We start from the raw sequence: 72,089 nt of genomic DNA, 5'->3' as shown, positions 1-72,089 counted from the left end.
CCAAACTTCCACTAGTTCACTCATCTTTATTTTTAGCCAAAACCAGAAGTGGAAGAATCAGAGGAAAAGTATAATAGAAACATGGCACCATTTCTGCGTATTTGCTCACTCCTGGTTTTGTCTTACAAATACTGATGTAAAAAACTCACCAAATACTCAATGTGTGCACATGGCATAATACATTCTCCTTTTATCTGAACTCAGAACTGGATTCACAGCTACACTGCTCAGTACTGCTGTATAATGTTCTCCATGCTGCTGCTTTCTAGTAAATGTTGTATCTCACCCCATGGATGGATTCTCAGCTACACTGTTCAATACGGCTGTATAATGCCATCCTCGCTGCTTCTTTCTAGTAAGTCTTGTATGTCACCACATAGATGGATTCACAGTTACACTGCTCAATACGGCTGTATAATGCCTTCCATGTTGCTGTTTTCTAGTAAATGTTGTAGCTCACAACATAGATGGATTCACAGCTACACTGCTCAGTACTGCTGTATAATGCCCTCAATGCTGCTGCTTTCTAGTAAGTGTTATATGTCACCCCATAGATGGATTCACAGCTACACTGCTCAGTACTGCTGTATAATGCCCTCCATGTTGCTGCTTTCCAGTAAGTGTTGTATCTCACCCCATAGATGGATTCACAGCTACACTGCTCATTATTGCTGTATAATGCCCATGTTGCCGCTTTCTAGTAAGTGTTGTATGTCACCCCATAGATGGATTTACAGCTACACTGCTCAGTACTGCTGTATAACGCCCTCCATGTTGCTGCTTTCTAGTAAGTGTTGTATCTCACCCCATAGATGGATTCACATCTTCACTGCTCAGTACTGCTGTATAATGCCCTACATGTTGCTGCTTTCTAGTAAGTGTTATATGTCACCCCATAGATGGATTCACAGCTACACTGCTCAGTATTGCTGTATAATGTCCTCCATACTGCTGCTGCTTCTAAATATGTGCTTTATAAAGACTGGAGAGCAGGATTTCTTCATGTCTATGTTATCTGTCCTGGTCATGAAAATACCTTGTCCCAGCCCAGTTATTTACTGTACTCAGAAGACCCGCAGGGAGAGAAGTACATAGACTTTGGAAGTATAAGGCACACTATGCACTGTATTTGCGGTGACTGTAATTATTTTTTGTGTGATCTGTTAGTGGTAGGAGTCTGCCATGGCTTACTGCTGCAGTACAATCTGAATTATCCTTGTTACTGAGAGTCTTGAGACGCGGCTCAGAAGTCCTGGAGCTTGTAATGCATTTTCAATAAGCCCACCCATATTGGTCTGTTCTATATGAGGAGCCGGCGTCCCACTATGGACAGCGGCGGACACTATCCGCAGTAACAAAGACTGAATGAGACAGACAGGACTGGATTGTATCTATTACTACTCGCCCTGTGATTTGATTTCTGTATCAGCCGGAGTGAAACAATGCGGGGAACACAAGTTCCCTTTGATGTATCATACATATCGGCTGCATCTCAGTAATGGATGACACGTCTCGTCCTCCTCAGCCTCCGCTATAAAGGAGCATTCCGTGCAGGAACAGACCAATAAAGTTGGAGGTGACAGGAGCATTTTTTTATCAGATTACTCTGTAATAGGTCAATACAACAACTATTACACAAAGCTGCCGCTGGATAAATCAATAAAATTAGGACAGACAGGGACCAGTTTAAGCTACTTGGTGCAATTTACTTTGATTTAATAGGGTTTCTCCGAGGAAGTCTGCATGAGAAGCGGCACACTTCACCGTTCCACTCTCCGAAAATAAATTAAAGTTGTAAAGAAAAACACATAATTGCTCCAAAAAGTAAGGGAAAAAAAAAATCAAAATGTTTTCCGTACAATGACATTGTGCCTCAATGAAAGGGAAAGATAAAAATATCATTGTTTCTTGTTCCGCGCAGAGCGAGACTGTTTTATGGTCTCCAGACATTTGAGTGGCTTAAAGGAGTTGTCATTTTCTTGAAAAAATATGAGAGGCATAAAAAAATAAAAGCTATCAATATTCACCTCCGCCACTCTGGCTCCCATGCTTCCTGATAGTCCTGTCGAAATGGAGCGGCGGGGGATCAGTGCAGGCGAGCTTTGCTTTTTTTTTATTTCTTTTATGCTGCTCAGAGATTTTTATTTTTTTTGTTAAGCCATATAACCCCTTTAAAGTGACTTCCGAGACTAGAAAAAAAAGAATGACCGTTGGTAATGCAGCTCAGCTCCATTCACTTCAATAGGACTGAGCTGCAAAATTAGACATGACCCATAGTCTGGGGTGGCTCTGTTTTTTTTTTAAAAAAAACACCAAGTTTTTCTAATCTTGTGCAACCCCTTTAATTTTGAACTCCGTGTGACGACTGAGCGTCTGGCTACTTGTGTTAGTGGTGAACTGTTCTTGATTAGGCCAGACGTATGGTTCCTTTGTTTGAAATCTGCAAGGGAGATGAAGGTCCGGCACCAATTCCAAACACAGACCTAGCTCCACTTAATAGTTTACAAACAATAACAGGCAGTGCTGAGGTGATACCAGCATTCAACTACAGGCAGGTGCTCTGTCTTAGACGTATCCCGCATCTCCCTCCTGTATGTGTTTTTAATTTTTTGATAAAATAAAAGATTTTGACTAAAGGTGAGTGCCACCATTTATTTTCTCCCTCTGTGGACTTGGTTTCTATGTTTGGTAACTCAAGAGAAGTTAGTCATTGTTTCCTGTCAGACTGATCGGAGCCTGTTGTGAATACATTTGAATTAGATTCCAGTTTGGGGCTCCCTCTTGTGGTCAGTGCTGGTAATACAGCTGACTTGCTGAGTGGGAACTGGACAGCTGAGTAGGATTTGCAATCAGGCCATTTGGTTTGGGCCTATATAACTATGTAGCTTCCTTTTGTTCCTTGCCGGTGCTTAATTGTATTTCCTGTGTTCTAAGGACTTCCTGAAACCAGTCCTGTTCTCTGTGTGTACCAGAACTCCTCTCAGATAACTTGGTCCTCGGTCACTGGATCATAACAGGAGCCCTATTGTCTGTTAAATGTAGATTATCTGTTAAATGTACAGTGCGTACAGAAAGTATTCAGACCTCTTTAAATTTTTCACTCTTTCATTGCAGTCATTTGGTAAATTTAAACAAGTTCATTTTTTTCTCATTAATGTACACTCTGCACCCCATCTTGACAGAAAAAAACCCAGAAATGTAGAAATGTTTGCAAATTTATTAAAATAGAAAAACTGAAATATCACATGCTCTTAAGTATTCAGCCCCTTGCTCAGACACTCATATTTAAGTCACATGCTGTCCATTTCCTTGTGATCCTCCTTGAGATGGTTCTACTCCTTCATTAGAGTCCAGCTGTGTTTAATTGAACTGATAGGACATGATTTGGAAAGGCACATGACGCGCCCACGGGGTCTGGGGGGTTACTCGTCACCGGGCCAGTACGGGGGTTGGGATGTCACAGCGGCTGGGCCCAGTTCCGTGACCCCACCGGTGTCTATAAATGGGGGAGATGATAATGGGGGTAATGGTTCTTTGTGACACCACCTGTGGTGTGCAGTTATAGTATGGGAGCCGCCGCTGCAAAGGGTTTCCTCTGAGGGCAGATGGTAGTGCAGCTAGGTTGGTACAGCTCCTTACAGGCAGAGGTCAGGCCCACAGAGAGTAGTAGTCCACTCTAATAAAGGAGCACAGGGCGCGGGAAGGATTGGACAATACAGCGGTTGCAGTTTAGGTTCTTTACTCACTGAGATGTCACGGCCTTTGGACTGTCGGACTATGCTGTGATGGGCCCCAGCCGATCCAGGATAGTTCGGAGGTCAGAACCGGTGTTTCTTTCTGTGAGTCCTTCCTCCCTGCGCTGTGTTGTGTGAGTCCCTGCGGCCTGAAGCCACGCGGGGACCAGAGTCCTGGAAAGGACCCTGTTCCTGTCCCGTATAGCAGAGAGTGCGAGTCCATTACGTGTTGCTCTGTTGTCACGACTCCTGGCTCTATATGCTGCTGTGCCCTGGGCGCTTGGTATGGACTAGAAGACTTGAAATCCTCTGCCCGGTGGATTCTGCTGGCGGGACATGAAGTGCCTACCAGCCTAGGGCTCCACACCCTGTAGTGTGCGCTCGTTCCTGGGAGAGCAATGGTGCAGCTCTGTCCCCAGCGACCGTGTTCTCCCCACGTCTCCCTTGTTCCGTGTCCAAACCCAACTGTCTGAGTGTGTGTGTGTGTCGCCTTACTCCCTTGTGTCAATCTCCTCCCCCCCGGGTTCTTGAACTAGTGAGCAGAGTGTCCACTACATTAGTGATAGCCACCCCCCAAGTCTCTACCCTAGCCCAGTCCCAGTGAGAGGGCATCTAACTGTGTGTTGTGGTGGATTGTGGTGGTTTACCGGCAATGACCTCCTCCGTACCCGGGATGAATACTGCACCTCTGGTGAGGTGCAGTACCCTGTGGCGACTGAAGCCTCGTGGGCCCCACACACAGACCTGTCTATATAAGACCTCACAGCTCACAGTGCATGTCAGACCAAATGAGAATCATGAGGTCAAATGAACTGCCCAAGAAGCTCAGAGACAGAATTTTGGCAAGGCACAGATCTGGCCAAGGTTACAAAAAAATGTCTTCAGTGCTTAAGATACCTAAAAGCACAGTGGCCTCCATAATCCATAAAGAGAAGACTTTTGGGACCACCAGAACTCTTCCTAGATCTGGCCGTCCAGCCACACTAAGCAATCGCGGGAGAAGAGCCTCGGTGAGAGGTAAAGAAGAACCCCAAGATCACTGTGGCTGAGTTCCAGAGATGCAGTAGGGAGATGGGAGGAAGTTCAAATTCAATATCACTGCAGCCCTCCACCAGTTGGGCCTTTATGGCAGAGTGGCCCGACTGATTCCTCTCCTCAGTGCAAGACATATGAAAGCCCTCATTGAGTTTGTAAAAAAAACCATGAAGGACTCACAGACTATGAGAAATAAGATTCTCTTTTCTGATGAGATGAAGATAGAACTTTTTGGTGATAATTCTAAGCGGTATGTGTGGAGAAGACCAGACACTGCTCATCACCTCTCCAATACAATCCCAACAGTGAAACATGGTGGCGGCAGCATCATGCTATGGGGGTGTTTTTCAGCCGCCGGGACAGGACGACTGGTTGCAATTGAAGAAAAGAGGAATGCGGCCAAGTACAGAGTTATCCTGGAAGAAAACCTCTTCCAGAGTGCTCTGGATCTCAGACTTGGCCGAAGGTTCACCTTTCAACAAGGCAATGACCCTTAGCACACAGCTAAAATAACAAAGGAGTGGCTTCAGAACAACTCTGTGACCATTCTTGACTGGCCCAGCCAGAGCCCTAACCTAAACCCAATTGAGCATCTCTGGAGATACCTAAAAATGGCGTCCACCAACGTTCACCATCCAACCTGATGGAACTGGAGAGGATCTGCAAGGAAGAATGGCTGATGATCCCCAAATCCAGGTGTGAAAAACTTGTTGCATCATTTCCAAGAAGACTCATGGCTGTACTAGCTCAAAAGGGGCTTCTACTCAATACTGAGCAAAGGGTCTTAATAATTATGACCATGTGATATTTCAGTTTTTCTTGTTTAATAAATTTGCAAACATTTCTACATTTCTACTTTGTTTCTGTCAAGATGGGGGATGGGGTGCAGAGTGTACATTAATGAGAAAAAAAATAACTTTTTTGAATTTACCAAATGACTGCAATGAAACAAAGAGTGAAAAATAGACAGAGGGGTACATTCCGTATCCACTGTACCTCAGCTCTTTTGACTGCATAATTAAGCAGTTGGATTGAGCTAGGTACCAATGAGAGAGCAACCATATCTTCTCAATCCTGTAAGACACAATACCCTGAAATCAGAACTGTGGGGTAAAAAAGGGGCCTGGTTTTTGTCACTAAGTGGATATTCTGCAAGACCTCAGCCTAGGTTTTACAATTCCAGCTGGAGGATCACAAAACTGCTTCAAGATTCAATCATTCTACAGGACTTCAGCTTAGGATCCACGGTCCACCTGAAGGCTCACAGAACGACTTCACTGAGCCAAAGAATTTGCTTGGCAACCATGCTTATCAGATGTGTGCTGTCCCTAGGCAGGCAAGCTGCTTGGATCCGGGATTACTGTAGCTCGAGGGTCCCCGGACCCGGGGTTTAGCGGACACTCGATGAAGGGGGGTATTTACAAGGGAGAAGTATTCGTGACGCCACCTGCGGGTTGTGGTAATGGGTATACCGCTCCTGCTGTGTAAGGGGGCTGGGGCTGATGGAATGGAGCAGCTGGATGTGAGTCCCTCTGCAGGTAGAAGGCCCCGGTGCCCAGGTGGTGTTGGATGAGGTGGATAGTGCAGGAACAGTCTATGAGACCTCTTGGTGTTGGATGAGGTTCACAATGCAGGAAACAGGGACACACACTGCTGGTTATCGTGATGCTGGATAGGGTTGATAATGTAGGAAAACCGGAATACACACTGCTGGTTATCATGGTGCTGGTGTGACGCCCTGGCAAAACCAGGGTGTCACAGAGCCTGCAGACATCCAGCAAAGTGCTGGCCATTCTCCTCCTTGGTAACCTGATCCCACACCAGTGCAGCAGGACAGACACCCCCCCCCCAGTGTAAGAGCTAAACAGAGCAGGAGGAGAGGGGCTGGAGCAGAGTGAGTGAGAAGAGTGAAGAGAGCAGACCAGGAGAGCTAGCTCCTGGCTGCTATAAGGAAGGGAAGTGTGAGGAAGGGGCCCGATGTGGCCGGGGCAGGGTAGTGGCCCGCTGGCATCCAGGGGGGACCCGAATCACTGCAGGGGGAGTGGGCTCCCCGTTCCCGACTGAGGAAGAAGAAAGAAGCGTCTGGCTGCAAAACAAGACCAGGATCCTGCTGTACTGTGTGTGGGACCCCAAACACCCTCCGCACCGAAGGCTGCAGACACCGGCAATTTCTGGTTAATTCCTGACTCTGTGTGAATTTCCTTGAAAAGCGAACTGTGAGTAACAACATCCCCCGGTCCAACCAGGCGCACAGCTCTCAGACGGTCTCCATCTCCTCCCTGCACCACCTCACCGGGGTCCCGGGACACCAACACCCTACCCGTGGAGGGAAATCACCACCTTGCTGCCCACCACCATCCCCGGGATCCATTTACTGGCAGCGACGGTGCTCCGTTACTTCACCGCACACCACGGGTGGCGTCACGGACAATCTCCCTTACCTAATTCCCTTCTTACTGTGGAGCCTGGGATCACAGACCGGGTCATGCCACCGTGATACCCACAGAAGTGACCCCCGTGGCCCGAATCTGAGCACCCCTTATCCTCGAGCAACACACTGGATAAGGGGGAGAGTGTAGGAGACAGGGACCACACACAGTTTGTAAACCAAGTCCTTACTCAGAGCTCTGGGATGCCTGTTCCGGTCCCGGTACTATCAGTGCTACGTAGTGATCCAGTTGCTCTACCTTTGCACTTTGTGTTGAAGTCTGTGATGAGATCCTAAGCCTGAAACTTTGGGCTCTTCGGCTGTTTTACAGCCCCTTTGACCGCCCAGCTGGCAGTGTGGACCCTGTAGGGCTGGTACTTGGAGGCCCCGGGGCCCTGCTCCAGAATTGGTGCTGCTGTTGCCCTCGGATCTTTTGGGTCAAAGAGGGTCATGAAGATCCCTCCCTGGGCAGGTTAATTATCAAGGCACCTGAAGCTCTTCCCTGATCTAGGGCTCTGTGCCCCGTCCGTGCACAGTTCCAGAGGGATTTGCTGCACTGTCTTGGCGTCCACTGCCCAGGCTAGGTAGTGTCCTTGGCAAACCTCAGGTACAGGTCACCCCTGACTGGCAACTGTCCTCCTCTGCTCCTGGGTCACCGCTACACACCAAGCTGGCAGGTTCCCCTCCTAGATCCTCACTCCTGGGAGCTCTGCACTCCACTTTTAGCTCCTCTCCCTTTGGAGCTCTCCACTAAACTGACTTGTCCCCACCCACCAGGCTGTCTAGTCACCCCCGGGCTGGCCCTAGAACATGGGACTCGCCCCCGGTCTGTGACTGTGTGACACTGGTGTGGGTGGTAGCTGGGATTTTCTGTGTTGTGGTGGTAGTGGCACTGAGTTCCCTGGGACCTTGGGGGTAGACCCTGCACCCTAGGAGAGGATGCAGTTCCCTGTAGCACCCTGAAACCTTCAGGGGCGCTACAGATGCAAATCCTTTTCTTCCCCGATATCATCTTCAGGGGAGATCAGGAGAACCCCATACTTATCAGGTGCAAACCTTCTCTCCTTGACCATCTTTGTGGGAGATCAGGAGGACCGCATACTTATCAGATGTCAATATTTCTTTCCTTGTGATCATCTTTGGGGGAGACCGGGAGGACCCCATCCTTCTTTTCCCAGGCTTCATGTTTGGGTGAGATTGGGAGGACGCCTACTTATCAGATGTAAATCATTTTCTTCTCTCAAATCTTATTCGGGGGACATTGGGTTGACTCCATACTTATCACATGCCAATCCCTCTTTCCCTGACTTCATCTTTGGGAAAGATCGGGAGGACCGCATACTTATCAGATGTCAATCCTTCTCTTCCCCAACATCATATTTGGGGGAGATTAGGGGAGATGGTTGTTGAAAACAGAGGGTTTGGTCAACTTTAACATGTTTGGGGGTCTCTACATAGAACTAATATATGGTGATGGTAACTCACCGTCTTGGTCTTTCAATTGCTTTTGTTTGTAAATAGGAGATTTTGAGACTTGAAGCATTGAATAAAGGCCTCTTTTTCTAGCCAAGCATCGGCCAATCTGGGGTTAAATTTGTACTTGATAATGAAATACTGCAGATACCTGGAATACCGTCTGCAATGTTTGGTCCCTCTGCAATGTGGAAGATCACTGCTTGATGAATCCTGGTGATTGTCTCTTTTTCGGTACATTCTTCACAATTCCCAATCGCTCGACTGTCTGGTAAAACATATTAACTAAATAAACAGCTGAATGATTCAATATAATCATTAGAGCCGGAGCGCCGGATGCTGCACCGTTAACCTATTCAGCGCCAGTGACATCATTAAGAAACTTCTCTAAGTCGTCTCCTGTGACTTTGGCCAAACTTTGTTTAATATTATCCACGTGCCGGAGTAAATGGGTCAACTCATAGTGCAGGAGTCTTAGGGCAGCCTGGAAGAAAGGACTGGTGCAGAGTGAAGTTATTATTTATTATTAATGCTTTCTACAATAAAATTCCTGAATATATAGGCCAGTTCAGTCCACTCACTACTGAGCCCCCATACATAAGTCTCATAAGTTCCCAATACCCACTTGAAGTCCTGGGCCTCCAGACGTCAAGACATAAAGTGGCGGCCAACACAAGAGCTTTTGGGGCATGTGCTACTGATGATTGGGTCCCCAGAGTCTCCGGTTCGGTGTATGAGTGGTGCTCATATCCTCACTAGACCTCTATGTTGCCTCTCAGATCCAGGGTAGGACAAGCCCCCCAGATGATGGGTCCAAGCTCTGACACAATAATGGACTAAATCGTCCACCAGAAGAAGACAAGCCTTTTTGGAATTCATCACGTGCCACTATGGTCTTTTCCTTATGGATTAAAGGGGTGAGATCACCATAAAAATGCCTAACCAATCAACAGGATAGTTGTTAAAGGGGTTGTCCCACGACCAAAGTTAATATTAATCAATAGATCTTGGAATAATAATAATTTTCTCAATTGGTTGTTATTAAAATAAATGTTCCTGTGCTGAGATAATCTTATATATGTGTCCCTGCTGTGTACTGTGTAATGGCCGTGTCTGACCGTACAGGGACATGGTCTGATCATACCACAGCGCCAACCCAGGGGAGGAAGTAAAAGAGAGTAAATAGAGAGGACAGCACAGGATCATAGCTGATCCTTTTTGTGAGGTAAAATATCTCCCTGCCTGTTTTTAAGAAATGTTTTATCTCAAAGAAAGAATAATTTGCAATCCATACTGTCCTGTATACACTGTCTATTGCTTCCTCCCGGCCGAGGAGCTGTGAAATGATCAGCTATGTCCCTGTATGGCCAGACACGGCCATTATACTTTACACTGTACATAGAAAGGGCACAAGCGGGGAAGGATATAAGTATTTGATCCCTTGCTGATTTTGTAAGTTTGCACACTGACAAAGACATGAACAGTTTATAATTTTAAGGATAGGTAAATTTTAATAGTGAAAACCACATCATATAAATTATAGAAATGTATTTGCATTTTGCAGAGAGAAATAAGCATTTGATCCCGCTGGCAAACAAGACTTAATACTTGGTGGCAAAACCCTTTTTGGCAGCACAGCAGTCAGACGTTTTCTGTAGTTGATCATCTCTAAATCATTAAGATTTTGAGGCTGTCGTTGGCAACTCGGAGCTCAGCTCTTCCATAAGTTTTCTATGGGATTAAGGTCTGGAGACTGGCTAGGCCTCTCCATCACCTTAATGTACTTGTTTTTGAGCCACTCCTTTGTTGCCTTTGCTGTATGTTGTGGGTCATTGTTGTGCTGGAAGACCCAGCCACAACCCATTTTTAATGCCCTGGCAGAAGGAAGGAGGTTGTCACTCATGATTTTACGGTACATGGCTCCATCCATTGTCCCATTGATGCAGTGAAGTAGTCCTGTGCCTGTAGCAGGAAAAAAAAAATAAAAAATGTAATTTCCTACAGAATGCAATTTTTAAAAACATTTTAGCAGTAAGGCACACACCTAAAAATGCCTTTGCTCTTTTTTTATTTATACTTGATTTTTAATTTGCAATATTTTTTTCTTTTCATTTTCTCTCTCCTTTAAATCTATTTGATCTTACTTTGTTTCTTTTATGTTCTCCAATGTAAGCGTGACTTATGTTTTTTCAGATATTTGCAGCCGATTCATCCATTGCGACTTTTTAAAAAGTCTTAACATTTTTCTGCAAATTTACTTCAATTCTTCAGTGATTTTTAGCACACTTGAATTTTTTTTGTTTAGGAAATTTTGCAACATTTTAGAGTAAGATGGGACGTTTTGCTCTAAAAAGGCACAAAAAAGGTAAAAGGGCGAAAATATAGAATTTTTTTTTATAACATTCGTGTAGCACGTTATGAATAAACTGGCATAAACAAAGTCAAGAAATACAAAAAAAAAGTAAGGTGAGAATTTTTCCCCTAAAAATGCACAGAAAAAAGGTAATAGGGCAAAAATATAGAACATTTTTTGTTACTTTATTTAAAATTCAGGAACCATATTTGAAATAAATTGACATAAAAAAGTCAAGACATAAAAAGTAAGGTGAGAATTTTTGCTCTAAAATAGCACATAAAAAAAGATAAAAGGGAGAAAAAAAATATAGAAAATTTTTGTTACTCTACTTAACATTCAGGAACCATATTTGGAATAATTTGGCATAAAAAAACTCAAGAAATAATAATAAAAAAGGTAAAGTGAGAATTTTTGCCCTAAAAAGTCCCAAAAAAAGTAAAAGGGCAAAAATATGGAACATTTTTGTTACTTTACTTAAAATTCAGGATTCCCATTTGAAATAAATTGGCATAAAAAAGTCAAGAAATAAAAAATAATAAAAAAGTAAGCTTGGATTTTTTGCTCTAAAATGGCACAAAAAAGGTAAAAGGGCAAAAATATAGAAAACGTTTTGTTACTTTACTTAAAAGTCAGGAACCATAGTTGCTAAAAATTGGCATAAAAAAGTCAGGAAAGACAAAGCAAACAAAAAAAGTAGACAAAAATGCAAATTACGAACTTTTGTTTTGTGTGTAAGCGACTTTCTTCACCGGTTTTTAGCACCTGGGCAAAGTTCTGTGAAGAGTAACTAAGGATAAAAGGTGAAAGTCCGTTCTATTCAGTTCATTACTTATTGCTTTTCCGTGGGTAGCTACACTTTTTGTTTTTAATGTTGGATTATAACAACTTCATAAAGGGAGAAATTCCAATGACAGAAGAATAGAAGGATTTATATGTAGGTATTAATGGGTTCTGATGTCATCGATTGTAGTCAATGAACAGTAATGTCATTATTTATAGTCAATATGCAATGATGCTATCACCAGCAATCAAGGGGTCTTGATATTATTGCTTTTCGCTCATTATTTCTTATGTCATTACCAGAATTTCTTGATGCATAATAACTCATTGTCACTGATCTATGATGCCATCATTTATTTATTTTTTTGTGATGTCACAGGGAACAGAATGTAGTCATTTATTGCGGATGATTTCGTCAGTTGGCGCCATTTAATATGGTGATTATTGCCTATCAAGTAATTACTGGTAGTCAGTTTTGATGTTGTGTGTTGAGGTCCAATTATTTCCTAAAGGAACAAACGTTTTATGTTGTCGTCACTTGTGATTGATTTATTATAGAATTTTCATGGTTAATCAGAAAATGTGAAATTCAAAATAATATAAAAAGTAATGTGAATGACGTCTTTGGTCAGAATGACTTCTGATCAGTAGTGTTGGGACGAGGGTTGCCATAAGTGCCTAAGGGGCACTTTGCACACTGCGACATCGCAGGTGCGATGTCGGTGGGGTCAAATTGAAAATGACGCACTTCCGGCATCGCATGCGACATCGCAGTGTGTAAAGGCTGGATGATACGATTAACGAGCGCAAAAGCGTCGTAATCGTATCATCGGTGCAGCGTCGGCGTAATCCATGATTACGCTGACGCGACGGTCCGATGTTGTTCCTCGCTCCTGCGGCTGCACACATCGCTGTGTGTGAAGTCGCAGGAGCGAGGAACGTCTCCTACCGGCCTCACTGCGGCTTCCGTAGGATATGCGGAAGGAAGGAGGTGGGCAGGATGTTGACATCCTGCTCATCTCCGCCCCTCCGCTCTGATTGGCCGCCTGCCGTGTGACGTCGCAGTGATGCCGCACGACCCGCCCCCTTAACAAGGAGGCGGGTCGCCGGCCACAGGGACGTCGCACGGCAGGTGAGTGTGTGTGTGAAGCTGGCGTAGCGATAACTTTCGCTACGCCAGCTATCACCACATATCGCTGCTGCGACGGGGGCGGGGACTATCGCACTCGGCATCGCAGCATCGGGCTGCGATGTCGCAGTGTGCAAAGTGCCCCTAAGTCTATGGTGGTGCCAAATTTTACACTGCCCCCATTCTCAAATGAGTGGCGCCGATAAGTGCCACTTTTTCCTGGAATGGCACAATGCCACACTGCCTATGCAGAGCGCAATAGTCAAAATGAGTTTGTTATCAGTTGTAAAGGTACCGTCACACTAAGCAACTTACCAGCGATCCCAACAACGATAGGGATCGCTGGTAAGTTGCTAGGAGGTTGCTGGTGAGCTGTCACACTGCGACGCTCCAGCGATCCCACCAGCAACCTGACCTGGCAGGGATCGCTGGAGCGTGGCTACACGAGTTGCTGGTGAGCTCACCAGCAACCAGTGACCAGCTACACGTGCAGAGAGCAGGGAGCAGCGCACACTGAGCGCTGGCTCCTTGCTCTCCTAGCTACAGCACACATGGGGTTAATTACCTGATGTGTGCTGCAGCTACATGTGCACAAAGCAGGGAGCAGCGCACAATGCTTAGCGCTGGCTCCCTGCTCTCCTACTTACAGCACACATCAGGTTAATTAACCCGATGTGTCCTGCAGCTACATGTGCACAGAGCAGGAGCTAGCACTGACAGTGAGAGCGGAGGAGGCTGGTAACAAAGGTAAATATCGGGTAACCAAGGACAGGGCTTCTTGGTTACCCGATGTTTACATTGGTTACCAGCCTCTGCAGAAGCCGGCTCCTGCTGCCTGCACATTTAGTTGTTGCTGTCACACACAGCGGTCTGTGCTTCACAGCAGGACAGCAACAACTAAAAAATGGCCCAGGACATTCAGCAACAACCAACGACCTCACAGCAGGGGCCAGGTTGTTGCTGGATGTCACACACAGCAACATCGCTAGCAACGTCACAAAAGTTGTTCGTTAGCAGCGATGTTGCTAGCGATGTTGCTTAGTGTGACGGGGCCTTTACACTCTCAAAAAGCAGCAACCTTAATGATAAAGCTCTCAGTATTATGATATTGATATTTATTCATTTATATAGCGCTATTAATTCCACAGCGCTTTACATAAATTGGTAATACTGTCCCCATTGGGGCTCACAATCTAAGGTCCCTATCAGTATATTTTTGAATTGTGGGAGGAAACCGGAGTACCCGGAGGAAACCCATGCAAACACGGGGAGAACATACCTACTCCTTGTAGATGTTGTCCTTGGTGGGATTTGAACCGAGGACCCCAGCGCTGCAAGACTGCAGTGCTAACCACTGAGCCACCGTTAGGATGTCAGCTTTGTCAGCTCAGTTGCTGCCTAAGCATATTACAGCAACCAATGCCAAATTCATCTTAATTGATGCGCTCTGCATAGGGAGTGAGCGTGTAGGATGACAAAGTTCTCAGTATTATGATATGAGCTTTGTCTGCTCAGTTTGCTGCCTATGCATAGTGCAGGAACCATTGACAAACGCATCTCAACTGATATGCTCTGCATAGGGTCAACTTCTCCCCATTTTATCTGGTTTCAGGTGTGATATTCATATTGCCCACACCTGTTACTTGCCACAGGTGAGTTTGGACAAGCATTACATACTTGAAACAAAGTTGTTTACCCACAATTTTTGAAAAGTGTCAACAATTTTGGGGTTTCGTGGTGAAATTATGTTCAGTTTGTACTTCATTTTCTGGAACAATTTAAAGGGTACCAATACTTTCGGCCATGACTACTGTACATATGTTAACAGATCAATTGTTCTCTTTGTAGTTCAAGTTTTAAGTCATAACTTAAAGCTTCTGGGCTCAGATACTAAATCTATGATAGATCCCTTCATTTACCATGTGCTGCTTATAATTCTGTTGTCTCTTTATGGGGCAGAGGGCTCAAAAGGCCACGAGGTTTGTGTGTGACTGCTACTGGATAGCTACAGAATTATATAAATTCTTTCCATAAAAAAGATGAAAAATAAATGGATACATGTCTCAGCAAATGACCTCTCAGTCCTGATTGTAATAGAAAGAATACGTCTTATCAACACGATCAATAATATCTAATGAAAGAGCTGGAGGATAAGCGAACATGATAGGTAAATTCTACGCAGTAGCTAGGAAGACGACGTGTGCCTAATAAACAAAAGAAGCAATTATGTTCCGGCAGTCCCGCTCTGCACTGCATTATCACTGTATACGGCAGGAGGATAGACACCTAATTTGTATGACGATTATTTATTTAGTATTTTATTATAAAAGTTCAGAGCTATTCCAAAAACTGCAACAATTCACAATAAACCATTTCTGATTTTTGTAATGGAATACCTGACCGCATGGGAAAAATAGTTCTGGAACGTTTAGAAAACCCATTTTGAAAAACCCTAGTCACACTGAGTTTTCTGACGTGCATTTTGGAACAGATTCCGGGACTGTCCTGGTTTGAGGGCTCAGTCCCACTGTCCCGGCAGTCAGGTCTTTTGTCCCGACTTCCTCTTACCTCTCCTTGTTGGCTCTGTAGCTCCTCCTCTGGGGATGATATATCTCTGCATGCAAATTAAATAAAACAGTTCTCTTCTCTCGTCTCCCCGAGACTCAAAATCACAGTCCCATGTTTGTAGGCAGCAGCTCTACCAATAAGCCACTGCCCAGACTGAGGGCAATAGGAGAATTTTGTATACTTGATCTATATTACAAAAAATGAAGTCAAAAGCAAATTGTACAGGTACATAGAGATACATCTGTACATAGCAGTGTAATTATATGCCCCTGTATTCTACAGGTGAAGAAATAATTATTATTTATTATAGCGCCATTTATTCCATGGCGCTTTACAAGTGAAAGAGGGGTATACGTACAACAATCATTAACAATACAAAACAGACTGGTATAGGAGGAGGGAGGACCCTGCCCGCGAGGGCTCACAGTCTACAGGGAATGGGTGATGGTACAATAGGTGAGGACAGAGCTGGTTCCGCAGTGGTGTACTGGACTGAGGGTTATTGTAGGCTTGTTGGAAGAGGTGGGTCTTGAGGTTCCTCTTGAAGCTTTCCACGGTAGGGGAGAGTCTGATATGCTGAGGTAGAGCGTTCCAGAGTATGGGGGAGGCACGGGAGAAATCTTGTATGCGATTGTGGGGAGAGGAGATAAGAGAGGAGTAGAGAAGGAGATCTTGTGAGGATTTGAGGTTGCATGCAGGTAGGTACCAGGAGACTAGGTCACAGATATAAGGAGGAGATAGGTTGTGGATGGCTTTGTATGTCATGGTTAATGTTTTGAACTGCAGTCGTTGGGCGATGGGAAGCCAGTGAAGGGATTGGCAGAGTGGCGAGGCAGGGGAATAGCGGGGGGACAGGTGGATTAAGCGAGCCGCAGAGTTTATGGTAGATTGGAAAGGTGCAAGAGTGTTGGAATAATAAGATTCTTTTGTTCCTATAAAATTATAAAATAATACTAATAAACAATAAAAAATGTCCATTTCTAATTTCAAAAATGTGATTTTGTTTTTTTTTATTTGTGAGTGTCACAAGGACAATCTCTACAGTTGCAGAAACAAGCTTAACATTTGAGCCACAGGTTCTGTTGATGTCACTGGGAGAATTTTCCATACTTGAGGATGCTATGACGCCTGCCAGGAACAACAGTCTCAGGATGGCTGATATGGACAGGATAGAGGAAAGCCGCTCACTAAGCAGGATCCTGAGAACCCTGAAACCCTTTAACCCCTATACAGGGATTTGGAATTACTACAGGGCCCCGGAGATTGCTACCTGTGCAAGGCTGAGTCCAAGAAGAGTAGTCGACAGGCAAGGTCAAACCAGGAGATACAGAAAAGGGACAAAATTGGCATACAAGGGTGTAGCCAGGAAAACAGGCAATGAGGTACAAAAACGACAGGCAGGAGAGTAGTCAGAGAGCAGGCAGGGGTCAAAACAGTAATCAATATCCAGAGCAGGGAGAACCAGAGACTAGAGTACTACAAAACTATATCTGGCAGTGACCAGCAGACCGGAAGGGGAATTAGAAGGGTGTGGTGTCTTCCCATTGGCTGTAGCTGAATGGTGGTAACTTCAGCTGCCACCTACAGTCACAAAGTAGTACTGCAGGTCCTAGGGAAACTCAGCTTAGTGAATGAGTGAAGCCTGCACACATCAAAGCCACTGGCACTGACTCCTCCCTTATCACCAGCACAGTTCATGGCGGCAATACGGCAGCACCTGGTGACCGAAGCAGAAGTCGCAGGATCAGACTCCTGTGAGGACATGACAGCTGCATTGAAGGCTATAACTCCACAAACAGATTTCACTGCTATGTGGAGATACATTGTATATAGCAGTGTATTTCAATGTTACTGTATTTTAGAGAGTGAATAAAAGAGAGACTTTTTTTGTTCCTATAAAATTGCTAAAAGGTAATTAAAATAATTACATTTTATTGCACTTTTTAAAAAAAATAATAAACATCACAAATCAGTTATTCCAGAGTTGGGAGGTATATACCCCAGCACCTTCTGAGATGTGTATGCCTCCAGTGTCTCATGTGCTGTATATGTCCCAAGCACCTCCTGTGATGTGTATGCCTCCAGTGTCTCCTTTGATGTATATACTGCCAGTGTCTTCTGTGATTTATATATGCCCCCAGCCACTCCTGTGATGCATATGCTTCCAGCGTCTCCAACTAATGCATATGCCCCCAGCGTTTCCAGTGATGTATATGTCCTAGCCCATCGTGTGATGTATACGCTCCCAGCATCTCCTGTGATGTACATGCCCCCAGTGATGTATATGCCCTCAGCCTCTCCTGTGATGTATATGCTCCCAGTGTCTCCTGTGATGTATATGTCCTAAGCATGTGGTGCGTTATCACAGGATAAATTTTGAGTTTATAATTTTGTACAGACCCCGGATGACCATATAAATATCCAAATAGCCTCTGGCAGAAAAATGGTTCCTTACCCCCCTGTTCTAGAACTTAGAACTTACCAGCAAACTCCCTGGTTTGTTCCTAAAACCATTTCCAGCTGCACAGCTTGGCTAACTACTAACTCCTTTTTAGCTGTGCCTGCAGCGCTTCACTTTCCCCCGACATCATGTCAATGATACAATAAAGAGTTGCATCAAATATCCCATATAAAGAATGCATTAGTAAAACACATCGCAGCAATAGCAACACCTTCAGGGGGTGCCAGACATCATTACTCTTTGCACCTTTAATTTTAAAATGACCTACCTGATATAAATATTATATATTTACACACACATTGTACAGTGTATATAGAGTATATAGCATCCCATAGAAAGTGAATGTAAGAGAAGCTTGACACAAGTCGGGCCCATGCTGGGTACAGTGGCAGCGCATATTTGGATGGGAACAGTTATTTATAGCTATTAGGTCTCAGACTGCGATATTAGCATGGGTGAGGATCTCGCAGGCAGTGCACTCAGATGTTACAGCTCTTTAATGCGGCTTCATGCTGTTCCTGATTTATTGTTAACTAATTTATCCACATAGGATCTTTTATCACTGTTGCTGCAAACTGTGATGGAGAAGATATATGTCATCCTGTAAATGCACTGTGCAATTTCAGTGTAATTTTAGCTAAGTGATACCGGCCAGAGAGTGAGAATGAATTATATAATGTGGACTTGGTTTTATTGAGACTGTGTAAACTACATAGAGCGAGAATCAGAGGCTATTTTATAAGGGAAGGACTAGTACATCAGTATTTCTTAAAATGATTTAGGAAAACTGTCGGGGAGCTCTAGTAAGCGCTGCACTTGCAACAAATCCGACTCCACAGGAGTCACAAATCACAGACAATAATGTGAGGTAACACAAGCTTTATTGACATTCACGTTTCTACCTCAACTTAAGGTCTTCATCAGGCGCCATATGTCACGGGAAAATACGGATGGAACAGGGGCTCCTAAGCTGACCCTAAGACTGGAGTCCCTGTGCTGTCCCTTATCTGAACGATAGACTTGTTGGTAGTCAGGGTCGAGCCTCCAACGTGACCCTGTCTCCTGTCCAAGCCCTGATACTACTTCCCCTCCCACCCAGGGAGTGGGTTGGTGTTGCACAGCACAGCTTCTAGCTTCCCATTTGCAGAAGAGAGTTCACAGAGCAGATTACATGGGATAACAAGTTCTTTACTGTCAGAACAGATGAGGTAAAATATTTGTACAGTCATTCAGCACTACATCAGGAAGAGAAAGAAAGCGAAACTAAAAAGAAACAAAAGACTTTTTACAATACAGTGAGTAAGGAAACTTAACAACATCGTCATGTACTGTTAGATCAACATAAAGTCCTCCTTCACACATATAACGAAGTCCTTCGACTGTTGTATATACCAACAGTTGGAAACCCAGTAACCAAAAACCCACAAATAATACATACAGGGGTGAACTGAAACTCATACACACAGCACTCAAAACACACAGGAACGAGAATGTGTGTACAGGGGAGTAACGAAAAAGGGGGGGGGGAACGTTACACACCCCAAGGGAATATTCACAACACTCAAAAGCGCAGCACAAAGCACCATGTACAGGAGCAGCAACAAGACCGGGTTCGCATAAACTAACATCAACATGAGAAGGAAGAAAGGCATGTTAGATATAGGAATGAGACAGCTGCACATGGCAATCAGCAACCTGAACACTCAGGTCCTGCTCACCAGTCTGCAGGACTACAGTTCTGGCAACACGATACCACTTTCTTCCTTCTTTCTTCACGGTACCTGAGGCTTGGAGTGGGAAGCTCAGCCCGGGGTCCTGGTCCTCACTTCTGAAGGGGCATCCCTTAGGAAACTACACTTTCAAGCACCAGTGGCTAGTTCTAACTTATCCGGGATTGGCTGGAGCCCATCACGGCGGAGACCGGCACCTCCCGGGCAACCCACGGACAGTGAGTAAAGACATGGAAACGCAACTACTGTGTCTTCCCCTTCATTGCCGTCGCCCCGCACTTCGGCGCCAACGGCCACTACTCCCTCCCTCATTCTCTCTAGGGCCTAGCTTCACCTGCGGGAAGCTGAACTATCCTAGCTGCAACACCACCCATCCCAAAGGACAATGACAGCAGCGGCGGCTAATTCCTGGCCGCATATCGCAGTTGGCATCACGAGACAACTTCTACTCTCAACATCTGTTATCCTTTCACCATCTTCATTCCTTTCATTGTACACCAAGGGGCAACGAAGCAGGGCAGAGCCACCCATGACATCCCAGACCCGACATCACCGGCCAGGCGACGAGTATATTTAACCCCTGCCTCGTGAGTGCTACAACTTGCCATCGTGAACAGGATTCCATACCCGTAACATTGGGTACTGTGCGCCTTACAGAACTGTGTTAAAACGTATTGCTTAAAAAGGACAGTCTCCATTAAACCATTCCATGCGGGAAGAGAAGGGGGCGTGCTATCGTGGGCGGCACCCCGAAAAGCGCGCTCACAGAGACCCCACTGCTGGAGGTGAGTGCTACCCACCGGGGAACCAGGCAGAACCAGAAGGAGAGATCCTGTCAATTAAGACCAAAGACCAGAATGATCCGGACACCGCACCTGTGACACCGGAGATGCTGGACTCACAGCCTGGCACTTTTGGAGAGGAGTGAGCATCGCAGTGCTCAGAGGAAGCATCTTTGTTGAGTGTTGGTGGGGACGGACTCTGTGATTTGGCAAAAGCATGCCCTCCGACTGGGACTCTCCCGATGTCCCCTATGAACCACCTGGGGAGTCCATCGTTGGCAATATAAACCCTTGGATAGAGGAAAGACTGAGGTAATTGCGATCCAGCCTCTGCAGAGGGTTTTACCGGAAAGGCACTCCGGAGCTGCTCCAGAGGAGACACCCGTTCCTGACTCTATGGACATCCTAATACCAGTTTGTCGCTGTTGTAAGCAGGCTGGACACTTTTCCTGGGGATGTCCCTTGAGTGCCCAGAGCCAGGGGGCTGGGACCAGCCCTCTGGCACCACCAGCAGCCAAGAGAGGTAAGGTTTTCATATGCAAATGTTTACGTTTTGTTGTATTGATCACACTGATGACCGGTAACTGTTTAATGTTAGAAACTATTGATTGATAATGCCTCCCATAAAGGGAAGATTGTTAACTTGTTTAATGCATAACAGAAATGTGGTGAACCATTGCTATTTTATTGCAGCCTGGGAGTGCTGCGATTTGCTGTGGGGGAATGTGGCGCCCCTGCGTCTTCAGTCGCCACAGGGTACTGCACCTCCCAGGAAAGCCACAGACAGTGAGTAAAGACCTGGAACCACAACTACTGTGTCCACCCCTTCATTGCTGGCGTCGTCGCCCCACGCTTCAGTGCTAACGGCCACTACTCCCTCCATCATCCTCCCTGGGGCCTAGATTCACCTGCGGGAAGCTGAACTATCCTAGCTGCGACACCACCTGCCCCAGAGGACAGCGACCGCAGCGGATTCCTCCAAATTCCTGGCCGCATACCGCAGGCGGCGTCACGAGACAACTACTACTCCCAACATCCTTCATCCCTTCATCGTCATTCCTTTTATTGTACACCTCAGGGCCACGAAGCCAGGCAGGGCTACCTATGACATCACAGACCCGACATCACCGGCCCGGCGACGAGTACATTTAACCCCTGGCCCTTGGGTGCTACAGATCCAATACGAATCAACCCAATACTATCTGACTTTTTTGGATCCATTGCAACTCACTCAACCCCCCCAACCGACCTATCCATCAAAGTCAATGGCTGCTCACTCTCCCCAGTCCCATGTGCTTACTGCCTGGGGGTACTCTCGAATCTGCTTCTCCTTGAAGCCACATATCCAAGACCTCTTCACTTGCAAGTCAAAATATTTCCCAAATTAAAACATTCCTTCACCGAGATTCTGCAAAAACACTAGTGCATGCCCTCATCATCTCCTGCCTGGACAACTGCAACCTTCTGCTCAGTGGCCTCCCTTCTCATACACTTGCACCCCTACAATAAATGCTAAACTATGCTGCCCGACTAATCCACCTGTCCACACGCTTCTCCCTGACCTCATCTCTCTGCCAATCCCTTCACTAGCTTCCCATTGCCCAACAACTCCAGTTGAAAACACTAACCATGACATACAAAGCCATCCTCAACCTATTCCCCCATACAACTTTGATCTAGTCTCCCGGTACTTACCTGCATGTAACCTCCGATCTTCACAAGATCTCCTTTGCTACTCCCCTTGTATTTCTTCTTCCCACAATCTCATTTAAGATTTCTCCCGTGCCTTCCCCATATTCTGGAACCCTCTGCCACAACATATCAGACTCTCACCTATCCTGGAAACCTTCAGAAAGAACCTGGAGACCCACCTCTTCTGACAAGCCTACAACCTGCAGTAACCCTCAGTCCACCATACCACTGCATGACTATCTACACCCTCACCTACTGTATCCTCACCCATCCCCTGTAGACTGAGTCCTCATGGTCACGGTCCTTATCTACTGTATCCTAACTCATCCCCTATAGACTGTGATTCTTTGTGAGCAGGGTCCTCACCTACTGTATCCTCATCCATCCCCTGTAGACTGTAAGCCCATACGGGCAGAGTTTTCACCTACTGTATTCTGACCCATCCCTTGTAGACTGTAAGCCCTCACTGTCAGGGTCCTCACCTACTGTATCCTTACCCATCCCCTGTAGACTGTGAGCCCTCACTGGCAGGATCCTCACCCCTGTAGACTGAGCCCTCACGGGAAGGGTCTTCACCCACTGTATCCTCACCCATCCCCTGTTGACTGTGAGCCCTCAGGGGCAGGTTCCTCTCCTACTGTATCCTCACCCATCCCCTGTAGATTGTGAGCCCTCACGGGCAGGGTCTTGACCTACTGTATCCTCACCCATCCCCTTTAGACTGTGAGCCCTCAGGGGCAGGTTCCTCTCCTACTGTCTCTTCACCCACCCCCTGTAGACTGAGCCCTCATGGGCAGGGTCCTCTCTCCTCATGTACCAGTCTGTGCCTTGTATTGTTCATGATTATTGTACTGTTTTTATTACGTATGCCCCTTTTCACATGTAAAGCGCCATGGAATAAATGGTGCTATAACAACAAATTCATAACATAGGGAGCTATTTGGTCTTGAAAATTTTATTAACAGCTGATATATATATAAAAACCAAAATGAAAAATATGAAAAATTATAAGTATTTTCTAAATATGAGGCGATTCTTTTTGTACACTCGTGTATTTTGTTCTACCACTTACCTATCTAGACGGAGGTCTTCAATTCATTCACTAATTTGAGGTTGCAAAAATAAAAAAAAACAAAAAAAGTTGAAATTCTTGCAATCTAATAATTGCAAACGCAACTTATGATAGTCGCGAAAGTGCAACGTCCAGCTATAATTTACCACAATCTGTGCAATAATCAATATATCATTAATAGTAATAAACCTCAAATAATAATCATAATAATAATTATTTATATAGCGCCAACATATTCCGCAGCACTTTACAATTGGTATGTTACAAGTAAAATATATCTTTGTACCGTGTTAGCCAGTAGAGATAAAAAAAATTGTTTAAAAGAACAGAGAGTCCTCAGTGGTTGATACCTTTTAATGGCTAACTGAAAAGATGGTAATAATTGCAAGCTTTCGAGACTACTCAGGTCTCTTCATCAGGCATGGTATAACACAAAATCTGAAGAGTCACGTATTTATACACAACAGGACTTAGAATAGTGCAGTAAAAAAAAAAAAAAAAAAAAAAAAAAAAAAAAAAAAAAAAAAAACTATTCTAAGTCCTGTTGTGTATAAATACGTGACTCTTCAGATTTTGTGTTATACCATGCCTGATGAAGAGACCTGAGTAGTCTCGAAAGCTTGCAATTATTACCATCTTTTCAGTTAGCCATTAAAAGGTATCAACCACTGAGGACTCTCTGTTCTTTTAAACAATTTTTTTTATCAATTGGTATGTAGCATTCCGCCTGCAGATGGTTTAGCAGAAAGTGTAGATGACTTTTTCCTAATGAACTCTACATGAGCCGTGCGCACACATTACACACAACAATCCTATCCGGCCAAAGTACAGGCGGCGGGGTCACTGACCAATCCGCTCCGACATTAGATCCGCCAATCTCGCGCAGACTTGCATTACAATGCTTCTTCCTTCTGTGTCAGCCTGAAACTTCTCTGATCTCTCACTTTCCTTGCAAGCAGCAAACATTCAGTAAGTCAGCAGGAGCAGACATTGGGGAGGGGGTGGAAGGAGCTGCTGCGGAGATGATATCACTCTCCGGATCCTGTTACAGAAATTTCTGCAACTGAAAATAGTTTTCCATTCATCTGAATAACGTTGCTTTAGATGAACGGGAAAATGGCAGAACTTTCTGCAATATGTGACCATATCATTAGGGAGCTGCTGTTGGGAACAGACATGGAGGGTTTTTGAGCCTCAGCCAAAAGGAGGGTCCAACAGGGAGAAGTTTATATTGTCTTTTATATTCACTCCTGGGTTTTGCTTAAAAAGCTGCAGAAACGAAAACTGCTGATGTGGTGTTTGTCTTCGGATGTGTTCACACAGTGCGGTTTTATCACTTTTTTTATGCCTTTTTTGGTGCAGTTTTGTCACAAAACAGCATGCGAATCCTTATGCCAGCAAAGTCTATGAGAATCCTGAAACTTGTTGCTTTTTTTTTCCATTGCAGATTTGTTGCAGAAATAAATTTGCAACATGGCAATTCTGTCAGCGTTTTTGCAGCATTTTTCAACCGAACAATGCATAGAAAATGCATGGAGAAACACTGCAAAAATGCATTGTGTGGTTTTTTTTTCTGCCAGGAGATGCAGATTTGATGCAAATGACTCGCCCACCCCAGGGCCTTAGGTGACTCAGTGTCGGGCCGGACTAGTCCGGGGTAGTCGGCGGTGGCGGGGCTCGACTCGTGACCCTGGCGGGGTCAATTAATGTGACGGGGATTGGGGGTGATGATAGTGTTAAAGTTTATATAAGATTGGTGACGCCACCTGTGGTAATTTGCGGCTATGGAGCCGCAGCTGCTGGAAGGGACCTCCGGGCTGATATGGCAGCTGAGATGTTTCTTGCTCTCCACAGGTAGAGCGGGTACCCCGGGGCAACCTTTGGTGCTTAGTAAAGTCTATGGTGTTGTGTTCTGTAGTAGGAGTGCAGGATAAATCAGACGACACAGGGCTTGCAGTTAAGATCTTTTACTCACTGTTTCTGAGTCCAGGTGCTAGCACACCGTTTGCCCACAGTATGCTGGGATCCACTGTCAGGTGCCTCCGCCGATCCCAGGTAGTTCGGAGGTCAATAGCGGTGCACCCCTCCTGTGTCTCTTTCCTGAATGACTTCTTAGCCTTGACTCTATTAGTTGAACTTGTCTTGGCCTCCACCACAGGGCCTGAACAAAGAGGGCTAACCGCAGTTGTATCTTGCTCCCTTCACCGGGATCTGTGGCAGGTTGTGGCCCTGGGCGCTTGCAACCACCCTCGGCCTTCGGTGTCACTTTTGAGGAATTGTCTTTCTTCCCTCTGTCTGTGGACCGTCCCCGAATGCAGCCAGATTCCTCCACCCGATCTTCCTGTGGAACAGGCCACGAGCCAATATGCCCTTCCGTGGCCCTGGAATCCTTTCCTTCTTTCTTTTTAGGTGTCACCTGGGCCTAGCTAGACCCCAGGATCTCCACCAGGAACTTCTTTCTGTCACTTTCTCCTGAGGTAACTACCTCCCTCTCACACTCTCCTCACTCCTCTGCTCCTTCTGACAGACTGTCTGAACTTGAACTTCCTGGTTGCCTTGTCTACTCACACTTTCTGACTCCTCCCACCCACCCACTGACTAGGCCCCACCCACACTATTGGGACCAGAAATGGGACTTATGGCCCCATGAATACATCTATGGGGGTTGCTGCCACTACCCAGGATGCCACTACCCAGGATGGGACATCACACCTCTGGCTGAGGTGCAATATCTCTGTGGCGACGGAAGCCTCAGGGGCGCCACACACACATTTCTGCAACCAAATCCTCAGTGTTTGCACATCGCGTCAGGCCTCCTGCAGATGTCAGTTTTTCACAGCTAGAACCCTTAGGCTATGTGTGCACGTAAGTGTGTTCCGCACCGCAGCGTAAAGTCACTGAAAAGCTGCGCTGTGAAACTTTGGTGTCTGCAGAATTTCTGCAGAATTCGTGTGCTCTGGATGCTGCCTCTCCCATAGACAGAGTGGAGAAAGCATGCAGAGCACACGAAAGAAGTGACATGTTACTTTTTAGAACGCAGCGTTTTGATAGCATGCAAAACACTGAGTTCTAAAAAGCAACGTGCGGATGGAATTTGCACAATCTACATAGATTGTGCTGGGGACCCAGGACGCATGCTGTTACGCTACAGTGCAGAACGCAGCGTAAAAGCATGTAATTACGCAACGTGTGCACATGGCCTTACCCATTATAACCGATGAGACTGTTCACATGTCTGTGTTGTTTTTTTGTTTTTTTTGCAGCCCGAGGGTCCACATAAAAAAAATCACATACACATGTCCATATGTTATCGGCATCACAGATTAAAAATAGCCATAGCAACAATTATAGTATTTTAAGGTATGCCATTTGATCTCTTTTTATCCCTTTTTTGCGTGGGAGTATGATGAAAAAGTTGCATTTTTGCCACATTTCTATATATTTTTTTTAGGGTTTTTTTTTTCATTTTAGGGCATTCTCCATATTGGTTAAATATTACAGTTATAGAGCGAAAGTTTATTCAGACACGCAATACCAAGTATACACATGTTCATTTCTGTTTTTAGTGAAAAAAAAATTATTTTTTTTTTGCCTTGCCCTGATGTAAAGCATAAAACACTCCCTTGGCATACATGTTTTTTTCAGTGCAGAAAAATAGGCAACGTCATTTCTTAATTCTTTCCTGACAGAAAAAAAAGATTTGGCCTCTGAGTTAAAGGGAATCTGGCAACGTTTTGCATTATATTAGTTATTAAAGGGAACCAATCACCAGGATTTTCGTATATAACCTAAAGCCAGTGCTATACTGGCGCTATCAGGCTAAGTCTATACATACCTGTAGTGGTCAGCTCGGATGTTTAGATCTTGAAATCCAAGAAAGTAAAGTTTATAAAATCAGCAGCTTTTTGAGTGACAGCAGCTGAGGATCAGATAATATCTGGGGGTATTCATAGTTATCTCCTCACCCTGTTAGAATTAGCATAAGTATTAGACCCTGTGCGGACTTGCCGGTTTTTGCCGCGGATTTCCTGCGGTTTTGCTGCATGTTTCGCTGCAGAAAATGTTCATAACATCTCTGCAGTGATTCACCAGCAAAACCTATGGGGAAAAAAAATGCTGTGCGCACTATGCGGATTTTGACAGCTGCATGTTTTGCTGCGGGATTCCCGCAGCAAAAACAATTGCATGTCACTTCTTTTCCGCACGTCGCTGCGGGATTTCACTCCATTGACTGTAATGTAATCGTGAAATCCCGCAGGGATTAACGCAGGCAGCAAATTCTGTGCGGTTCATTGCGTTTTCTTGCGTTATTCCCTCCGGTATTTCGCGGTTTACCTGCAGTAATGTTCATCGCTGCCTGCGGTTTGCAGGGAAGTGATGTCATTATGATAGGAAGAGGAGCAGAGTAAACACACACATCACAGACACAGACAGAATACACACAGATCACACTCACACAGAGACATAGAACACACACACACATCGCACTCACACACAGACATATAGAATACACATAGAAAGCAAAGGGATATATAGGAAAAAAAACACGTGTGCTCCGCCATATTTTTACCGTCCAGCCGAGGTAACACACAGCGGCGGCCCGGTATTCTCAGGCTGGGGAGGGTGAGGGCCAGGGTTAATGCCCCTCTCCCTCCCGCAGCCAAGAATATCAGCCCGCAGCTGCCCCGGGACTGTCGCATCAAGTATGCGGCAGTCCCGGAGTGTCCCCAGCTCTTCCAGATGCCATGATGCGGTGGCAATCAGGGTAATATAAGGAGTTAATGGCGGCAGATTGCTACCACTAAGTCCAGGCTTGATCATGGCAGCGTCTATGAGACAGCTGACATGATCAAACCGTAAGTGAAGTGAAAAAACACACCATGAAAAATCCTTTATTTTAAATAAAACACAAAAAAAAACCTGGTTCACCCCTTTATTAACCCCCCCGAAACACACAGCTCCGGCATAGTCCACATCCTGCGATGCTTGCATCCAGCTGCGACTGACACAGCGCTGAATGCAGCCTCGCAGCGAGACAGACTGCAGAGAGGTAATTACAGGTCATTTCTCATGGCCGGTAATGTGAACAACACAGTACCGCTCGGGAGAAAAACAGCGTGTTCTCACAGGGACTCTATCTATCTATCTATCCCTCTATCCTTCTATCTATCTATCTATCTATCCCTCTATCTATTCTTCTATCTGTCTATTTATCTATTTATCTATCTGCTATCTATCTCAGAAGGAAATGACTTTTTTTTTTTTTTCTTCAATGTGCTTTATTGCATTGAATGCATTAAAGCACATGCACCAACCCGCATGCGGCTAAACCGCGGAAATACCGTAAACAATGCCGCGGTAAAACCGCAGCAAACCGCATGCGGTTTTCGGGTGCGGTTTGCCACGGTTTTTTACCGCGGGTGCGGTAATCTTTCAGACCCTGCGGAATTTTCTTAAGAAAATTCCGTTTTCCAGTGCGCACAGGGCCTTATACAATCGACCTACAGGACCTGTGTGAGGTCATTCCCATGTGACCAGAAGGGGCGGGGCCTCAGCTAACAAAGCTGATATCAGGAAGCAACATTTTTCTGTTGGCAAAAAAAAAAAACTACACAGACCATAGACACAAAGAAAGTCTGGGTGTTGCCTGGGCATTTTTGAGCCTTCCCATTGACTTTGTCACAGGTGTGTCATGGGTGACAGACAGTCATGTGGTTTCTGGCTACAGAAGGTCACAGCATTTGGCTGTGCAGAATGCTCCCTGACTTTCTATTGTTCTTGCTGTCAGTATTCATTGGTATAGGTAGCTTTCCTGCTGGATTCATCTCTTCCCCCTTTGGACCCAGCAGGAGATCGCCCCCCATCCAGCTGCTGATTATCAGCATTATCTTGGTGCTTAAAGGGAACCTGTCACCACTTTTCGGCCTATAACCTGCAGCCCCCACCACCGGGCTCTTATATACAGCATTCTAACATGCTATATATAAGAGCCCAGGCCGCTGTGACAACATAAAAAACACTTTAAATACTTACCTAACGGTCTCTCTGCGGTGGAATAGGGAATAATGGGCGTCTCTGTTGTCCGGTGCCGGCGCCTCCTCTTTCGGCCATATTCGTCCTCCTTCTGAAGTCTGGGTGCATGCCGCGGCTACGTCATACACACTCGCTGGTCCTGCGCAGGCGCACTACAATTCATAGAGCAGATCAAAGTGCGCCTGCTCAGGACCTGAATGCCGGCGAGTGTGGATGATGTCGGACCCGTCATGCACCGCGGCTAGAGAAGAAGGAGAACAAAGATGGCCAAAAGAGGCGGCTCCGGCACCGGACAACGGAGACGCCCATTAGGCCCTATTCCACCGCAGCGCGACCATTAGGTAAGTATTTAAAGTGTTTTTTATGTTGTCACAGAGGCCTTGGCTCTTATATACAGCATGTTAGAATGCTACAAGAGCCCGGTGGTGGTGGCCGCAGCTTATAGTCCAAAAAAGTAGTGACAGGTTCCCTTTCAATACTTCCTTCTTTCCTGGAATGGTGCTGGTGATAGTATTCAGTTCATTCTAACTCTTGTTGCAAGGAGGTGGCTTGCTCTCATCTGTAGTATGATTGCTGAACTCCCACCTGTGTCATCTCTAGATAAGTGGTTAATGCATTTTCCCTTGTGTCTTTCTTTAGCATTTAGTGGGGCTGATAAACAGCTCATCCCACCCGTTCCCTATTTAGGGTCCAGCACCTAGGGTTAGATATCTGGCTTGGTACATAGAAGCAAAACCTATCTAGGGTGGTGAGGGACCCCAGGAACAAACTGTAGGTTTAGTCAGGGGTCACCATCTCCCCCTACCCTAAACGCAGGGGCCCCCTTCCCTTACCTTCCCCTCTCTTGGTACTTTCCCGTACCTAGCGTGACAGACTTATGTTATAAAATACAGAGCGTCTTCTGAGCGGAAAATGCAAGAAGAATGGAGAGGTCACTTTTGAACCCTTGGCATTTTTAGAAACCTAAAGTGGATAAAAAAGCTCAAAGCCTGGTAGATTTTTCGGGTGATTTCCGCAAAGGAATCCTCCATAAAATACCCTAATTCCAATTTTCCATTGTGTGTTGTTAATAATCTGCGAGACTCCACATCAGCCCGGTCGTTTGTGGTTGATAGTCTCACGCATGAAAAGTAAATTTCATGGGACTTTGCAATAATCTGGGATTAAAACCTTCCTATAGCGGATACCAGAACAAGGGTGCCCGATTTATACTGCTGTAATTCGGACTCTAAAATGTGGCCCCCATATTACGACTTAGGTGACTCTGGGTACATTTTTCTATATTTACTAAAACGTAAAAGTAGTTTGACTATTTTTCAGCTTCTTGGTCATTCGACCATTTATCAAGATCCCTGTTCCGCTGGTTCTTAATGGAAGATGTAAAGTTACCGTACCGGTATTAAAACTTGGAGAAAAAGTTTGGCTCCTCACTTGCGGAGAGTTTCAGATACATTCGTCTATAGACCAGGATATAAACACATTCATCTCCGGCTGTAAAATGTTCAGCTCCCAGAATGAAGTCCTCTGGCTCAGTTATAAAACCTTATCCGGCATCGTAAACATTGATGGCATGAAGGAGCATTGCAATATTCTCCGGGAAAAAAAATCTACTTTTTTCGTTTCTTTTTTGACATTTGCAGATTGCAGAATTCGGTAAATTTATCAATACTGGTGGATGTATTTTAGGGAGGAAGCAATAAATAGAATATTCTCTTCTAATCTAGATTTGTTTTTTTTTTTGTTTTTTTTTCATCGGTAGCAAGCAGGAGCGGAACGATTGCGGTTGCAGGGACTGGGCCCGGGGGTGCAAGTGGCCCGCCGGCCCCAGTCCCTGCTTCTTCTGGATGTCCCTCTGGGGGCACACATCTAGCTGAAATGCAAGCTGCTGGCCAAACAGAAGCTGGCAGCTTTCAGCGGCATCACTGTAGCGCCCCTGATTGCATCAGGGTGCTACAGGGAACTGCATCACCTCCAAGGGATGCAGAGCCTACCCTCCATGGTTCCATTTTCCCAACCAATGGTGTCACTACCACCCGCACCACAAATCCCAATCAACACCCACACCAGACATGTCAGACACACCAGTGGGTAGGTCTAGCAGGGATAGGGCCGCCCACCTAGGGGTCAGGCAGACTGGTGGGAGGGGTGACAGCAGAAGAGTGAGAGCCCTCAAAGTGTGAGGACCTGGAGTAGTAGCTTCAGGGGATCTGGACTAGATTGCGTCGCAGACGGTAGTCCGGGACCGGAGGAGTCGGGGACCGGTTGCAGCGACTTGAGAGGGGTGTGACAGACATAGTCTTGCAGGACTGTCGGTACCAGAAGGCCCAATAACCGGACCGATACCGAGCACGGCGTGGTACAGTACCCTAGGACAGAAGCCGATTCAACGTCCTGACAAATTAACTTGGGAGGGAGAGTATCTGTATGAACTTCCCTAAGACCTCAAAGATTGAAGGCATCAACACAACGAGGTGGACAGGGTTTCCCGTGACAAGCAGCCCACTGAAGTCCTGCGTGTCACCACCAAGAGCACAGCTACACTACAAATACTGAGCGAGGCTCTAACAGCTTCAAGCCAAAGGGCCACACACTGATCACTAAATTGTGCACGGAGGCAGGCTCCGGATTACCAAATAGTACCATTGCGAGCGTATACGTGGACGGGCTCCCCACAGTGGCAGCAGTGCACAGAGACTTTGGTTTACCTACAGCATGTGTGTGTTCACGGTTTAAACATCATCCAGCACCACGACAACCAACAGTGAGTACCCTGCTCCCTGCCTCTTGTCCTCCCAAACCTGCCACAAACCCACCATTTCCCCAGAGTCCAGGGCCCTTCCTACCTGCGGAGGGACTGACACCTTGCTGCCTCACACCATCTGCCACGGTACTCCCTCCGGCAGCGGTGGTACTCCCATTACCGCAACCCGCAGGTGGCGTCACAAACTTCTTCACTGTAAATAACCCCTTTCAAAGAGAGTAGTGTCAGCCGAGCACGGGTCCAGACCCCTCGAGCCATGAACACCCCCGGATCCGACCACCCCGGGGCGGCACATCACCATGACTGAGGCGTTGCATGACAATGATGTCATGAGTTTCCATAGCACAGATGCCGATGAAAGCTGCTGTTTACAAAGGTTAGAGCCGGGGAGGGTGAGTACACTATATACTGTACCAGGAGGGGACAATATACACAGGAGAGGCCCAGAAGAGGAGCATATATACCAGGAGGGGGACAGTAAATACTAGAAGGGGGACAGTAGATACCAGGAGGGACCCTGGAGAGGAACATATATACTAGGAGAGGGACAGTATATACCAGAGGGGCCCATGGAGGGGGATAGTATATACCAAGATGGGGGACATATAAACCAGGATGGGGGATATATTTACTAGGAAGGATCCCAGGAGAGGTTACATTAGAACAGGATGGGGGACTTTGCTACATAATGGGGGTAGAGGCAACTTGTATGTCTTTATAAGATTTAGAAGGGTAAATGTATACATACATATACATACATCTGACCAACATGCGGGGATGGAGGTGGGCAGATCCAAATTTTGCATTGGAGCGCATCAAAATCCAGTTACGCCACTGGTAGCAAGTATCATTTTTCTGGAAGCTGGTAGGGAATTTTTGGGAAATCTCAAGGGCATGCAGAAATACATAGCTGGGTTAAATGGAACATTTCTACATCACAGAATGATATTGAATTTTTATCATTGAGCCATAGGTTTAAACAAAGGAAAATATCAGGTTGTGGTGGTGACAGGAATTTGGATTTGATGGATTCATCTAGGTGTAGTTTTTGGGGTGAATGATTGGTAGTCAGTGATCGTAGACCTAAAATTCGACTTTAGAGCCCATACTATAGCTCCGTACTATGGAGATATTCTCCCCTAGAATCTATGTTTTACGTAGTGAACACTCCTTAAAGGGGTTGGCCCAGCCTAAAAATTTATTAAACTATGGATCTGTCCACACCAATCCCAAGAACAGGTATTTGAAGTTTCCCACAGAGTGATGAATAACTTTCCCACTTTCCCTCTTTCCCACTTTCCCTCTTTCCCACTTTCCCTCTTTCCCACTTTCCCTCTTTCCCCCTCGTCCAGTAAATACAATTCTCCAGGGGGGTGTCTGCCTCTTTTGGGGGTAAACTTAGCCGTACATACGGAATATCCATGTTTTCCAAAAAAATAAGACCTACCCCAAAAATAAGCCTTAGCACATTTTTCAGAGGAAAACGTAAGCTAAGAACCCATCTTATTTTTGGGGAATCACTGTAGTTGGCCCTCCAATACAGTCATGCAGACGAGACCTTCTCACTGTTCTCTTTAGCATGGTGTCATTCTGGAGACTTAAGGCCGCTTTACACGCTGCGACATCGCTAGCGATGTCGCCAGCCATCGCACCCGCCACCGTCATGCGTGCGTCACGGGTACATTTCTGGCCATGGCAAACAATATCGCTAGGACGCGTAACACGTACTTACCTTCCTAGCAACGTCGCTTTGACCAGCGAACAAACTCTTTTTTAAGGGGGAGGTTCGTGCGGCGTCACAGCGACGTCACACGGCAGGCCTCCAATAGAAGCGGAGGGTCGAAGAGCAGCCCCATGAAAGTCACTCCCACCTCGTTGCCGGAGGACGCAGGAACGCTGTTGTTCGTCCTTCCCGGGGTGTCACACGTAGCGATGTGTGCTGACTCAGGAACGACGAACAACCTGCGTCCAAAATGAGCAACGATATTTGGGAAAGGAACGACATGTCAACAATCAACGAGTTTTGCCGTTTTTCTGATCGTTAGCGGTCGCTCGTAGGTGTCACACGCAACGACGTCGCTAACAACGCCGGATGTGCGTCACGAATTCCGTGTCCCAGCGATAACTCGTTAGCGATGTCGTTGCGTGTAAAGCGGCCTTTAGTCAAATACTTTACTGTTTATAACTGTAATATTTTTGGTCAAGTTAGGTGACTTTGTCAAAAAGAGATTCTAAAGTAATACTTTAGATTTTCGTAACTGTGATGACAATAATTGCAAGTGAATTTTTGCTTTTATAAAGCATATAAATTTTACAGCACAGTATCTAAATGTACTATTAATGCAGCAGAAATAGTTCAGCGGTTGAATATCCGGTTCTACAGACAAACCTTCCGTTGTTCCTTTCTTTTTTCAATACTTTTCAAAATTAATTAACAGTTGAAAGAAAATTAACAAAAGCTTCTACTACCCCCGGTGACTAAAGGCCCTATTCATTAGCAATTTTTCTTTTTAGTCACTTTTCTTTTATTTTGTGGTATTCGCTGATGTTTATTGCGACAAATTCATCAAAATTGCGCACATGGTTCATAAATTTTGCGTAGTCAAAAACGGTCTTTTTTTGTCTTTAACCTTTTTTTGCGAGTTTCCCGAGCAAAACGTTCTATGTAGTTTAAAATACTGCAAAAATTACTCAAAAGTTGTGTTCACTCAAAATGGGGGAGAAAATGGAGGACATTGGAGACAAATTTTGTATTTTTTTTTTTTAAATTTTAAAATACTTTTTGGCTAATTTCATTATCTGAAAGCCCTAAATCTATACATCTATAAAGCCATAGAGGAGAACTATAAAACGCAAAATGGGCTATCACATAAAATACAATTCAAAGAAGGTACTAATGAAAGATGAATTTGGTAAAAACAATACAAAAATGCGCAAAACAATAAAAAACTCAACCCCCCCCCCCCAAAAAAAAAGGTGCATGTGCAATCATGAATCAAGCCTTTAGTCTTCAGTCTTTTTGGTGCACCTTTTTGGTTTCTTGTTTTATACCAACTTGTGTATGTAAACTCTTACCACTCTTCTATATTTCATCCTGTGTAAAGAGTGAACAATCTAATTTTTATCTCTTTATTGTGAAAAAAATATATTACTAAAATTTCTATACACACTTTTTTTTATAGATTTTTCTATCAGCAGTTGTATAATGATATATCAAGCAAGTGTGGTGTTAATGGTATCCCAATGTGAGATATTTCCAGTATAGCAAGTGAAAGAAGTATTGAACACATCACCAGTTTGCTAAGCAATAATCTATTTCTAAAGGTGCTATTGACATGACTTTCTCACCAGATATCGGTAACAACCCATCCAATCTACACAAACAAGGAAATCAAACCGTAACCCTCAGTCTGATGCAGCGCCGCACAATCAGCTCTACCCTCACCTATCCCTTGTAGACTGTGAGCCCTCGTGGGCAGGGTCCTCTCTCCTCCTGTACCTGTCTGTGCCTTGTATTGTTTATGATTATTGTACTTGCTCTATTATGTATAACCCTTTCACATGTAAAGCGCCATGGAATTGATGGCGCTATAATAATAAATAATAATAATAATAATAACCATAGATGTCTATAAACAAGGTGCTGTGTAATAATGAAAAAATGACAGAGGGAAAAAGTATTGAACACATAAAGATAGAAAGACGCAAAAAGCCATGGAAAGTCATGACACCAGCTGAAATTTATCAGTAGTTAGAAAGCAATCCTGCAACGTAGTGAAAAGTAATATTAGCTGGTTCAACTGAGACTATAAAGATGTCTCATTACCAAGGTGTCACACAAGAAATATCTCATGATGGGTAAAACCAGTGAGCTGTCTCAAGACCTTCACAATCTTATTGTTGCAAAACATACTGATGGCATTGGTTACAGAAGATTTTCTAAACTACTGAAGGCTCCAGTGAGCAGTGTTCGGGCCATAATCCGGAAATGGAAAGAACATCATTTCACTATAAACCATCCACGGCAAGGTGCTCCCCAAAGATTTCAGACAGAGTAAAAACAATTATAGAAGAGTTGTCCAAGAGCCAAAGACCCCCTGTGGAGAGCTACAGAAAGACCTGGAATCATCAGGTACAATTGTTTCAAAACAATAAGTAATGAACTCCCCCTCCATGGCCTGAATGCATGCTCATCATGCAAGACTCCATTGCTGAACAAAAAGCAGGCAGGTTCAAGAGCGCTTAAAGTTTGCTCAACAACATTTAGACAAGTCTGTGAAATACTGTGAAAATATAGTCTGGTCAGAAGACCAAAATATAACTTTGAATGCCATAACACACCATGTTTGAAGGCAAATCACCCCAAAAAACATCCACAACAGTGATATGTTGAGGTGGGAACATCATGGTGTGGGGCTGTTTTTCAGTGTATGGCACTGGAAAGCTTCATATAACTGAAGGAAGGATGAATGGACAAATGTACCGAGTCGTTCTTAATAAAAATCTACTGCCATCTACCAGGGTGATGAAGATGAAACGAGAGTGGACATTTCAGCAAGACAAAGATCCCAAACACACGGCCAAGGAAACTCTCAATTGGTTTCAGGGAAAGAAAATAAATCGGCCAGAATGGCCGAGACGATCATCGAAGCTGAATCCAGTAGCAAATTTAGGTAAGCTTAGGCTACTTTCACACATCAGTTTTTTCCCATCAGGTACAATCCGGAAAAAAACGGGTAAAACGGATCCGGTACCGCATCCGTTTTATCCCCATAGATTTGCATTGTTACCGGATTGTACCTGATGGCTTTGCGTTGCATCCGTTTTTTTCCGGATGCGGCAAAATTTATCAAAGCAGCGGCCGGAGGCAACGTGTCTTGCAACGTTTTTTTGTCCGGCAAAAAAAACCGCATTGCGCCGCATCCGGCTGCTGCGGCGCATTTTCAATGCATGCCTATGGACGCCGGATGCGGTGCGATGAGGAAAAAACGCATCCGTCCGCCGCATGTGGTTTCTTCCACTGCGCATGCTCAGTAGCGTGCCGCAACCGGAAAAAAACGGACCGGCCGCATGTAAAAACTTATGCAAAGGATGCGGTGTTTTCGCCGCATCCGTTGCATAGGTTTCACAGCCGGATTGAGCCGCAGTGCTCAAACCGGATGTGTGAAAGTAGCCTAAGGCTGCTTTCACACCTCCGGTTTCTGCAATGCGGCACAATCCGGCACTTTGCAGGAAAATCGCAACCGTTTTTTTTGCTGCCGGTTGCGTTTTTTCTGCATAGACTTTAATTAGTGCCGCCTTGCGTCCCATCCGGTTTTTGCCGCATGCGGCAGATTTAGCCGATGCGGCGGTTGGATGGAACGTTGCCTGGCACGTTTTTTCGTGCGGCAAAAAGAACCGCATCGCGCCGCATTCGACCGATGCGGCGCATTTTTCAATGCATGCCTATGGCAGCCGGATGCGGCGCGATGCGGCAATAACCGCATCCAGCTGCCGCATGCGGTTTTTGCCACTGCGCATGCTCAGTAGCATGCCGCAAGCAGCAAAAAACGGACTGGCCGCAAAGTAAAAACTTATGCAAAGGATGCGGTGTGTTCAGCGCATCCATTGCATAGCTTGCACAGCCGGATTGAGGCGCAGAGCTCAAGCCAGATGTGTGAAAGCAGCCTTAGAGTTCAAATAAGGAGCCTATGGGAGCTTCAAAATTTGAAGAGTGTTTGTGTGGAAGAATGGGCCAAAATCACACCTGAGCAATGCAGGCAACTATTTTTTCATACAGAAGGTGTATTGTAGCTGTCATCACCACATGACACAAAATTATTTAATACATTTCAATACTTTTCCCTGTGTTATTTCTCATTATTATTATTATTATTTATTATTATAGCGCCATTTATTCCATGGCGCTTTACATGTGAAAGAGGGTATATGTACAACAATCATTAACAGTACAAAACAGACTGGTATAGGAGGAGAGAGGACCCTGCCCGCGAGGGCTCACAGTCTACAGGGAATGGGTGATGGTACAATAGGTGAGGACAGAGCTGGTTGCGCAGTGGTCTACTGGACTGAGGGTTATTGTAGGTTGTAGGCTTGGTGGAAGAGGTGGGTCTTGAGGTTCCTCTTGAAGCTTTCCACGGTAGGGGAGAGTCTGATATGCTGAGCTAGAGCATTCCAGAGTATGGGGGATGCACGGGAGAAATCTTGTACGCGATTGTGTGTGATTGTATCACACACAACTTAATTTATGGACATCTATGGTTTGGTTTCTTTGCCTGTGTGGATTGGATGGGTTGTTACCGACATCTGATAAGAAATTAATGTTGAACAGCAGCTGTAGAAAGAGAAACAGATTTAGTTATTGGTGATGTGTTTAATACTTATTTCACCCACTTTATATATTTTGTACTCCATAAGTATCGTGGCATTGCCAAGGACTTATATTAGTTAATTTTGGGTTCTCTAACCTTTTGCCTTCCTAAAAAAAAATGAGTCCCAATAATTCTTCAAGGCAAATGTGCTTAAAATGAAATAAAGTCCTTCAAAATAGGTTATGATTATGATTTAAATGTTTATCTCATTATTTTATTTTTTTTTCTCATAGTACTTTTAGGCGAAATTGAAAATGTCATCTCTAAGTGGCAGAATACAGACAGTTTTGGGGTCCATCACCCCAGACCAGCTCGGATACACCCTAACCCATGAACACTTGACGATGACTTTTGAATGTTGTTATTGTCCACCACCCACGTATCAAGCCAACTTGTCTGATGGACCCATCGTTATGAAGAACCTGTTCTGGCTAAAGCAAAACCCATACAGTAATAAAGAGAACCTTCTCCTGAATCAGGAGGTTGATGCCGTAAAAGAAGAACTTATTGCCTTTAAGGCCGCAGGTGGGGGCTGCATAGTGGAAAACACCACGACTGGAATCAGCAGAGACGTAAAGACGCTTAAAGGGCTTTCCGAGGAAACTGGTGTCCATATTATCTCTGGTGCTGGATTTTACGTGGATGCGACTCATAGTCCTGAAACTCGGGCAAAGTCTGTTGAGCAGGTAGTCCATAATTTATTCTTTCTAAGGGGAGTTTAAGGTTAAAAATTTGCAAAAGTAGAACTAAACTTCTAATGATTATGTTGTGCTCTTACACATAATCTAATCTCTGACCCTAAATGATGTTTTGCTCCTGTTTCACCGTCTTCCAGTATAATATTGTGAGTGAAATACACTCCTTCTATGCCTCTGGAACTCCAAATTAACAATATTTGTTTTACGAGCGCTCGAGAAATCAATACAGCACACACGCTTAGAATGGTGTACTCAAAGAATTCTCCTTTATTTGTGCATGATGTAACCAATTTATATAAGCTCACAGGCAAAGGCCTTGTCCATCTAAACTATGAACCAATGAGAGCAGTAGGGGTGTGAACAGAAATGTGAAACTTCCCACCAGGCATTGCCTGGGATAATAGCTAAGTGTCTCTCTGTCTCCTCTGTCTCCCACTCTCCCTCTCTGTCTCCCACTCTCCCTCTCTGTCTCCCACTCTCCCTCTCTGTCTCCCACTCTCCCTCTCTGTCTCCCACTCTCCCTCTCTGTCTCCCACTCTCCCTCTCTGTCTCCCACTTTCCCTCTCTGTCTCCCACTCTCCCTCTCTGTCCCCCTCTCTGTCTCCCACTCTCCCTCTCTGTCTCCCACTCTCCCTCTCTGTCCCCCTCTCTGTCTCCCACTCTCCCTCTCTGTCTCCCACTCTCCCTCTCTGTCTCCCACTTTCCCTCTCTGTCTCCCACTCTCCCTCTCTGTCCCCCTCTCTGTCTCCCACTCTCCCTCTCTGTCTCCCACTCTCCCTCTCTGTCTCCCACTCTCCCTCTCTGTCTCCCACTCTCCCTCTCTGTCCCCCTCTCTGTCTCCCACTCTCCCTCTCTGTCTCCCACTCTCCCTCTCTGTCTCCCACTCTACTTCTCTGTCTATATCTCTATCTCTCTTTTTCTGCCTCTGTCTGTCTCTATCTCTAACCATCTCTCTCCACCAAAATCATATTAACTGACATATAAGCTTCTTATACTAAGAATGTCCTTTGTTGCCTATAGCAACCAATCATGACTTTAATGTCAGCAGGTTTTTTGTCGAATAACTGTGAAAGTGCAGGGGTTGAATTTTCCCCTCCAAAACATAGTCTAAACATAGTTTCCTAAAGGGCACTTTACATGCAGCGATATCGATATCGCTAGCGAGTGTACCTGCCCCCGTCGGTTGTGCGTCACGGGTAAATCGCTGCCCGTGGCGCACAACATCGCTTACACCTGTCACACATACTTACCTGCCTAGTGACGTCGCTGTGGCCGGCAAACTGCCTCCTTTCTAAGGGGGCGGTTTGTTCGGCGTCACTGCGGCGTCACTAAGCGGCCGCCCAATAGAAGCGGAGGGGCAGAGATGAGCGGGACAAACATCCCGCCCACCTACTTCCTCATTGCCGGCGGCCGCAGGTACGGTGATGTTCCTTGTTCCTGGGGTGTCACACTTAGCGATCTGTGCTGCCGCAGGAACGACGAACAACCTGCGTCCTGCAACAGCAACGATAATCGGGATAGGAACGACGTGTCAACGAGCAACGATTAGTTAAGTAATTTTGATCGTTAACGGTCGTTCGTGCGTTTCACATGCAACGACGTCGCTAACGAGGCCGGATGTGCGTCACGAATTCCGTGACCCCAACGACATTTCGTTAGCGATGTCATTGCATGTAAAGCGGCCTTAAGTCAAATGAGGTGTCTGTGCAAATTTTCGTGATTGTAAATGTGACGGTGCGGATTCCTTTAGCGGACACACATACACACACACTCAGCTTTATATATTAGATTTTTTTTTTTAAATTACCTTTTACCAGACCTCTAAAGCCTGCTTTACACGTTGCAATTTCGCACACGATATCATATGCGATTTGCAACGCCCCCATCGTATGTGTAGCACGGTAAATTTGTTGAATGTGCCGCACAAACGATTAACCCCCGTCACACGTACTTACCCGTCCATACGACCTCGATGTGGGCGGGAACGTCCACTTCCTGGAGTGGGAGGGACGTTCGGCGTCACAGAGACGTCACGCGGTAGCCAGCCAATAGAAGCGAAGGGGTGGAGATGAGTGGGAGGTAAACATCCCGCCCACCTCCTTCCTTCCGCATTGCCGGCTGGAGCCGCGGGAGGCAGGTAAGATCTGTTCATCGTTCCCGGGGTGTCACACACTGCGATGTGTGCTGCCTCGGGAACATTGTACAACCCGACGTGCAACTAGTCAGGATTCAACGACGTGTATGCGATCAACGTTTTAACGTTCAATCGCATGTACCTGTTACACACTACAATGTACCTTATGATGCCGGATGTGCGTCACTTACGACGTGACCCCGCCGACACATTGTAAGATATATTGTAGCGTGTAAAGCAGGGTTAAAGCTATGTCCGCACTTTGCTTTTTACCTGCTTTTTACCTGCTTTTTTGCTGCTTTTTCAACTGCAGCGTTTAATGCCAAAATGGATGTGTTCTGCTTTTCAAGCATAGTCTATGGGAATTTGGGTTTCTTGTCCGCACTATGCTGTTCAAAATGCTGCCTTTTTGTGGCAGAAATTTGGGCAAAAACTCTGCTTTGCAGTTCAAAACGCAAATGGCAAAAACAATTGACATGTTGCTTCTTTGAAAAGCAGAGTTTTTGCCCAAATTTCTGCCACAAAAAGGCAGCATTTTGAACAGCATAGTGCGCACAAGAAACCCAAATTCCCATAGACTATGCTTGAAAAGCAGAACACATCCATTTTGGCATTAAACGCTGCAGTTGAAAAAGCAGCAAAAAAGAAGGTAAAAAGCAGGTAAAAAGCAAAGTGCGGACATAGCCTAAAGATCAGCATAATAGCATCCAGCTGTCAGAGTGAATTAAAAAACCAATCCTGCGTTCTACAGACGATAGATTTTTTGTAAAATATGAGTAGAATTCAATTTCTTTCTCTTAAATTCGCTCATCTCTAATTATTATCTTTGAGATGCAGATATATGTTAAAAGATGAACTCCAAGTTTTAGACACCTTCGTTAAAATGTGGATTGTCTACTCCATAAATTGTATTTTCAGGGCTGAGGATGACAGGATCTTCCCTGTTCTTCTTTTCAGCCTGTTATACAATGTGTCTCCTATTAGTAGGAACCTAATGTCAGACGGAGAGGACGTTTCCCAATCACTCCTCTCGCTGCCATTAAATGCTGTATTATCAATGTATGCAGATCCTGGAGCAGGTAACTCCCACTATCCGCGCACTTCTGTGATCGCTCTTCCTTTTCATTCTTGACAATACAGTATTAAAAAATCCATTTACTTTTTTCTTTTTGACATATATATAGCTATTATGAACATGATTTTTAAAAAAAAAAAAAAATCTAACATAATTAACTATAAAAAAAAATCCAAATAATTTACATGGTTATTGTACTTCATATAAGGATGCAGATCCTCCATATGTTTTGTTCAGAGTTGGGCTGAGATGTTGCGCCCCTGAAGCTTCATTCGCCACAGGGTACTGCACCGCAGCTGAGGTGCAGTATTCATCCCGGGTACAGAGGAGGTCATTGCCAGTAAACGCCACAATCCATACAACACACAGTCAGTTGTTCTCCCACTGGGACTGGGTTAGGGTAGGATGCTGGGGGTGGCCATCACAAGGTATGGGACCTCCTGCCCACTAGTCCAGTGTACTCGGCGGCGGGGCATCTTCAGAGGAGTCTGACGACGCACACACTCAGGAGATGAGACAGGAGGAAGAACTCAATGGACACGGATTGGAAGAGCACTCAGAAAAGCCAGGGATCCGTGGTCTGGAGCTGGAGCGCTCGATTCAGGTTCCCAGATAGAAAGGGGGATCCCAGGGCTGACGGGGAGTGTGACAGGCACCTGTGACCCATTCCACTAGCCAGTCGTTGGGGTAGAGGGACACCCAAAAGTAAGGACACACAGGGAGAAGCACCGGCCTTGGCCTCCGAACTATCCAGGATCAGCTGGAGACAATGACAGTGGAGCGCCGTACTCCAGAGGCGGTGATACTTCAGTGAGTAAAGAACTTTGACTGTAACTCCTGTGTCGTCCAATCCTTCCCGCGCCCTATCCTCGCCTTAGCTGCACGGCAGCAGGAGACTACTACTCCCAACCTTCCTGGGGCCAGAGCTCTGCCTGTGGAGAGCTGCACCAACTTAGATGCGATACCATCTGTCCCAGAATACACCTCATGCAGTGACGGCTCCTATATTGCCCGCAAACCACAGGTGGCATCACAAATACAAACTCTTCTCCCCTGTAAATAACCTCTCCATCTTTATTGACACCACCTGGCCGGTGTGACATCCCACCCCCTACACTGGCCCGGTGACGAGTAACCCCCCCCCCCACAGACCCCGTGGGTGCGTCAGAGATTCCTTAGGACACCAGATGAGATGAGTCTGACGGCCTCCCTCCATCTACATGTCCAACTTATAGATACATAATGTAAATCATCAGTAGAATCTTGTAGGTTATTTGTGAGTCATCCCGTAAGAAATGGACCCTAGTGACAAGCGGTGGACTACAGAAGTTGTGTGTTATCTGTTGGATCATTAGGTTTAGTGCTGGTTACTCGAATCGAGCGGGTCCAACACTTGAACAGGCTCGATTCGAGTAATGAGCATAATGGAAGTCCATCGGAAACTTGAGGATTTTTCCAGCAGACCCTAACAAGAGGGATGGGGAGGCCAGAAAAATGCATGGGGAAGACGCCTGTATGCATCTCTGTATAAAATACAAAAAATTCTTCAGCCAGTTTACTGGTACTCCCCGATGTGTGGAATCCTTTGTGAGATCCAGGAGTGAAGTCTGCAAGGGAAACAGGGCAGGAGCCAGCGACGAAGGTCAATGTATAAATGTTTATCCGAAAAACTCCAGCGGACAGATTCCAAGACAGAAAGATTTTCTTTAAAAAATTATAATAATAAAATAATAATACCATTAAAAATAGATCCACACATGGGGAAAAAGTGGTATTACGTATTAGGGTAGTAGTCTCTTGGACTACGTGATTCGGCATGCGTGTGCCTTCTACATGGTCACAAGAGACTACTACCCTAATCCGTAATACCACTTTTGCCCCACGTGTGGATCCTTTTTTAATGGGATTATTCATTTTAATTTTTTAAAGAAAATCTTTCTGTCTTGGAACCTGTCCTCTGGAGTTTTTCGGATAAACATGTATGCATCTCTGACTCTCATGTTGCTGCTGGGAAGTAAAAAAAAAAGTTGAGGTCCCTCACATTTTTGAAAGTTGATGTAGGAGAGAGAGCTCAGATTGGAGCAGGGTTTGTACACTTGCACCCTTTAGTGCCTTTCTTGTGGCATTAGCCATTGTGTTTTTAGCCTGGTTGAACCTAATAAATTAATTATGAAAAAATGACATGGGGGTCCCCCCCTATTTTTGATAACCAGCAAAGGTAAAGCAGACAGCTGGGGGCTGGTATTATCAGATTGGGAAGACCCATTGTTATTTGGCCTTTCCCAGTCGAAGAATAGTAGCCTGCAGCAGCCCCAGAATTGATGCATCCATGAGATACTCCAATTCTGGTGCTTCGCCCCAGCTCTTCCCAAATGCCCTGGTTCAGTGGCAATCAGAGTAATATTTTTGGATGTTGATCTCAGCTGTGAATTGTCAGCTGACATCAAGTCCAGAGGTTAGTAACAGGAGTATCCAATAGACGCCTCTCTATTACTAACCCAGTAAGTGTAAAGTTAAAAACACACACAGGAAAGAAATAGTTTATTTGAATACAGACTCCCCACACTATCCCTTGTTCACCAATTTAATAAAAAAAACATGAAGAGCCAATATAATCCATTGTGTAGTGGTCACACAACGTCCCTCGAACCAGTACTCCAACCTGTGGAGCCTCGTTCAGAGAATGAGGCTCAATAAGTCACTTCTAGTCAGCACCAGACCCAGAATTTCTCAAGCCCGGAATTTTTTTTTTTAGGAAAAGAAAGGTATATCTTTTCACCATCTACTAGAACTAATTTAAGACTCTTCAGAGATAAAAGTTCGATACAGGTCCCAGCAGTTGGACCCACATTGATCAGAGAATTATCACCTATGCTGCAGATAGGTAAAAACTTGTTTAAACTGGACAACCCCTTTTTATATTGAGCACATGGGCATTAGCAACAAAATATTATGCAGACCCTATCTTTTGTATAGGACTATTCCGAACTTCTAAACTGAGCATGGTCCCATAAAAGCAAGTGGTTCAATGGTGTTATTTACTGTATATAGAGGTGCTATTCATTGTAAAACAGAAGGGGGAGGTGAGCTGTGACATCACCTACTGGGAATGTGCTGTGTTCTCTGCTGAATATTAAGGTGTTATCAGTCATTGTACAGGAAGAGGAGGAGGTGAGCTGTGACATCACCTATTGTGAATGGTGAATCCTGTGTTCTCTAGTGAATATTGAGGTGTTATCAGTCATTGTACAGGAGGAGGAGGTGGGCTCTGACATTATCTATTATGAATGATGAATTCTGTGTTATTTATTGTATATAGTGGTGTTATCAGTCATTGCACAGGAAGAGGAGGAGGTGAGCTGTGACATCACCTATTGTGAATGGTTGATCCTGTGTTCTCTAGGGAATATTGAGGTGTTATCAGTCATTGTACAGGAGGAGGAGGTGATCTGTGACATTATCTATTGTGAATGATGAATCCTGTGTTATCTACTGTATATAGAGCTGTTATCGACCGTTGTAATTCCATCTATAATAATAAGACTTCTGAATATTCTTCTGTAAATATCCGAAAGTGTAAGTCTAGGATAATCCAAAAGTATAAAAAAAAAAAAAAAATTCAGCATAATATACTGATTTGAACAAACAATAGATTGTTTTAATGATAGAATCTATTTAAATGACATAACATTTCAGAAGGTGTGAAAATGCTGCATGACACTGTGTGTAAATCCAGTCTTCTTGCTATTCTTGACCTTGGCTAATTTACGAGATGTCGAACAAAGACTGAATATTTCAAAATTAGATTTATTTTTAAAGATCGATCTAAATCCCCAAGAAGACAATCCAAAATAAAAAAAAAGAATTATTAGTGCTGCAATCCAGATAAATAAAAAATAATCTGGACTATCGGACACCTCGGAATTTTCTGAATATTTTATCCTTCTGATTACTTATGGTTGATGTTCGGAACTTACTTTGATTTCTGTCTTTCTTCTTTTCTAAAATCCCTTTCTCTATATTTATACGTCTTCTTCTTATTAGCTGACTGAGGTTTTACTTGATGAAGTTCTCCAAGGAGCAGATGGGACAGATATAAAATGTGGAATAATCGGAGAGATTGGATGCTCATGGCCACTCACTGACAGTGAAAAGAAAATTCTCCGGGCGACTGCTGAGGCTCAGACACAGCTTGGATGTCCTGTAAATATTCATCCTGGCAGAAACAGCGAGGCTCCCTTCCAGATTGTGCGCATTCTGCAGGAGGCCGGGGCGGATGTCTCCAAGACTGTGATGTCTCATCTTGATAGGTACTATAGTATAAGCAGTGTGGTTCTTTTTTTTTTTTTTTTTTTTTTTTTAAAAGCACTTCTTATCTCTACACTTGTATATTGTAAGTGTAGTCATTGTAAGTACTGAAATGCCCAAAAATAATATTCAATTAAAATTGAATAACTTAATATATATTCGTTGTGGAACCATCTTCATCCCCACATAAATTCTAGGTTTTCTTTTCCTGAATCTCATTTATGAAAAATGTTGCCACCAAACAGCTCCATCTGTGTCTCAGAGAAGGGAATCTCCGGGTCAGCTGAAGGAAACTGTTCCCTAGGTTCTCGACCTGAAGGTCCCAGCTTTATCATTGCCCCCCCAGCTCCCCTCCAAGTTGTCAAGACTTTCAAAAAGAAACCAAACATTACCATGGATGGCAAAAAGAACAAACCAATTTTGCAACAAATCAAGTCAGACATGTCACTTGAAGCAAGGATCACCAAGCTAGGACTTGCCTACTTTGGACACATCATATGAAGAGAGCAATCACTGGAGAAGAACCTCATGGTCTGAAAAATAGAAGGAAGAAGGTCAAATTAAAGACCAGCAATGCAATGGTTTGATACTATCAAGATAGCGGCAGAGAAGACCCTGGTGGACCTATCTAGGCGGAGAAGACCCTGGTGGACCTATCTAGGCGGAGAAGACCCTGGTGGACCTATCTAGGAGGGGAAGACCCTGGTGGAGCTATCTAGGCTTGCACAAAATCGATCTTCCTTCAGAGCATTCATCCATCAAGTTGCCATGGCTCGAGATCGAGCTGAAGGCCGTTAAAAGAAAGAAGACATACTCACCAAACCTAGCCCTATCCCTCCCTCACCTGTCCTGCTTTTTTGTCTTTTACTCCTGAACTACAATGACCCTGACACGCTTTATCATAGTCTACTCTACTACCTTTCACCAGAGAAAACCCCATTAAGTCTCACACACAACACTAGTGCATTTCCAGGACACATTTCAAGCCTCCATGGTAACCAGAGCTCCATTAGTCCATGTGCACACGTTGAGTGTTTGGTCAGTTTTTACCTCAGTATTTGTAACCAAAACCAGCAGTGGAACAATCAAAGGAAAAGTATAATAGAAATACAGGCACCACTTCTGTATTTACCACCCACTCCTGGTTTTGGCTTACAAAAACTGAGGTAAAAAACCTTAACGTGTGCACGTGGCCTTTCACCTCTTCTCTAGTATCTGTAGAACAGACTTATATCATGGCCCTAATGGGACCCACTAATGGTCCTCTCTGGGTATCAGCTCAGCACTGCTCACTCCTACATAGTACTCAGTAGCCTGACCTTATCTCCACAAGCACAGGAGACTCCCACTGAGCTAACCCACTCCCCACCCCTGCTTACGGCACACTCTGCCTATATCGCTTTAGTGACGGCCTGCGAGGAACAGTTGCAAACCACCTTCCTCTTCTGGCCAGTCTAGTTTGCCCCCCAGTATCTATAGACAGTCACTAGAAATTAGTTAATTATTATGATGCAAATTTAAGTCCGCTTTAACACTAGAACTACTGGACTCGTGACACCTATATAGAAATACATAGTGCAAAGTAGTCAAAATGACTACCTCAGTAGTTCTAGTGTTAAATTTCACCAGAATATTTTGCAATTCAATTTGATCGCCATTTGTTGCTAGTTTACTGGATTTCTTTAATGAACAGGAAGGAGTACAAGGAAAATAAATATACTACTCTCCTCTCCTTTTGTTCTCACCTGTCCCACCAAACAGATCCTTGGAGTCCGGTCACTTCTCAGGGAGCTGTCGTGCTGACTGGACCTCATGTGACGCCATGACGTCTGACGTCCGTTTACCTCGTGACATCATGACATGTATTGATCCTCAACGGTATGATATCTTGAGGCCTAGTCAGCAGCGGAGCCATCGTAAAAATCTGAGAGTGACTGGAACCTAAGGAAGCTCTCGGGGAGAGGTGAGTACAAGTGATATAAATCTATCCTACTCTGGAGAGACCTCCGAGCATAAGGCTATGTGCGCACGTGTGCGTAATTCATGCAGTTACGCTGCGCTTGGTAGCGCAGTGTAACTGCATGCGTCCTGCGTCCTCTGCATAATCTATGGAGATTATGCAGGAGCCGTGCGCACGTGGCGTCTTAGAGCGCAGCGCTTCGGCTGCTGCCCGAAGCGCTGCATTCAAGAAGTGACATGTCACTTCTTTCGTGGGCTTTGCCGGCAGCTCCTGCTCCGTCTATGGCAGGAGCTGCAGGCAGAGCGCATGGAATCGGCTTTTTTTTTTTTCTCTACAAACATTTTCTGCAGCGATTTGAAGCGCACATGTGCTCTTCAGATCGCTGCAGAAAATTCTGCAGTGACTGTACGCAACGTGCGCACATAGCCTAATAAATAAAATTCATCATATCTAAGAAACTTGGTGTGAGTACAATTTTCAAGACGAATTCCGGTGAATCTGGTGAATTTGAGTTTCGTCAGGTTGCTTCTCTCCAGCGGTCACAGTATTTAGCTCCATGTCTGCTAAATACATTTTATTAACCATGAATAAAATACCCCGGGGAAATTAAATTATACTATGTCCAGTATGAATATTCCTATAGAGAGAGCGCCCATGAGCCGAGATCATCCTGATGAAAGATGTCTATGTAATTAATCTGGGTGTGCGGAAAGTGACCACATTATGTAATCACCGCCCGTCTGTTTATATAGAAAGACTTAATCCTTCTTAATAGAAAGTAACCAATGTCAACATAGAAGTAATAAAACAGCGGCTTCTTGTCTTTGTCCTAGGACGATATTTGATGAGAATATACTGCTGGAGTTTGCCGCAGTCGGGTCATACCTGGAATATGATTTGTTTGGGACGGAAATGCTGAACTACCAATTTAATACAGCAGTGGATATGCCCAGCGACAACGACAGGATCAGAGCGTAAGTGTGGACGCTTAGTCTGGCTGTGCCTAATCACTTTCTAAACCTAAATAAACTCAACCTTTTATAGGGATTTTCTAACCACTTAAAGAGAACAAGTGGCTCCATATGCTTTGGGCACCTGTCTCACACGTGACTAGCAGGGTTTACACGGTACCAGGTAAACCCCCAGAAGATTTAACAACACACAGGGGTTACGATACAACAGAGGTACCTGTCTCTAGGGAGAGGGGTGAGGGGCTCCTGAACTCACCTCAAGCTGACTTCTGAGCTCCCTAACATCCCTATACATGTTCTTGCAACCTGTTGCCGAGCCGGATACATTAGGCCCTCAGGTAGCCCTACACTCACCCTGGCTAGTGAGCAGGCCGACGAGATCACTAGACTCGCCACTACAATACAGAAACACAAGGGTAGGAATACAAACAGGGGAAATAGATATGCAAAGGAACAACACTCCAAGCGGCTTCAGTGCAGCAAACACCATAAACAACAAAACAACTTTACTTTCCTTTGTCTTCAACAACATCTTGGTCCGCGCTTCGTCGGTACCGGTATTCTTCCTATAGGGGTTTCTAACATATTTCCTCTCATATATAATTTAGCAGCAGTCTGTATCTCTGGCACATGGGCACTTTGTGTCACCTCTAGGCCTCTCCTTCCATCACTACACATCACACTGGCACGAACCGGCTCATGAAGTCCATTTGGCCACTTCACCCCACCCACAGGGGATGCTGAATCGTGAGAAGGACCGTAACCTACAGGGATCTCCATACGTGTCCAAGCCATCCAGCCATACCCTTCTACCTGAGGACACACTGTCCTTTCCGTGAGTGAGGAACTTTTGGAGTTTTAGCAGCCAGACAAAATGGACACTAGACCCCCGACTGTAGGACTAAACCCCTCTCCTTGGGGGATGCAGTTGATCAATCCAGACCAGATCCAATGTCTCAGAGCAGCAGGGGTGACCCATAGGATCAGACTCTTCATGGTGAGGATTATTTCTCTTACATCTTCCCAGGGACTCTCTCTCTCCCCTCCCCATTGTCTTTCCCTTACATACCCCTATCCTCCTCCTACCACTCCCTCCCTGCCTACCCAGGTGCCAGGACAACTGTGCTGCAACACTGCCACCTGGTGGTAAAATTACACAAGCAAGGCATTTACATAATATTACACAGGACATAGTGTGGCGGGTACAGATGCAGGGGTGGGCCTAATCCTTAACCCCCCTACACACAGCAAGACATACTTCTTCCAGAGCAGGCTCCTTCCAAAGTGTATCACATAGAAATGAGGGATTCAGTTTCTATCACAGGAATCATGTGATTAGATCACATGACTTAAATAGGGAAGAGGAGTGATTCCAAAGAGCTGCACCTGAGATTGGAAGCTACAGCCAGCAGTCAGGCAGGAAAGGGTGCTTAACTCTTACAGCACCAAAAGCAAGGGGATGTTTTTAAAAAAACAGTAGTGAACTTGCCAATGACAAGGCGCTATGACCTTCTGACACCAGATTCACTTGGGGTCTCCCTCGAGTGGGATACATCATGACAGCACTGCAGAGGAATGGTCTTATATGGCAGCCCATAAGATCCGTGCAGCTGCTTGTTGGCAGCTCTCAATTATAATCCCACGCAGTTCCATCGTAATCCACAATCAAGGAATGCAGTTCCAGGGACTGTGAATAGCAGCAAAGAAAAGCTTTTTGGTTAGAGGCCCCCTTCCACCAATAGGGCATTTGGACAAAGGGTTAAGGCTGGTATTAAGGTAGACAGCAGTGATTGGCTACAGCGGTGATGTGCACTGTCGAAGTGATGTGACCGCTGCAGCCAAAAAACGGTGACTAGAACAGCAGTGGGGCGCCGTCACTGGACTAAGGAGAGGTGATTTGTCAAGGTGCCCCCCCCCTGAAGACACCAATTATATTAACATAAGAGTTAAATATGTTTACTATGTGATACTGTGTAAGATGTGACATGTTGTGAGTTACAATGACATTATTGTAGCGTATAAACCGGCCACACACGGTCACTGGTTCCCCCTGGTTAGGTTTAGGATCCCTTGGGCAAGTGAGAGGTTAACCGTAGCCAGACAGGGAGGTGGACCAGAGTGCGAGCTGATTATAGGAAGATGTATTTCCTATTTATTGTAGAGCATTGTAGAGTAGTGTACAGTGTGAAGAGTGGGAAGAATGCTGGTTAGGAGCAGACAGAGCTAGTGAGCTGCTAGAAAGTACTAGGAAGCATGACCCAAAAGAAAAGTTAGTGGAGACAGAAGCAAATGCCAAAGAAAGTGGGCAAATCCAGTAGGCAAGAAGTCCTAGACAAGAAGTGAGGCCGGTGTTAGCTGGGAAAGTGAATGTGGACTGTGGAAGAGAAGGAATCTGCCTAGCTGGAAACATGGGAAGAAGGTATCAGCTCAACGAGTGGCCTATGTGAGGAATCTCTGTCTATGGTAGTGGGCTAGGGACCCAGTGAGCCACATTGACCTGTGAGTCCAGTGCCGTAGTGAGAGGACTAATTTAAGTGTCTGTGTGCGGTGGCCATAGCGTAACATATTGACCCATGTGATCCTATACGAAGAGAGGAAAGAGGTGGCCCCAGTTGTTACATCTGGATACTCTTCACAAGCCCATTGCCGGAAACTGAAAAAAATGTCTTTGTGCTGTACAGAAATTAAGACTAAGTGTGCTGCCTGCTGTCCTATGTACCGAAGTTGTGTGCTCAGTAACATGTGCCTTAGTTTTAACATCCTTATCCTGAAGATAGAGGGGCTGAAGGAGGAACTAAACCATTGTGGTTGGAAGGCGGAGGTGTCCAGGATAATGGCATCACCCCACCGACACACACGCAGCAACCCCTCACTTCTGTAGCGCACCACTCTACCGTACGATCACAGATTTACTGTGCTTCTTATATTAGATATATTACAGGATTTGGGGAATACTTTCCAGAAATTCGAAAACCTCTTAAAAGGGGGTCTTCTGGCTGTAGTTTAAAAAAAAAAAGTGCCTTACTCACCCTCCCCAGCATTGAATCTCCACAGCTCCTCAGTGTCTTTTACTGTTTGCAGTGCCGATGTCACATGGACAGCACTACAGCCAATCAGCGAGTTTAGCTGCTCTGTCCAAACTCACCGATTGGCTGCAGCGCTGTCCACATTACGTCAGTGCTGCAAATAATAACAGACCAGGGGCGGACATATCATTGGTGCAGCCGCACAAGGACCCGAGAGGTCAGGGAGCCCATCCCTACCACTTTGTAGTTCACATTTCCCCTTTAGATTGTAAGCACTTATAATTAAGGACCTCGCTCTCCTTTTGCCCTACTATTAGTGTCCATCTTTTTTTTACTTCTCATTTTCTATATTTCTGCCTCTCCTAATTATACAGCACTGCAGATTTTTTATTATTATTTATTTTTGCTATTCGGTCAGACATGATTGGCTGCTTATTAAAACATTTACTACCCTGGACTCTTGTCTATAATTTAACTGTATTGAGCGCTGTGGCTAATTGAAGGGTTTAGCGATGTTCACCCATCACAGCGTCTCTGGCAGTCAATTCCAACACTTATTCTTGCTAATTAACTTGATTAATGGCGAGATTCTTCTTTTATTGACTTGTTGGTATCTTTCAGCGCAGCTACCGACCGTATATTTATCAATGGCTGCCACTTAGTCGCTAAACAGTCAGTAATCCGCCCTCTTAGTGAGGCACATTCATATAATGTGTCAATGTACTGACAGTTTTCCAGTTTTCTGCTTGCTAAATATAACAAACTTGTAAAATATATGTATTTTGCAAAAAGTTTTTGGCTACCTTTGTGAACTTCACAAGAAACTGATGGGGTTATTTGCCATTAGAGATAAGCAAATACATTTGAGTGAAATTGAGTTTCAATCAAATTTTGTAAAAATATTTGCCATTTTTCTGACATGTAAACGGCTTTCAAAAGGTTCAAACTAAAAATCCTTATACTCCCCTTACCATCCATCTCTCTGGTCCCTCTAATCCTCAATGTCGCCCGTATGGTCCTCGTTGCATCTTCTGATCACCACCACTAGTGCTGAAATCACAGCAGCGAACCCGGACTCCCAGCACTGATGAAGGCCGTGGCGGTTCATGATGTCATGATCTTCTTTCACTTGCACAGAACCCCCGGAACTCTCCATATTACATTTATTACACTCTGAGGGCCAATAGAAACAAGTGAAAAAGCCTTTTTAAATTTTGCCGGAACCGCTAATCTCTAGTTACTGTATATAGTTACATAGTTACTTAGGTTGAAAAAAGACCTAGGTTCATCTAGTTCAACCTTCCTCCACCAGTTCTACATTTTGTCCCTAAGTCACTTATAACCAACAATGTTGTGTGTACTGAGGAAATCCTCCAGCCCTGATATAAAAGCTGTTATAGTATGTGCTATTACTACCTCTTGTGGTCGGCATTCCACAGTCTGACTGTAATTTGTGTTTTTGTAATATTGTACTATCAAGGTCAGTTTTTAATATCCTACATAGTTTGGTGTCATCAGCAAAGACTGACACTTTACTATCAATCCCATCCACAAGGTCATTAATAAAGAGATTAAAAAGAATCGGTCCTAGCACAGATCCCTGCGGCCCCCACTGCTGACTATGGCCCATTTAGAGAATGTACCATTTATGACTACTCTTTGTTTCCTATCTTTTAGCCAATTCCTTACCCAGTTGCATATAGTTTCCCCCAGTCCTTGCTTCTGGAGCTTTAGTATAAGGCTATTATGTGGTACAGTATCAAATGCCTTTGCAAAGTCCAAATAAATCACATCAGCTGCATTACCAATATCCAGATTTGCACTTACCCCCTCATAGAACCCCAACAGGTTGGTTAAGGCCCCGTCACACACAGAGATAAATCTGTGGCAGATCTGTGGCTGTGTACAAATGGAACAATATGTCCATGATTTCACTGCAACCACAGATCTGCCAAAGATTTATCTCTGTGTGTGACGGGGCCTTTAGACACGACTTATCTTTCATGAATCCATGCTGTTTGTCAGTTATTATATTATTTTCTGCAATATATTTTTACATGTCATCCCTTAAAATGCCCTCAAAAACTTTGCATACTACTGATGTCAGGCTTACTGGACGGTAGTTGCTTGGATCTACCCTCTTACCTTTCTTAAATATCGGTACCACATCAGCAATACTCCAATCCTGAGGCACCAACCCTGTTACAAGCGAGTTTAAAAAGATGAGATACAGCGGTCTGTCTATTACAGAGCAAAATTCCCTCAATATTTGTGGATAAATGCCATCTGGCCCTGGGGATTTGTCAATGTTTAATTTACTCAGACGTAGCCGTACTTCTTTTTGTGTTAAATTAATTATATCGGGTGGTGAACTTTGATTTTTCACTTGTTGAATTATCCCTGGTACAGTCAGTTCCTTGGTGAACACAGATGAGAAGTGCCTGTTTAATATCTCAGTCTTTTGTTTGTCCTCTATAACTAACTTGTTATTATATTTTAAGGGGCCAATACTATCCTTTGTTTTCCTTTTGGCATTAATGTATTTATAAAAGATTTTGGGATTTATTTTAATGTCCTTGGCGATTTTAGTTTCAGTAGCTAGTTTTGCTTGCTTGATTTCGTTTTTACATTTCCTATTGATATCTTTATATTTCTGAAATGCTTTTTCTGTATTCTCAGCCTTTAAGATTTTAAACGCCCTTTGTTTTTGTTTTATTATACTTTGTACAGTCTTATTTATCCATAGTGGTTAAAGTTGCTTATGATATTTTTTTTTCCCATACTGAGAGATGGCACTGTGATGCCTTAGTCACCACAACAGTAACAGTGACAATCTTCAGTCCCCCCTGGTGGAGCACAGTGTTGGTGCATTACGTGTGTTGTAGTCTTCATGTCACAGCTCCCTTGCCGAGAAAATTGTGAAATGCCCAATATGGTATGAGCTGTTCTCTGATGTAGGATAGTGTTTGATAGTACCAGTTTCCATCTCGATACACCCTCATGAATTCCATATTTTTTCCTCTTTGTAGAACCTCTAGCGTCACCTTTACTGAAACTCAAAAAGGTTTTATTTTTGAATCTTCTAAGAATAGATTAAAAAAATTTGGATGAGTACATTTTCTGTCTTCTCTGTTTTCCACCCTGCCCGTGCTCTCCTTTCCACTAATAATCTAAGATTACCATAATCCATTATCTATCTCCAAGACTTCTCTTGAGCTGTCCCTTTTCTGGGGAATGCTCTACCCCAGACAATCAGGTTATTTCTCAGTATCCACTGTTTTAAGTGTGTCCTAAAAACAAATTTTGAGAGGTTTATCACATACCCTTACTAATCTAACTGCTCTCAGTTCTGCCGTCCTACATTTTCTTCAACATCTTGAGCTTTCATCTGTTCCAACACCTTCTATGCTCATAGTAGCACATTGTATCTGGACATATATAGATTTTCACGGGTGTGACATGTAGATTTGCTGTTAGCTTTACCTCTACAGCTTTAGTGGAGTGCATGGGGAGTGAAGCTGACACCATCCAGTGATCCTGTCAGCTTCAATGCAGTGCTTACAAGCTCTTTTCAATATGCGGCCTACATGGGCTCGCAGCCCAAGCGACACGAGTCCACACACCCAGCCAGGACCAGTCATTTCATGTAGTGTGCCAGTGTCATGAGTGTGTCACGGGTGATAGACAGTCATGTGGTTTCTGGCCATAGAAGGTCATAGCATTTGGCTGTGCAGAATGCTCCCTTACTTTCCATTGTTCCTGCTGTCAGTATTCATTGGTATAGGTAGCTTTCCTGCTTGATTCATCTCTCCCCTTTTGGACCCAGCAGGAGCTTGCCATCCACCCAGCTGCTGATCATCAGCATTATCTTGGTGCTTACATACCCCTTCCTTCCTTGGACTGATGCTGGTGATATTATTCAGTTCATTCTAGCTCTGGTTGCAAGTAGGTGGCTTGTCTCCTCTGTGGTATCGTTGCTGAAAACGTTGCTGAACTTCTGCCTGTGTCATCTGTGGATAAGTAGTTCATGCATTTTGCCCCTGTGTGTCTCTCTTGTGTCTTCTTTGGTGTTTACTGGGGTTGATGAAGAGCTCATCCCATCCATTCCCTATTTAGAGTCCAGCATTAGGGATACTTAGGGTCAGGTATCCAGCTCGGCGCATAGGTGCGGAACCTATCTAGGGTGCTGAGGGACCAGCAATAGGTATGGTCAGGGGTCACCATCTTTCCTTTCCGTAGACACAGGGTTTCCCTTCCCTTTCGCCGTTCACTTGGTACTTTCAATTCAGAATTGGCGCATCACATTAGCAGCTCCAATTTTGCTGCTTTCCCCGCCTCTTCTCAATTTCCCTAGTGCGGTGGCAATCTGGGTAATATATTTGGGGGTTGATGTCAGCTGTGTAATGTCAGCTGGCATCAAGCCCAGAAGTTAGTCAATCAGACACCCCATTTACTTGCCTAATAAGTGGAAAGAAAAACAGACAAACAAAAGAATAGTTTATTTAAAAAAAAAAACACTCCAACTACTTCCCTGGTTCACCAATTTATTATAAAAAAATAATCCCACGCAGTTCCATCGTAGTCCACAATCAAGGAATACAGTTCCAGGGACTGTGAATAGCAGCAAAGAAAAGCTATTCACAGGTACCGAGTAGTGATTACAATGCTCATCGGCGTCACTGGGTCTCACTTAGTCCATCATTGAGCCACCGGCTCTGATAACGGTTGTCTGTACTTTACTGCTTTTCAGTCGCTGGAGCTGCATTCCTTGATCATGTACTACGACGGAATTTTGTGGGATTATTTTTGATAATAAATTGGTGATTGAGGGATACTGGGGGAGTCTTTATTCAAATAAACAATTTTTTCCTTTTGTGTGTGTTTTTTTTTTATTTACTGGGTTAATAATGGAGGTGTCTGATGATGCCTCTCCATTACTAACCCGTCAGCTTGATCACAGCTGACATAAAGCCCCAAAAATATTACCCCGATTGCAACCACGTCAGAGCAATCAGGAAGGGCCAGGGTGAAGTGTCAAAATTGGTGCATCTAATGTATGCGCCAATTCTGGGCCGGCTGCGGGCTGCTATTTTTAGGCTGGAAAGAGGCCAATAACCATGAAACTTCCCTGCCGGATAATATCAGCCCTCAGCTGTCTGCTTTACCTTGGCTTGTTATCAAATATACGGGCGACTGCAAGCCGTTTTTTTTTTATTATTTATTATGTTAAGGCTAGAAACAATCTTTAGTGCTACATGAAAGGCACTATAGGGTGTTTTTATCCATAGTTAACCTAATAAATAATGAAGAAAAAAAACAGCCAAGGTAAAGCAGACGACTGCAGGCTGGTATTTTCAGGCTGAGAAGGTCCATGGTAAATTAGTTCTTCCCAGCCTAAAAATACAAGACTGCAGCCTCCCCAGAAGTGGTGCATCAAATTAGATGCACCAAGTCTTGTGTTTTTACCTGGCTTTAACCAACTGCCTTGGTGTGATGGCAATTGGGTAATATTTTGGGGGGTTGTTGTCAGCTGTGTAATGTCAGTTGGCATCAAGCTCAGAGGTTAGCAATGAAGAGGCGTCTATCAGACACCCACGTTACTAACCCAGTAAGTATAAAATATTTTTGTGTGTGTTTAATTATTTTAAAAAGCACTACCTGACTCTTAGCCTGGTTCACCAATTTAGTAAAAAAAAAATGCAGCTCTGAAGTAGTCCACCAAATCCAACAAACTGGGAACCTGAAAGACACAAAAAGAGAGAGGTAAAGAAATGAAAACAAGAGACTGTCCCTCGTTCACCAATTATTTAAATTAAAAAATCCCCGTGCTGCGACGTAGTGCATAACACTCCCACGCCCTCCACCGATTCTGTATTGCAACCTATGGAGCCTCGTTCTGAGAAGGATATGCCATAGGTCACTCCCAGTGAGGCTGCGCTGTGCACAATCATTGGGTATCTCAGAGCAAAGCCTGACCGGGAATGACCGGGAGAGACCTTCATTCTCAGAACGAGGCTCCATAGGTTGTAAGAGAAAATCGGTGGAGGTCGTCGGAACACCATGGAATACGTTGTCATTTGTGGACTGCTTCCAATCTTCAAGGTTTTTTTTTATAATTTGGTGAACCAGGGCAGAGGATTTTTTTAAAATATTTTTTTTTTTTTCTATGTGTTCTTTGCTCTTTTTATTTACTGGGCTGTCTGATACACTTTTCCATTACTAACCCCAAGCCTTGATGCTAGCTGACACTATACAGCTGATATCAACCCAAAACATTTTTTACCCCAGGGCAATCTGGAAGAATTTTGGTGATGTGATGCATCAATTCTGAGGCAGCTGCAGACTGGAATTATTAGGCTGGGAAGGGACAAATAATTATGGACCTTTCCAGCCTGATATTAGCCCCCACCTGTCTGCTTTACCTTGGCTGGTTATTAAAAATAGATGGGACCCTACGACATTCTTTAACTTTATTTATTATGGTAAATAAAGCTAAAAACACCCTTTAGTGTCACACTAAAGGCACTAAAGGGTGCAAGTGTACAAAGCCTAATCTAAGCTCTCCCTCTTACATCAACTCTCCCTGAATTGTTTCTAGAGGTCAGTGTGCCGAGCATCTCACCCACAGGTCTTATATAAGACCTGATGAGTGACGTGATGCCACCTGCTAATCACAGTAATGCCAGTAGCCAACATGGCTACAGCTTTCCTGTGTATGGCAGTCAATCCCCACATGTTGATTGGCTGTCTAATAGTCGAGAAACATGCGAGGACTTGAGCATGGCGCCCAAGCACCTGCGATACTCGGCCGAGTAACCTGTGTGCCAAGCATGCTCGCTCATCACTAGTGCATACATGGTGACTATTAAAACTATTTTTGCTCTATATTCTAGATTCTTGTTCCTGGGAAAATGTTGATGCCGATGTATTATTTTGTAGATATTGCAAATGTAGCAAGAGTCTTAAATTCTCAATTCCATGTAATAAATTTGGTGCATATTTATCCTCTATTGTCTACGTTTACACTGTCTAGTGGTCTTCAAAGATTCAGATCAGAATTTTTGCACAAATTAAGCCAAACAGGCCCAAATTTATCAAAAATGGCATCATTTGTATCAAATCTTTAGTTTCTTTCAACCGCACAACTCCTTATTTATTTTCACACTTTGGTGATAAATTTGGGGAAAATAATGCCAACACAAATATTTAGGCATGGTTACATTTCCCCATGTAGATAAGAGTTAGGCTATGTGTCCACGGTAGAATGTTGCTGCGGATTTTTCTGCATGAAAATCCGCGACTTTTGCGTCAAATCCGCACCTTTTTTTTGCCGCGGATTTGCCGCGGATTTACCGCGAAATTGCCGCGGATTTTGATGCGGATTTTTTTTTTTCCCCATTCTATAGCCAAAATCCGGATCAAAATCCGCAACAATAATTGACATGCTGCAGATTTTTCCGGATCAAAATCCGCGGCAAATCCGCCGCGGAAAAACCCGCAGCATGGACACAGCATTTCCAAAATGCCATTGAAATGGCTTGGAAGTGCCGCTGCTGCAGATTTCCGCGAGAAATCCGCGCATTTTCCGCAGCGTGGACACATAGCCTAAGAGTTCAATGTGTAAAGTGTTGCAGGGTAATGGTGAAAATTTGTACAAATTGACACTTTTTACATTTTTGTTTTCTCAAACTTTGACTTTTTCATATGTTTATTAGTACAGTGCCAACTAATAGAAAAAAGCTAGAGACCAGTGTGACAAATGTCGCATGTTTATGTAGAATTTTGTGCAAACTGTGACTCTTTATGTATCTTTAAATGGCTGTAATATAATTGTATTTGTTCTATGCATTTTTTATACCATCTACAAGGGGTCTAGAATAAGCAACTTTTATGCAAAAATATGTAATAATTTATGCCAAAAGATTAACTGCTTCCCCTTCTTATCATTTTTAAGTTTGACATAAGAACTAAAAAATGGTGCAATAAATGTAGTAAAACATTGATAGATTTTGGCTTAGTCAAGTGCGACAATGAAATGTCACAACTTTGAGCCAAATGCAAATGATGCATGTCCCCCAAAGTGTCCAATTTTAAGCCATTCCCTTCCTTGTGCAAAGCCACCCCCATGCCTGTGCCGAGCCACATCCATTCCTGTGCAAAGCCACTTCCTTTTCTGTGCAAAGACATACCCTTTCCTGGGCAAAGCTGCTTCCTTTCCTGTGCAAAGTGGCTTCCTTTCCTGTTCAAGTTGCTTCCTTTCCTGTGCAAAGCCGCTACCTTTCCTGTGCAAAGCCGCTCCCTTTCCTGTGCAAAGCCGCTACCTTTCCTGTGCAAAGCCGCTACCTTTCCTGTGCAAAGCCGCTACCTTTCCTGTGCAAAGCCGCTACCTTTCCTGTGCAAAGCCGCTCCCTTTCCTGTGCAAAGCCGCTTCCTTTGCTGTGCAAAGCCGCTTCCTTTCCTGTGCAAAGCCACTCCCTTTTCTGTGCAAAGTCACTTCCTTTCCTGTGCAAAGCCGCACCCTTTCCTATGCAAAGCCACACCCCTTCCTGTTCAAAGTCCCACACTTTCCTGTGCAACGCCATACTCATTCCTGTGCAAAACCACTCCCATTCCTGTGCAAAGCCATGCACATTCCTGTGCAAGGCCGCACCCTTTCCTATACAAAGCCAAGCCTTTTCCTGTTTTCTGTGGAAGTCATGGCTTTTCCTGTGCAAAGCCATGCCCTTTCCTGTTTACTGTGCTAAGACGCAGCCTTTCCTATGCAAATCCTTTCCTGTGCAAAGCCACTCCCTTTTTCTGCTAAGCTACTTTTATTTGCTTGGTAATATCTTTCTTCTGGATCATTGATAATTTTATACTCTTCTTCATGATGACTAAATTTATAGGCTCCAAGCTAAAGTCTTTTTTGTTTTGCAGGATCCGCTCCTTGATCAACGAAGGCTATGACGAACGTATTGTCATTTCCCATGATATACACACCAAGAACAGGCTGATAAAATATGGAGGACACGGATACTCGCACATTCTCAATAATATTGTACCCAAAATGCTCTTGAGAGGCATATCCCAGCAGAGCATCGATAAAATATTGTTGGAGAACCCCAAGAGGTGGCTGACATTTAAGTAAAGGATGCAAATGATTGTTTATTTTGTTATTGATCAAGCTAATTAATATGGGGGTTTACTACACTTGAAAGTCTAACCTGCGAAAAGATAAAAAGAAGCCGAAAAAAAACAAAAATTAAAAAATAAATTCCTGTTGGCAAGAAGAGGATCGAAACAGTCCCTGCGACACAGCAGTAGACCAATAATATTACACAACAGTGATAATTAGGGGACCTTGTGGACATTTTGTATATAGACCTGGCATCAATTACAGGAGTTTCTCATGACCATCGGTGCAACGGTGCAGGCTTCTCCATGATGTTTTGCTACTGTCACATTACATGGTATAGCACAAATAATCCGAAGGGACTATAATAGCCAGTATAAAAGCAGAGGCAGGGAATGCAGCCGCCGGTTTATGGTGAATCTGGATAGTAAAAGGACGTCACAACTAAAGTGTGTGTGACATCACGTGAATCAGGAAAAGAGAATATGGTCATACATATCTTTTCAGATTAATAAGATATTTTGCTGCATTTTCTATTGCCTGCAAATAGTTTTTTGGAAAAATTTGCCAAAGCTGGAAAATTCAAGTTTCAATGATTTGCTCATTTCTGCCGGACCTATTTAGTTGACCAATGCAATGGTTTACAGCTTCATGTATCCCTTTGGAACATTCTGTATATGCCGAAGGTAAAATTTTAACTCTGTATTGAACAAAACCTAAGACATAGCCTATAATACTTATAGATTACCTGTCACGTGTTCAAATAAAATTGAATGAAAAACCTTCTAAAGCCTTGTTCACACACTGCGTTTTTACCCGCTTTTTTTGCAGAAATTGCAGAAAATGGTTGTAACCTTTCTGCAGACATTCCCCAGCAAAACCTATGGAAAAAAAATAGCTGTGCGCACACTGCGTTTTTTTTCTCAAGAACATCCTTTCTGCAGAATTTCTAGAGAAAAAGAATGAGCATGTCACTTCTTTTCCGCAGGTACCTGTGTTTTTTGCCATAGATAATGGTAAAAAAAACTGCAGGGACCAATCTGTGGAAAAAACGCACCAAAACCGCATCAAAAACGCACAAAACCGCGGTGAAAACACATGCGGTTTTTGGTGCATTATTGGTGCTTTTTTTGACCGCAATTGCGCTAATCTTTCAGACTCTCAAGAAATTTCTTGAGAAAAATCCTTTTTCTAGTGTGAACAGAGCCGAAAGACCCCGTTACACGAGTCGATTTATCGTGCGATCGCATGTGCGATCGCACCCGCCATCGTTTCTGCATCACGGGCAATTTGTTGCCCATGTCGCACAAAGTCGGTCACCCTTGTCACACGGACTTACCTCCCCAACGACCTCGCTGTGGGCAGCAAACATCCTCTTCCTGAAGGGGGAGGGACGTTCGGCGTCACAGCGCCATCACACAGCGGCCGCCCAATAGAAGCGGAGGGGCGGACGTAACATCCCGCCCACCTCCTTCCTTCCTCATTGTGTTCGTCGTTCCCGGGGTGTCACACGGAGCGATGTGTGCTGCTTCGGGAGCGACAAACAACCTGCATCCAGGAATGTGACCGATATTTTGAAAATGAACGACGTGTCAACGAGCAACAATAAGGTGAGTATTTTTGCTCGTTAACAGTCGCTCGTAGCTGTCACACACTACGATATGTCAAACGATGCCGGATGTGCGTCACAGAATCCGTGACCCCGATGACATATCGCCAGATATATCGTAGCATGTAACGGGGCCTTAAGGGTGTAGATTTGGAGCAGAAAATTTCTGCATGTAATTTGCACCTTCTGGCGGAGAAACGCACCAAAAAATGCAAGTGTTTTGGAACCATGCATTTTTTTTAATGAAGGCAATGAGTGGAAAGGCTTAAAAAAAAAATCTGGAAAAAATGCACCAACGATTGACATGCTGCAGATTTTCTGCACCAAACCTACAAGAAAAAAATATGCAACTATCTAGGTCTCAATCTGCACCAAATCTGTATCAAAAAAGTCTCTGAGCTCCAATGAGGACACCGCTCTTTTCTTTTCTTGGCTGCGTCGCTCCATCGCAGAGATATTTACATTTATTTCGTCTGGAGCGCAGCATGTGAAATCTCCACTTGGAAGAAATGCCAAGTTGCTCTACAAGTCTTCTCCAGAGGAGTATGTTTTTACCCCTCTCTCCCAAATGCTACCAGTCACAATCCAGGGGCTAATCATGAAGTCTGTCAGTTTCAGCTGCTACGAACTGAGGTTGTTAGCTTTTGGAAAGGTGCAGTGAAAGTGCACGCCCCATGGAAAACTCTGAAGAAGTTGCACTACAAGCAGAGGTTTCACATACCGCGCTCCAAAAGCAACAAAAGTGAACATCTCTGCGATGAATCAATGTAGTACTAAAAGGGAAAAAGTGGCCAAATCAGCAACGCTCAGGGATTTTTAGAAGGTATTTAACTCAAATTTTTGGAGCAAGTGACAGGTAGAGATGAGCGATTCTGCCAAGGATCGGATTGGTTAAGGATCGCCGATCTAACCTGAGATCACAATTAGATCGACAATCCTAGCCGAATCCATTAAATTCAATGGGAGGTAAAATGGTGTAGGTTAACTGTAAAAGAAAGAAAATAAAAAAGGGTTAAAGGAGTACATCCTACCGAGTCTCCCGCAGCTGCAGTGCTACTTCCAGGTCTGACAATTGTGTCCACCAGCATCTCTGATTGGCTGCCGTTGCACCACGCCCCCATCCGCTGAGACAGCATCTGTGATTGGTTGGAATTACAAATGCTTTCTGTGTCCTTATAATGGTGATAAATAAATAAAACAATTGTCTTAGGCTCCCATTGTATTGATACCAGCACAAATAAAGCCACAGATACAGGCTGCAGCCTCTAGCTGTGCGCTTATTTTGGCTGTGTATCAAAACAAGAGGAACCGCATACAGCTTTTTTAAAAAATGATTTAAATTTTTTTTTATACCCAGCCAAGATAAAGCCCGACAGCTGGGGGCTGGTATTCTCAGCCTGGGGAGACCTGTGCTTATTGGGAGCCCCCTAACCTAAAAATAGCAGCCTGCAGCCACCCAGGATTGCTGCATCCATTAGATGCAAGAGTACCGGTGCTTTACCCAGCTCTTCCCGATTGCCCTGGTGCGGTGGTAATCGAGGTTATGGGAGCCCACAGCTGCCATTAAGCCCTAGATTAGTAGTGAGAGGCGTCTATGAGACCACCCCATTACTAATCTGTAAGTGAAATTAAATAAACACAAACACCAAAAAAAATTCTTTATTTGAAATAAATGACAAAAAATGCACCCTCTTTCACCCATCCCTTTATTAACCCCCCAAAACACCCAAGTCTGGCATAATCCAAACGAGGTCCCACAACGGTTCCAGCTCTGCTACATGGAACATGACTGAAAGCTTTGAGGTTCAGACAGAGACTGAGCCACGCAATGATTGGTGATGTCACTCCACTTATGTGAGGTCACAGTTGGAGGTTCCCATGGTCCTCTACCTGTGATCACAGGTAACTTGACCTCAGGTGACCTCAATAAACTCTCACTGAGTTCACAGACTTGCATCTCCTGGCAGGAAACTGTGGGGGGTTTTTTTACCAAGAGCTGCAGATTTGGTGCTGAAATTTTTACACCATATTCCTGCACGCAATCTACATCTCCCAGCAAACAAATTGCATCACGACCGCATCATAACGCATGCGGTAGTGATGCGTTTTTTTTGCCAGGAAGTGTAGGTTGGATGAAGGAATATGGTGGAAAAATGTTAGCACCAAATCTGAATCTCTTGGCAAAAAAACACAGTTTTCTGCCAGGAGATGCAGGTCTGTGAACTCAGTGAGAGTTCATTGAGTTCCCTGAGGTCAGGTTAGCTGCGGTCAAAGGTGTAGGGCCATGGGAACCTCCAGCTGTGACCACAAATAACCAGAGTGATGTCACCAAGTAACGTGCGGCTCAGTTTCTGCTTGAACCTCACAGTTGTCAGTCATGTTCTATGGCAATTGCTGTGAATTCAGATGTATCAGAGCTGGAACAGTCGTGGGACCTCATAGTATGGATTATGTTGGACCTGGGTGTTTTGGTGGTTAATAAATTGGTGGAAGGAGGGTTATATTTTTTTAAATAAAGGATTTTTCTGTGTTTCATTTTTTTTAATTTATAGTATTAGTTGTGGGGTGTCTCCTAGGCGCCTCCCATCACTAATCTAGGGCTTAATGAGAGCTATGGGCTGCCATTAACCCCTTAATATACCTCGATTACAACCACACCAGGGCAATCGGGAAGAGCCAGGTAAAGTGCCGGATTCGTCACATCTAATGGATGCTGCAATTTCAGGTGGCTGCAGGCTGATATTTTTAGGCTGGGGGCTCCTAATAATCATGGGTCTTCCCAGTCTGAGAATAACAGCCCACAGCTGTCGGGCTTTATCTTGGCTAGATATCAAAATTGGGGGGGGGGGCGGTTTTTTAAATTATTTAAATAATTAAAAAATAAAAAAAGAAGCTGCATGTGGTTCCTCTTATTTTGATACACAGCCACAATAAGTGCATGGCTGAGGGCTGCAGCCTGTGGCCGTGGCTTTATCTGTGCTTGTATCAATACTTGGGGACCCTACGCCAATTGTTTTATTTAATTATCACCAGTATAAGGACACAGTGTGCGTAATTCCAACCAATCACAGAGGGTGGGTGCGTGGTCCGGCAGCCAATCAGAGACGCCGGTGGAAAGGGAAAGCAGTGAATATGCATTAGTTATTGTCGGACCCTACAGCTGCAAGGACGCGGTAAGTATGTACTACTTTAACCCTTTTGCTTCCTTTTTTTTTCACAGTGGCCAATCACAGCCATGATAATACATGACATGGCTGTGATGAGTAGGGAGTGGATGGTTTTTGCCGATCTACCGATTCTTGGCAAGATCTCTGACTTTTGCGGTAAATGCTCAAATGATCCCGATCCATTCCGGCCAAAGATTGTACGATTTTAACATTTTCCGATTTTTGCAGATCAGGATTGCTCATCTCTAGTGACAGGTCCGCTTTATCCATGTGATTTCTATGCATCTGAGTCTTATTTTTCATGCATATATTCTATAGTTATCCAATGATATAGCTAGAAAACAGAAGCGCTGATAGGGTCTTACCAGATAAACAGCGAGGTAATATATAATATAATACACTCACCAAATGTGGTTGTGAAGGGTCACAAACACCATAGATAGCATGAGATAATGGCGGCTTGCGCGGCCCCACTCGGAGATGTCTTCAAAGTAGGAGGAGAAAAAGGGTTAATCCCGCGCAATCCGCCAGAATAAGATGTGGAAATGTTGATAGATTTAATAACTCTTTTATGCCATAGGTCTACGCATTTCGAGGTATGAAAACCTCTTCCTCAGGACCAGAATATCAACATAAGATATTCTGTTTGATATTCTGGTCCTGAGGAAGAGGTTTTCATACCTCGAAATGCGTAGACCTATGGAATAAAAGCGTTATTAATCTATCAACATTTCCACATCTTATTCTGGCGGATTGCGCGGGATTAACCCCTTTTTCTCCTCCTACTTTGAAGACATAGTTATCCAAAGCGGAGACCCCACTTGTACTCAATATCAAGATTCATTTTTTTCCTCGTCTTTGATATCATTCCATGTGCTTAGAAAATGTTTTGCTCTTTTTTTTTCCACTCCACAATGTTTAGATAAATCCTTTTAATAAAATATATTACTGTTATGTTAGCACAAAAAAAAAGAAAAAATAAAAGAAATGTTTTGTGATGTTTTTCTGTGTGTAAATGCTGGCGGAGTCGGTAATGTCTGGATTTCTTTCCAGCCAAGAAACAAACACTTAAACAATTGTCTGTGAAAAGAATGAATTGAATTCCTACAAGCCGCGCTAATCACGAGCAAGTAATAATAATAATGCACAAGTTGTAGAAAAGTAAAGTGATTCCAATTAAATGACTCCCCTCTGGAACAATTTGATGTTCCTTGTAATATTGATGATGCTTGTAATTATCCCGCTGTTCTTTAATTAATGCTTGATATGGAACATAGCCATTTAAATTACTTTCTGGCAAAACCTTAGGACGCTACCTTTTAATTAAAGACTGTGGACAAGTCTATAGAAGATATATCTATATAAACTGGGGCACACGGAGAGCGAATGCAGCCTGCTCATCTACTCCGGGGCCTAGAGAACCATGAAATCCATTTATTGTGCTAACAGGGACCTACCACTATCCTGGCTCTTCCATTTCCCGTCCCTACTCACACTTCCCATTTTCCAAGTCCACAACGGGTCTGACTACCTGGGCTTTTCTGTAATTGGCTGACAGCTGTAGTCTATGCATTCCGCTGCTACTCTAGACCACCAGGGATATAATAAAAATAAAATCTTTACTACTCTAGACCACCAGGGCTACTAACCCTATAATTACACTAGACCATCAAGGATATTATATATATATATATATATATATATATATATATATATATATATATATATATATATATATATATATACGGTATATATATATAAGAAATATCCTTGCTAGTCTACCAAAATGACAGGGTTGGTAGCCCTGGTGGTCTAGAGTAGTACGGATATATATATATATATATCCTTACTACTCTAGTCCACCAGGGCTACCAACCCTGTCATTATGGTAGACCATCAAGGATATTTGTGATATATATATATATATATATATATATATATATATATATATATAATCTCCTTAAAATCATTGCTACACTAGACCACCAGAGCTGCCACCTGTATCATTGCATCAACTGCATTTGTATCAACTGCATCATGCTACACATATGACTACCCTAGGCCATCAAGGATATTATAAAAAAAAAACGTAACTACTCTAGACCACCAGGGCTACCAACCGTATTGTTACACTAGACCTATAACTATCTTAGACCTTTAAGGATATTATAAGAAAAAATCCTTGCTACTGTAGACCACCAGGGCTACCAACTGTATCATTGCGCTACACCCATGAGTACCCTAGACCATCAAGGATATTATAAGAAAAAATCCTTCTGGTTGGTAGCCCTGGTGGTCTAGAGTAAAAAGAATTTTTTTTTAGAATATCCTTGAAGGTCTAGGGTAGCCATGAGTCTAGCATAATGATACAGTTTGTAGCCCTGGTGGTCTAGAGTAGTATCATTATGCTAGACTCATGACTATCCTAGACCTTTAAGTTATTATTTAAAAAATATCCCTTATTACTCTAGACTACCATGGCTACTAACCATATCATTACACTAGAATAACTACCCTAGACCTTCAAGGATGTTATAAAAAATATCCTTACTACTCTAGACCACCAGGGATACTAAATGCATCATTACACTGGAAGAACTATGCTGAAGAGAAAGGACTGTGCTGAAGAGAAAGGACTGCAAAGAACTATGCTGCAGAGAAAGGACTGCGCTGAAGAGAAAGGACTGCGCTGAAAAGAAAGGACTGCAAAGAACTATGCTGCAGAGAAAGGACTGCGCTGAAGAGAAAGGACTGCGCTGAAGAGAAAGGACTGCGCTGAAGAGAAAGGACTGCGCTGAAGAGAAAGGACTGCGCTGAAAAGAAAGAATTGTGCTTGAGATAATGAACTGTGCTGAAGAGAAGAATGGACTGTGCTGAAAAGACTGCAGAAGAGAAAGGACTGTAAAGAGGAATGACTGTGCTGAAGAGAGAGGACTGTGCAACATAGGATGATTTCAGTCACAAATGCCTCCCCCCACACACCAGCATGTAGATTGGTTTAGTAATGACCTCTACTTATGGGATTCTGTTTGAATACTGAGTATATATAATATTCCGCAGGAATGAACAGTTCTCCCTCCACACAGGCAATGGCGGCAGTGCAAACAAATATGCAAAAAAAAAACAAAACATAAAAAGCTGATTGAAATGGTCAGTTTCTACTGCTCATCAGTAAGCAGTGCTGTGTCTCTCGCTGCCGTCTATGGGGGACTTCTGAAATAGAACTTGGTCCAATGGGAATTTTAAAAAGACAAACTGTAAATTATCTCCTATTTATAGTCATGGTCATGGGCAACAACAATTAATTATTTGTCTTAATACTTATTTAGCACACTTTCTCATATTTTGAATACATTATTGAATACTGTATTTATTAAGACTTAGTTTGGTGGAAGAGGCCCATGATCGAGGGGGGGACAACAGCGCTCCCCGGCTGCTGCAGAAATAATCCGCTCCGAAATACTGAGAACTGGAGATATCATTACTTATCCCCTAGCAATTCTTCACATGTAGTGTTATTACCATTAATGTATTCACCATTCTAGACCAGCAGGGATATTAACACTTAGTCTTCATGACTCTTGGCCACCAGGGTTATTACCTACTTTTGTTTACCATTCTAAACACCAGGGTTTCAACCTTCATGTCTCTTGACCACCAGGGATATTACCATTTATTTATTTACAATACTTAACTCCCTGGGTTATTACCACTTTAGATTCCATGAATAGAACTTTTTAGCCTTCGTGACTCTTGACCACCAGGGTTATTACCAGTTACTTCTTCACAATTCTTGACCACCATGGTTACCACATTTGGTTAAGCCCTCTAAGCACCAGTAATATTATCTTTTAGCCATCACAACTCTTTTGACCACCAGGGATATTACCGCATTTTTTTTAGCCATCGAAACAGCAGGAATATTAGTTTTCAGCCTTCATGACTCTTGACCACCAGTGTTTTTGTACCGCCCCGGGGCTCGGCCTGCTGCCAAGCCGCTCGGGTCCGTGCTCGTTGGTGGGTGGCTTGAGTTCCTCCCAGAACCAGAGGTCACGTCGCTCTGAAGGGATGCTGGCGCTACGTGAGGGGTGGTGTTCGTTGGGGAGGTTCACGGCCAGGGGCCGCGGTTGTTTGGGGGTTAAGTTCGTGACGCCACCCACGGTTTGTGGTGAGTGAGTGGGCACCACCGCTGCCGTTGACTAGGCTCCTGGGGATGGTGTTATGCAGCTTGGTGTTGATCCCCTCCATGGGCAGGGGTTGGTGGCCACGGGGGCCAGATTGGGGCTAGAAGAGGTGCGGGCGGGATGGTGCGGTGCGGTGCGCGGCCCGAGGGCACTGTTGTACTCTCTATGACAGATACACCGGAATTTCTGGTTGGTGCCCGCAGCCGGCTGCGCTTTGCCCCTTAGTCAGGTTGGTGGTTCCCGCCTTTCTCCGGCACCTTTTTAGTAGAATGCTAACTTCCTTCGCTTCAGCGACGGGAGTCCGCTCCCCGGCTAGTGGATGTCGGGGAGCCCCTTTTCCTACAGACGCTGGCCCGTGGGATCTCTATGACTGGGCGGTGGCTTTCTATCCCCTCGTTGGGCTGTTGCCTTCAGTCGGGACTTGGGTGGGAAAGAACCTAAGGTCCAGACCCCAATCAGTGAATTCGACTCGGTCCAGTGGCTTCTGGGACTCGTACTGGGTCTGAGTACCCCTCCTGGTGCTCCGGTTTCTGTTCGGTTCCAGGCTACTACCCTGTCCCGCTCCCTGACAGTTCCACCAGCTGTCTTCCCGGCTCCTGCAGGCGGCCACCACCATCTGCCTCCTGGCCACAGGGTATCCGGGCTCCTACCCAGATCCCTGACAGACGTTACTCCTTTCCATTTACTCTCCTCTCCTAACTGAACTGTTATGTGTGTTTTTCCCGCCTCAGGCTATCCGAACTCCTCGGAGGGCGTGGCCAACCGCCTGGCTCCACCCCCGGGTGTGAACGTCAAGACCTGAGAGGGGTGACTCAGGGTTTTTAGGTTGGCTACTTTTTAGGGGCTGGTGTTTGTGCAGGGGGTCTACCTGTGACTACCTGGCTAGTCCAGGGCGTCACATTTTTACCATTTATTTCTTCACAATTCTTGACCACCATGGTTCCCACATTTGGTTAAGCCCTCTAAGCACCAGTAATATTATTTTTTAGCCATCATAACTCTTTTGACCACCAGGGATATTACATTATATTCTTTTAGCCGTCTAAACACCAGGAATATTAGTTTTCAGCCTTCATGACTCTTGACCACCAGTGTTTTTACCATTTATTTCTTCACAATTCTTGACCATCATGGTTACCACATTTAGTTTAGAACTCTATACACCAGGGATATTACTTTTTAACCTTCACAACTCTTGACCACCAGGGTTATTACCAGTTATTTCTTCCCAATTCTTGACCACCATGGTTACCACATTTGTTTCAGCCCTCTAAACACTAAGAATATTACCTTTCAGCCTTCATGCCTCTTGACCACCAGGGTTATTACCATTTATTTCTACACAATTATTGACCACCATTGTTATTACCACACTTTTTTTCAACCCTCTAAAGACCACGAATATTACTTTTCAACTTTTATGACTCCTGACCACCAGGG

The 72,089-nt window shown here is 44.4% G+C and overlaps 1 protein-coding gene across 2 annotated transcripts; it reads left to right on the top strand.

The window, feature by feature from the left end:
* Positions 1-11,870: 11,870 nt before the first annotated feature.
* On the top strand, positions 11,871-64,492 carry PTER (phosphotriesterase related). 2 transcript variants are annotated; one of them, XM_075316823.1, is made up of 5 exons: positions 11,871-11,960; positions 38,639-39,091; positions 46,357-46,622; positions 49,414-49,554; positions 61,494-64,492. In XM_075316823.1, the coding sequence occupies exons 2-5, from the start codon at positions 38,660-38,662 to the stop codon at positions 61,702-61,704; spliced, it is 1,050 nt and encodes a 349-aa protein (XP_075172938.1). In that variant the 5' UTR covers positions 11,871-11,960; positions 38,639-38,659; the 3' UTR covers positions 61,705-64,492. The 2 variants fall into 2 exon arrangements, with proteins under 2 accessions (XP_075172938.1, XP_075172937.1); XM_075316822.1 differs by lacking the exon at positions 11,871-11,960 and adding an exon at positions 24,147-24,209.
* The last annotated feature ends 7,597 nt before the right edge of the window (positions 64,493-72,089 follow it).

Source organism: Anomaloglossus baeobatrachus, chromosome 6 (genome assembly GCF_048569485.1).
Source record: "Anomaloglossus baeobatrachus isolate aAnoBae1 chromosome 6, aAnoBae1.hap1, whole genome shotgun sequence".
Classification (NCBI taxonomy): domain Eukaryota; kingdom Metazoa; phylum Chordata; class Amphibia; order Anura; family Aromobatidae; genus Anomaloglossus; species Anomaloglossus baeobatrachus.
The sequence above is the reverse complement of the archived record's forward strand: the minus strand, read 5'-3'. Positions and strand labels throughout refer to the sequence as shown.

Excerpts from the sequence above, each read along its gene's own strand:
- PTER (XM_075316823.1), top strand. The coding sequence starts at position 38,660 with ATGTCATCTCTAAGTGGCAGAATACAGACAGTTTTGGGGTCCATCACC. Across the intron at positions 46,623-49,413 it reads GTGATGTCTCATCTTGATAG|GACGATATTTGATGAGAATA; the intron begins GTACTATAGTAT and ends TCTTTGTCCTAG. Across the intron at positions 49,555-61,493 it reads GACAACGACAGGATCAGAGC|GATCCGCTCCTTGATCAACG; the intron begins GTAAGTGTGGAC and ends TTTGTTTTGCAG.